Below are 72,089 nucleotides of genomic sequence, written 5' to 3' on the forward strand. Positions count from 1 at the left end.
GTACAAGTGTACTCCTAGTTGGTGAGTCAAAAGAGGAAGTCAGTGCACCACAGTTCATAGACTTTGCAGCTGCAGATCTATTGGATTATGCAATCTCTTCTTCACAATCTCACTTCAGGTTGGTATGAACTAGTGTACTACTCAAGCAATCGTCAAGAACATGGTATGGCACTCTAACTGAAGTTACAGTTTAATATGAACTAGTAGAGTCGTCATATTAATAACTCTCTTATCACTAGGCACAAACATATTATTTTATATGTGCAGTGAGTTTTAGGAGAAAATCAAACTTCTTTCTACATTAGTGATTTCTTATTTCATTAAAATCTTTTGAAATCACTAGTGTACATCATTTCTCTCAAAAGATTAAATGTATAATTTTCATTCATTATAGATCTTAAGTACATTTTATCTCTCTATTGCCATATGTTCTGTGATACAGGTTCAGTCTCCAATGGCTTTCTTTCATTGACAGTCATAAGGTTGAAAACCCACAACTTCTATCCCGGACTGTAAAGACAAACACAAAAACAGAACCAACCAACACTCTCTTACCACTAAAATGAAGTATGAATGAGCGTGAGGGAGATAGTGCCTTAGTGCACCACATAAGGAAGGTTCTGAAGTCAACCCAGCAGCTCTGTCTCCTACAAAGATGAGTAGTATTTAAACCGAGACAACTGCTAGCCCCCATACATCTTCTCAAAAAGATGTAATGGCTGAAAAGACACAAAAACAGTTACTAGATTCATTCTATCAACAGGGTGTGTCTATTGAAATTTGCATGTCGTCCAGGGTATCCGATGTAGTGTCACCACTTCAAACATAAACAATTGTTGATGCACAAGGAAAGGTTACACACACAAAGGATGAGTTGACGGAAACAATAGTTTCGACCGTTTTAAGGTCAGATTCGATTGTTCAAGGTTCGTTAATGGACCAATTGCCTTTACAGGTGTTAGGAGAGGATACTGATCCAAAAGCCATATGTCAGTGGTCAGTGTCTACCTCCCCAGGCTTAAATCCCCTGGATGCATCTGCGGATAGTGGATCTGACATAGGTGCAGATCGGCAACTTGTTGACAATGATTCAGATATTACCTGATGAGTCACAAGGAAATGTCTTTACAGACATTGGAAGGGAACTTTGATCTTTATGCTAAATTCGTTGGATCATTGTTTACCTTCCCAGAATTCAAATCTGGAACCCTAAAAGGGAAACTAGCAACTTGTAGATTATAACTCAGATTCATCTGACGAGTTTAACAGGGATGGGGATTTGCGAACTCCCATTGCACCACATGTGACCTCCTTAAAGATGGCTAAGGTGATTTTCCTTGCAGGTACAGCTGAATTTTGGAGCTATGAGAGGAGTGATATACTTGTGAGAATGAGTGTAAACACGAGTGGAGAGAAGAGTGAAACACATGTGAGGTACACTAAACAGAATCACACACTCACAGTGAGGAAGAAAAAGAAACTACTTGTTATTTCTTTTCCAACCAAGTGAAACATGAGAACTCCTTCAGACAACGACATACATTCCTTCTCAAAGGGGGAGATAAAAGTTTAAGTAATAGTTTGGAGGATTCCTCAACTAAGGGGGAGAAATAGCAGGGAGGAAGAAAAAGATCCTACATATGTACACTACACCACACCATTGTTGTTTGTAACTACGGATCCTGTTGTACGGGAGAGGTGGTAAACACAAGGTGATTTCCTAGTAAGGGAAGAAGCTGTTTTCTAAAAGGGGAGTACCATTGGTTTTTATCTGCGGATCCTATTGTACGGGAGAGGTGGTAAACGAAGGTGATCTTCTTTAATCAGTTGATTCTCATAGGGGGAGAAGCAAGAGAGATATGTGCTTCTCAACAGGAAATGTGGTTGTACAAAAGAAGATGAAACTACTTGAAGATATGTTCCGTCTAGAGGAACATCTATTTGGAATCTGGAAAATGTTAAATGTTATCCAGAACTTTTCTGCTATTTACTTTGCATTTCTGTTTATATCTTTTTCCTATTTGTTAGCTGAGTTATCCTCTAGGTATTTGTTGTTATTGTCTAACAAACAAATAGGGGGAGATTGTAAGGCATATGTCATAGCCTATTTGTATATTCGAGGATTTAACTCAACTCAAATAAGAATGTAATAAGTAAATAGTGGATCTACCGTCAAAGAGATCTCGCAAAGTAACATCAGTCAAAGGATTCAGAAACAAGGTTCATCTACAGACTTGAGGAATTAATTCACTGGAAGAAGTTCAAGAAATTGATCAAGCCTCAGTGATATAAATCAAGGTTGTGGATTTAATCAAGTGACAGAGATCTCGTCAAGGTATCAAAGAATTACAAGGATTTAATCTGAAGAAAATCAAGTATCAAAGTCAAGACATGAAGAAATATCACGGAAGTTAGTCACTCATGAACCAGACGGTACATCGAGTGTCAACATTGAAGTGGTGGAATTGATTCATAATTTTCAGTGATTTTCAGAAGATTTGCAGAAGAATGGTTGCAGTTCAAGAGTAGTATTAATTCTCTATTAATTAATTAAGTCATATAATTTAATTAAGAAAATAAATTATATCTGCAAAGATTAATTTATTTATTAATTGAATTAATTGATTAATTAATTCTGAATTAATATTAAGATTTTTCAGAATTGTTTTTGGATTAAAATCAGTTTAATTCAGCAAGACAATTGAAATTGAACTGGCATGACAATCTGGATTGTCATACCGATTGTCATGCCAAGTCATTTCAATTGTCATACCGAAAGTTACACTGGGTGGAGGATTGTCTTGCCAGTTCATTCTGATTGTCTTGCTAGTTCAAAAGGATTGTCTTGCTGAGCATAAAGGATTGTCATTCCAGTTCAATTCTATTCTGCTGGTTGATATAAAAGAACAGAAGCAGAAGACTTTCTAATCATCCAGAAAACAACTCAAGAACAAAAAGAAAAAGCAGCCGACCAATATATCATCTTTTCATCTGCATATTTCAATATCATAATTTCTAGTTTGTAAAGTTAAATCCAAACCACTATAAATCTTTATCTTGTTCTTGTGTAACTATCTAGCGGATCAAAATCCCTAGAACTTAATCTCAAATTGCGTTTAGCATTTGAATCTTTTTATTGCAAAAATAGAAAAAGTTCATGTCGAATTTATTCTAGATTTGTGATAATTAATTTGAGATTAATTCTTTGTAATCGATACAGTTGTTGTAACAACTTTCAAGTTTAATAATATTCTTATTTAACTTGAATTTTGTTTCACATTTTTATTCCGCATTTAATTCGATTATTCGGTACTGTTTGTATTCAACCCCCTTCTAGAAACACATTGGGACCTAACAAGAACTATCGTAAATCTTTTCTACAAAGTAATTAAATATTGAGCACGATTGAAGAGTTCAAGTGATTAAAAGTTTATCATTTATCGTATGAGATTCGATCTGAATTTGACACTTATGTATCTCGATAATTTTTAAATTAAAAGAAGTTCAATATACAAAGTTAAATTAGGTGGAAGATCAAACAAAATTGTAAATCATATTAGTCAAAAATATTAAATATAAAGAGAGCCTCCGAGTATTCCAACAGCAGAAAATTTGTCTGCGTACTTCATTATGTGGCAAAAAGATGTTTCCGCAGCCGGGATTCGAACCCAGAGAACCAAATGCCACTGTGACTGCCATTTTTCGGACAATCATTTAAATCTTGTATGACATTGCTACTGCGGATGCTGTTGTGTATATAACTGATTAAAACAAATTAATAATGGACCAACTTAAAATTAACGAAAAGGACTATTGCAACATCCAGGTAACTCTTTGGAAACCAGTACATAAACCATTAGCAATTCTATCAACGTCTACGATATCAGCACTTGCATTTTATTTTCGATAATATACTGTGTAACATTCCATTTTATAGTGTTTCATGATAATAAAACCAGATGTACTGCATCAAGATTGATCATGCTCAAATCACTTCTACCAAATTTTTATCCCAACTCGTTTTTTCGAGCAGTTCTAGCAAATTATCATTAACAGCCTTTACTATGGGTAATATGGGCATAAAGATCTAATTCGTGTATATATCCAACTTACAGTGATGATGTGTAAACTTGTTCCTCACCTAATCTGTAGTTTCATTTTACTTCTAGGCCTTTGTGTAAGCTGTTAGTATTTTCCTCGAGTGCTTGTATCCGCTGTTTCTTGGATTTTATGCTCGATTAAGTACAATTTTTCAGTTCTAATATTTACATCCCCTAAACACATAGTATCTACTATCTAAATACATTATCACAACAAAACTGCTCACTTCGTGGGCTCAAACTAGATTATGCAGAGCACAAATCTACTAGCTCTGATGATAACTTCTACTCTTAACTTCTAATGTTCAGTTTCCTACAGGTATTTAGGAGCTAATCACATACAACAATTTCTCCAAGGGCAAAACAGGCGCTTTCTTCATTGTGAAAACCATGTTACTGATTTCCCATGAATAGATATTTCAAGTCTTCCACGGTTAACCGACTTCCTGTGCCTCCACTTGGATCCTCGCCAAATGCAGATGCAACCATTTTCCTTTTCTCATCCTGCAAAAAACATAATGTGGTATATATTTCTGCAAAAACAATATAGTTTTCTACATATAAAATAAAATCAACAGAGAGAGAGGGGGGGGGGGGGAGAGGGGGGGGGGGGGGAGTTAATTACTCTAAAGTGTTAATAGGAGGGAGGGAGGGAACGAGTTAATTACTCAAAAGTGTTAATAATTGACTCAACTATTTCACTAAAAAAGCAGGACAGATATTTAGCACGGGAAACTTCATACAGAAACAAATTTAGGAAAATACCTGAAGAGCCAATATCCTATCTTCAACAGTATCCCGAATAGTGAGCCGTGATACAGTGACAGGATGATTCTGTCCTATTCGGTGAGCTCTGTCAATAGCCTGATCTTCAGTAGTTGGATTCCACCAAAGGTCCAGAAGAATCACATGAGTTGCAGCAACCATGTTGAGACCAAGGTTACCGGCTTTAAGCGACATGAGCATAACTGTCACCTGAAAAATGCCTATACATAAGATGAATGGTACCACACATTCTCATACTCATCATATATCGATACAAGAGTAAAAGTGATTTAGTTGAAAGGTACTACCTTATCATTTTGAGTACTCTAATGCATATTATTAGGACATCATTGTGGTCATCATCATGGTAATTTATTCATAAACAACGAGCATCTAGTTTTAACCTTCTTACTCAAGTAACAAGTCTACAGACATCTTATAATAACGGATTCAAAAACACTTGTACCTAACAATATATCTTTTGAGTAGACGCTAACTAGAAAAATTTACATATCTGATATAAAAGAGCTACCTCGGGGTCAGTGTTAAATTCCCTGACAGCCTTGTCCCTTGCAGACAATGACATCGTACCATCAAGTTTCCTATACACTAGACCAGACTGTTTCAATGCCATTTCAACTAAATCCAACATGCCAATCCACTGAGAAAAAACAATAGCTTTCCTTGGAGCTTCAATTTGTGCATCCGAACATGAAACACCTGAGTTTAATAGTTCTTCATCTAAATTTGAAGAATCCACACCATGCAACTGCGAACTTTGACTGTTTGACTTGCAATGAGATGCAAGAATCTCCAAAGCAGCTTTAATTTTTGAAGAAATATAGTCACTCTGCAAAATTGACGACTTTTCAGGCTGAGATGAACTAGAGGGTTTATCAACTTGGTCATCAGACAGACACCTTCTTAGAGTAGCTTTGGAGAACACAAGATCAGGACCAAGTTGCTGTTTGCATTCAGGTGAAGGACATGTATTTTCATCCCCCCTTACGAATTCTGATACACACTGGTAGCAGAAAACATGTCCGCACATTGTGACAATTGCATCTTCAGGTGGATCCTGTAAACATATCATATATAAGTCAAACAAATGCACACTAACTATAGCATCAGAAAAAAACAATCTTGAGAAAAAAACAAACTTAATCGTAACATATAAAGAAATGTGTGCCTTCTTAAAGCAAAGAATAAACACAAAATTCTACAAAATCACAAAAAAAAAAAATTGTTAATCCAAATTATTGAATTCCGTCTTTCTTATCGTTGTAGTAAAGCAAGCACATGCTTTCTAATTTAAGGACGACAATGAACAATCGAAGATAGTATGCTAATAGCCCAGTGTGATATAATATTACTTGAAACAACCAAGACATTAGTAGTGGAAAATGTGTGTGTGTGTGTGTGTATCTAATATATAGATTAGATGTTTGGCGAAAATAAGTGGACTGAATGTGGCAGAATGTATGTGCAAATTTTCAAATCATGACACTTGGTTTTGGTAAAGAATATAAGGCTTAAGAGCAAGTGAGTAATATGATACCATCCTCCATCCAGCTGCAAAATTCACAGATCTACTTTCAGCAATTTTCTCAAAATAAAATACAAGACCTCTGATTACACTCCGTTTCCAAAATTTAAGACTTAAGCTACAATTTTGTTGGGAAATATTAGTAAATAATTAGAGCATAAAACTGAAGTGGATATCTTAACAAAAAAAGGTGAAAGTTATTGTGTAACAAACAAATCCAATATATTCAAAGGAATAAATTCAAAGAACTTTATGTAAGCCAACAAATTAATAATACTCTACGATCATCAGTGTGATGGGCTGTGAAGAAGCAAAGCTGCCACAATAGTCAAAATTGCTAAAATATATATTTGCAGCTATACGAAGATAATGAATAAATAAAGGCAACTATAGGAAGGTGGAGGTGGCACTTATCAAGGAGAATACACGGAACTTTTATAGATGAAATCTGAAAGGGACATGTTAAGCAACAAGCCAAGGATGCAGTGGTGAAAAAGACCAAGATGCTAATTTCAGAATCTAGATCAAGCAAAAACCTAGCAATTAGAAAATAAGGTTTTTAAGGAAAATCAGTGTCATAAGGTATGTGAACAAAAATAAAGGAGGAAAACCGAAAAGAAATTACGTGCAGGGGTATAATTGATAATAAAAATAACTCATCTAGGCTCTGAAGCCTCACAAAGTAATTAAAGCTCAAGCTCGCCTCAATAATGTACTCAAATAGCTAGAGCTTGAACTAGGCTCAAATATTTTCCAGTCAAATTCGAGTACTTCATGAACCAAGCTCAAAATAGCTCAAGAATATTTTGACTCGTTTACACTCCTCCATGTGGTCATAAGCTGATTTGGAAACAAGACTAGCTAAAGCTGCATAGAGTTTAATAAAAACCCCATTAAATGGTACAAAATTTCCAAAAAGAAATATTACATGCCAGCAAAGTGGACTTCATTACCAAGCAGTTTGAGCTAATATAATTATGCATCTTTATCAATCATATATGGATAGAGTCATCATATAAAATTATGTTTCAGGTACAAGATTAAATGGTAACAACCTCAGTTCAATCTTCCTGTAAACACACTAATCTGTGGACTACACAACACACCAACAATACCAATTACCAAGATAAATAGTCCATGTCGAGATATATAATGAGGTTTGAAAAGGATACATGCCTCATACCATAAAATGAACACAATACAAATGAAATATGGATAGTGTTTGAGAAAGCTCACTTTGCACCAACCACAAATAGCTGAGGTTGTCTGAAGGTGCTTTAACAAGTTTATCAGCATATTCCTCGGAAGACTTGTTGCCATCTGCGAGGAATATCTTTCAACCGAATCTGAAGTAAAACCTTTCACAAGCAGTGGGTGGTCACAAGCTTGCCGAAGGCGCAATAGCATCAGTAGTATATTGGCATAATTTTGACCCAAAGTACCAGCAGCAGCATAGGCCTACAAGAACAGGACATATAAATAAGATAAATAAATATTTTAACATGGCATTCAAAATTTAAAAGTAGAAAATAGCCGCAGTTAACAAGCTTTCAAATAGCATTAAAAAGCAGATTTCATTTATGTAATTCTATAAGAAAAGGGGCTCTTAGATCTGCAGATGACGTGAAACCCTTGCCACAGAGGCATAGGAAGAATCAAAAGTACAATGTACTATTGCATCGCATGGCATTCCTCCAAATTCCAATTAGTACCTCACAAACAAGATACACAAACTAACCATGTACAAGTCAAAGTGCCAGAGGAAATTTAATGAACAAGTTGTAATATAAATGAGAAAAACTTATCACCAAAGATCAAATACACCAAATTAATGTATATAAAGCATCAAAAATCAAAATTAAAAGAACAAATTATACAATCGTGTTCACTTAGATACTAAATTTAAGTAATTATTATGATGTAAAAATAGTTCACTTCTACTTTTGTCGGTTAGAAAGGTTTTCTAGCAAGATATAAAGATTTATTAGCTATCAACAATTCGGCATAAAAGGCAGAGTCACAAAGTAAATATAGTACAGATTTTAGAATTGAACTAATTTTGGTACTCTCTAACATGGAAAGAGCCTTATAAATTTACAGGCTGCCTTTTTCTTACAAATGTTGGCAACATTTGACTCTTGCCATTCTCCATACATATTTATAAATATTAGAAATGTGCAATATAAGTATTTGCTCAGATGAAAGGTATATACATGATGCAAACATACAGTTCCTATCATTTAAGTACATTATGACATGTTCTTGTATTTTAAACTACCCCACAGACTTGGACTATATAATTAACTACCGTATTGCTTTAAAAAAATTAATTGACAAATACACACACATGTATATACTCGAGCATGGGTACAGCCTACAGGGTACATATGTATATCTTAAAGTTTATATAATAAACAGTAAACTACTTATTTTGTATTGTGCTTTGTGCCGCATCGACATATCATGCCTCCGTGTCAAATTTTTATATGCAAAAATATAAAAGGAGAATAAACACTTTGAAAGTACAATTCTTAATCAACAATACTTTGAACTGTGACCGTGAATCAGCTTCAAGTTTTTTATAGTAAGCCCGCTCCTCGACAGAGAATTCCACCTTATTTAGATTTATTGTTTTTGATGGTAATGTAATAATAGGCTCTCCATCAATGAATGTGCCTGAACCACAAAAAGAGGAATATCAATACAATATCATCAAACGGGTGTGGCTACAAATGTATAATAACAACTTTTTTATATAGCAAGTATTATAATTGTAATCATAACATCTCATCTATATTAAATTATGACCTTTCTTTATACAGTTATCAACTTAAGACAACCCAAACTGGTGGTAAGTAATTATATTAATATTCAACTGCGCCCTTTGTGGAAGTTGTAGGCTTTAGTGTCTCTTTATATTAGATAAATTTACGCAAGTTTTTATGAATTTACTTCTCAGGTAGTGGAAATTTATTAATTTACTTGATCAAAGTAAAGCTTATAACCAAATATGTAGACTGTACCACCATGGCAGATTTAACATTGTACTTGATCTACAAGAAGAACAAATGTTAGTGGTTAATACAAAGAATCCTAATCACAGATTTACACTCGGGAACATAAAAAAAATAAAAATGAAAGTGAACACAAATGTAACCATGTAATTCAGGGGGAATCATAGACAAAAATGCAATGTGCCAAAAATATGACATCACACTCCATTTTAAGGCTATCAATCTGAAAGGGAAAAAACAGAACTAAAAGAATAGAATATATTGAGTAACCTTTAGTTCGACGAAGCATTACAGTCCTGAGCACAGCATACAGCTTTTTATATCCTTGGACTGAGTTTCTGGAAATGGGGTTCTTTAGCATACTGCAAAATGATTTATAGGCACTATATGGTTCATATCGCAAAAATCTGAAGTAGCTGAACAACTCATCTATTGAATTCTGTATAGGTGTTCCAGATAAACACCACCTTACTTTTGCTTTAAGACTACAGCAGGCCCTGGCTACCTGTGTCCTGTGATTTTTTATTGTCTGTGCCTCATCTAATATGACCCTAGACCAACGAACTCTTGCAAGAGCACCAGAATCCAAATCAATATCAGAAATGTCAATTCCTCTTGTACTTTTCTTTTTTCTCTTGCTAGCACCGTTCATCTTCTTCTGTTTTTTGTTAGTAGAGAACCCAGCAGATAACCCATGCCTTTCCCCATTTTTCATATCATCTTCGTCCTCATCAACCACAGGTTGTTTTGGAACTTCATTCGCCACAAGAGCATATGTCGTGAGAACCACATCATATGCTGCCAGTTCGCTAGGTTCCTTTGTTCTAGTGGTTCCATGATAAATTAAAACTTTAAGTGGAGATTTTTCTGCAACTTTCTCATCCAGCTCCCTAGCCCATTGACGAAGCACACTTGCTGGACACACAACCAGAGTTCCAGCTTGAGGCCTTAAACTTTTAAATGCCCGTCTAGAAGTGCTTGCTTCTTTAAGCAATTTAAGGTCATTAGATTCTCCATCTTGGTTGTCATCATCAAGAACAGTAATTTTATTATCTTCATCATCATCCAAATTTAAGGCTTCAGTTGTCTGCTGGTTTGGATCTTCTGGTTTGGATTTTGACTGTTCATATCTCTGCTTCAGTATAATGGCAATCATTGAAATGGTTTTTCCAAGTCCCTGCCGGTCGCCAGAAACAGCACAGTATATATAATATTAGAGAAATGTCCCACAAATCAACAGATGCTAAATGCAAGTCAAATATATTTTTTCTTATTGAAAGAAACCTGATCATCGGCAAGAATTCCACCAGAACAAAATGTGCTTTTAGTTTCCTTTTGAAACATCCAAGCTAGTGCAATTTTCTGTAGAAGATAACACATAAGAATGTGTAAGGTACCATTTCTAGTGATGGATGTCAGTGATCCTAGGGCCAGTCATTTTATGTATAAAGAAATATACAATAAACCTGGTGTCTCAGAAGAGGGACTGTCATAAGGCCATCAGGTAGATTAGCTTCAAGATTAGGCTGGCTTAGATCCTGCAAAATAATAAAACAATTCAAATATGAACCTTCTGCTAAAATTCTAAATAAAATTTATGCATTAGTCAAGAAACTAAATTTCCGACTTTAAATAAAACTGACAAAAAATAACCCAAATTTTGCATGTCTTTTAAGCTTAATAAATTTCGAAGAGGAGTTTTATCAGTCATAATACTTTAATGCTTGCGCACATAACAGGATTCAAGGTGATTTAGTAAATCAAGGTGTAAAAAACCAGCCAACACAATTAAGATTAAGACAACAATTACTGGAAAGAGGGTCAGTATTCATCTTGAACTCCGAACTGACCCAAAATTATCGAATGGGCACTCTTCATGATCACATTAGCATCTATTTGATGTATTCTGCATCCGATATGTTCAAATGTGGATCGCATGTTACAAGTTATCAACTTAAATATCTTAAGTCCCCAGCCCCTTCCTGGGCCATAACGAAATTTTAAGAAAAATGATAATTTTGTTATAAACTCAGACCCGACTGCAGCAAATTATGAGAAGACAAAATAACCAGTTTCGACATTTAATAGAATTGTATTAACTGAAGATTTTGGTAGCTGGTAACGACTTCAGATTACTTCACTAGATACTGAAATAAAAGTATACTAGTTAAAGTTTAACAGGTGGTTAACCAGTGACGAAGCAATCTAGAATCAAGTCATCTGCAGCAGTGGGAAAGAAAAATGTAAAAATCATGATGACCGGAACCTGCAACGCAGCTTGAAAAATTAGCCTCTCGTCATGTTCAACTACTCTATCTTCACCAACCGCAGAGCGAAAAACTTTATCTGCCGAAATGGAATGCTGTGATGTTGAAGTAGACTTTGCATGCGATGGAGGCTGAATCCTATACCCGCTGCTATCGAACATTATTAATTCATCATCACTTCCCCTGCCAGTTTGGCTTTTCATATGGTTCATGCCGTATTCTGATTTCTGTTGTGCAGAAAATGTTTTTCTATAAGATTCACGCAACTGACTGCTACCCACATTGTTCACCAAAAGTACTTGAGGCTGAACGGATGTCGGAAGTGCCCTGTTAGAGCCTTGTAGAGAAGTATATCGATTATTATCTACACCAAAAGGATGCATAAATTTTTAGATAAATAAACAGATATTTTGTCATTGTCCGAATTTTCAATTGCTAAAGTAAGTGTAATTTTATGTGCTGAAGTTGGAGGATTATGATTTGTGGTTGTTTTAGGGTTTAAAACTTCTAAACTGCTAGTAGATGCTGGAGAGTGGAGACTTATGAACCTGACCTTGTATTTGCTGGCTACGCTGTAATGAGCTTCCGTTGTATGCATTCACACTTGCCGGGGAAGGTAATTTACGTGAGGGTCCATTAATAACTGCGCAATGAATAAGAGTTACGTAATGGTAACACCAAACATCTTCATATCTATTTTAGGGTAAGGCACTTTACCAGTTAAACTGCTACCGGAGGTGTTTCCCCGGGATGAAAGATCCCTATAATTGGCAGCCAATCCTGGGCTTGGCTTTGCCAAGATTCCATTTGAAGTGGATACTTGAGACGATCCGCCATGAACTGTACAATTCATAAATAACCGTGTATTAAAAAACACCATCGTCTTTCACTATGCAGAAATGTACCCAAAAAAAACTTTCTTCACCTGTTGAATGAGGAAAAGCAGAGTCTACATTAGACGGAGAAGCTCCGTAATTTACCATAGCAGTAGACTCTGCCGGTGCAGAATCAAGCATTGCCTTGACCAAATCCAGATCCCAATCACTATCACTATCACTATCTGATGAAATAATAGCTATATGTTCCATTGTAACCGTAAATATTATCTCTGTATCGGAGACACCCTATTTAGAAATACCACAAAACCCCTGCATAAATTTGTTAAACCTCTATAAATCCACCGCGGCACGGCATTACCAAAAAACCATCAAAACAGAACAAGAATAGTATTCCCTCTAACCATTAAGAAAAACCAACATAAAGTAACACTCCTAAACCTAAAAATCAAAACTTTTCCCTACAAAAACAAAATAATTACAAAATGGGGATTCAAGAACTATTTACACAGATGAAAAATAAAAACTTACAGTAAAACTATAGCAGATAATACTAAATATGAACAATATTATACAAAATCAAGACTAATTAATCTAAAGTTTGAATCATTATCAAAAATCACACTTGTTTATAACACAACAAGACTAATTAAAATAAAACCAAAGAGACAAAATGGGAAAGATGATATTTTGATAGGTAAGGTTTATATGTGTGTATATACATGTAAATTGTATGTAAATTGTGTAAAATGATGAACATTAAACCTAAAAATCAAAACTTTTTCCCTACAAAAAAAAATTAAATACAAAATGGGGATTCAAGAACTATTACACAGATGAATAATTATAACTCACAATAAAATTAGAGCAGATAATACTATATTTGAACAACATTATACAAAATCAAGACTAATTAATCTAAAGTTTGAATCTTTACCAAAAATCACACTTGTTTATAACACAACAAGACTAATTAAACTAAAATCAAGAAAAAATAATATGAAAGATGAATTTTTGATAGGTATAAAAAATGGCCATGAAGGAATATATAAGTGTGAATATATACATGTAAATTGTGTGAAAATGACAAAGAAAGAAGTGAGTTTGATTGAATACCTGAAATCTGTAAGGGGCAGTAAGTTTGGGAGTGTGTGTTTTTCAACTTTCTTGTTTATGCAGACAAAAAGCCCTAGAATTGAATTATATCCCCATCAGGTAACTATACATACAACTAGTGCGTGCATTTTAATTATACTTGCTACTTGTCCTTTGTAGTTAATGTTACTTTTAACTTTCGAAGTTAAAGATTTTGAAAATCGATACTTAAAATATCCATTTATCATTTATCAAACAATTTTTAAAAATTTATATAATTTATTGATAATTTACTATTTAAATTGGATAAAATATTTTTTACCAATTTTTGAGAAATTTATCATCGATTTTCAAAAAGCAACTGATTTCTATGATTAGATGTATATGTTGTTTGATTTTCTTAAGCTTTCTAGTATTTTAATTTAATTTTTAACTTAATAACTATAAAAATTGAAATATTTGATAACATGAATTAAGTATTTGTGTGGGAGAGGCCACACGAAAACAGTTCAGATAACCTTTTAGAGTTTAAAAATAATGGTAAAAATTATATAAACTTTTTAAATATTGAACTTTGAGTACAAGTTCCAGAATTGCCTCTACTGAAAAAACAAGTTTAAATATGGAAGTTTTTAAGAAATATTCAAATTTATGGAGTGAGCTGATTGGATGATGTTACGATTTTAACAGCATCCGTTACTGTTGTTGTCAACATCCAAGGTCATTTTTACTGGCCAGTTGTTATCCAAAAGTTTGTTTTCAGATAATACGTGTCATATATATTTACTATATTCTATATTTAGGAAAATATTATTTTCAGAGTAAATTTTTAATTTTCAGAGTAGATGAATTACGAAAATACAAAATTACCCTCGTACTCCTTTTTTCCTTCCTTTTGTTGTTATTATAAATATATGGGGGCGGTTTTGTCATTGCATGCTTTAAATGCTCTGAAAATAAAAAATGGTCTCCGGAAATATCATTTCTCTATATTTATTTGTCTATATTTTCTTACATTTACAATTTTATTTTTTAAATGACCTGTTCACATTTTATTTACTATTTGTCCATATTCAAAGATCTTATTTTTAATATACTTATGCGTTGAAGTTTTTTTTTATTGGTAAGTTATTGCAAGGACATGTCGGGTCGATCTATGTTATATTTATGTCAAAAATTTGAGAATTTTACCAAACAATTTTTTAACTGTTTTTCAGCGAAAAACTGATTTTGCTGTCTGCAACAGCAATACCAAACACACTCTAAAATATATGTATTCTTCACTCAAAAATAATAATTATAATAGTGTATTTTATTTTAACCCCAGTGACCGGAATTCTACGTCTTGGTGTTACCATTGGCATTTCTCAAAAATAAACTTCACTCCTAAATTTAAGAGAAAATTATATTTAAATACAAGTTTATGTTGTTAAATCGACAATATATCTGCTGTACTGATTAGAACATGATGAGAATTTATATTATTCTTGAGTTTAAGGGGGGTTCTGATAATAGAGTATATTGAAATAAATGTTTGTGCAACTGTTTTTCAGTGATCATGTATAATACCATTTCGAAATGAATGTATGTGTTTGTGTCTGAGTTATGAAATGCAGACCATTTTACAAAGTGTTTTGTGTTTGATGTACTCATGATGTATCATTTCAGAGTGAATGTTTATTAAACAGATCATTTACCTCCGTGAGCTGTAAGAAGCTGAACCTCACCAGATATAAATTACAAGTAAAATCATATACATTTGAATTATTTATTCATTTTCATTGATAAGTAATGAAAAAAATGAAGCATATGCCTGATAGACTCTCTCAATCTTAGAATGCTCAAACGAGGTGATGAATGAGCATTGGTTTTACTTTATTCGAATGAGCCAGCATTCTGTTGGCTCATCTCTCGTTGTCCATCCCCTTGCATGGTGGTAATGGCTTGCCGCATAAGCACAGATTGTGTCCATAAGCAGTTGAAGGGAATGCATTAAAAGGTCTTCCTTGTGGAATCATACCACATAGTTTGTTTGCCCTGAAGTTTGCATGCCTTAGCTTCTCGATGTCTAGTAGGCTTAAAGGGATTTTTCCTACAAGTTTATTGATGGACAGGTCTAGCCATTGCAGCTTGAACAACAACCCTAAGCTTGTAGGTATTGTGCCAGTTACTTGATTTCTTGAAATGTCTAGCCTTTCAAGTGTAGCTAGGTTTGAGATAGAGTCCGGAATCTGGCCAGTAATCTTGTTGCTTCCTACGTTGAGCAATGTCAAACTTGAGCCTTCGGAGAATTCTGGAATACTACCTGAAATGTAATTGTTTGACAAGTCCATAGCTTGCATGAAGTTGCTTGTCCTGTTCAAGATACCTGAAAGAGAACCAAATAGTTGATTGGAATGGAGATCAAGAGACGCAAGTCCTGTTGGCAGCGTGATTGTAGAAAGGTCAGACTTCAATTGGTTATTTGATAGCTTGGCCTTCTGCAAACTGGACATTTTTGAGAAGAAATCTGATATCCCATTAGTGAAATGGTTATCAGAGAGATCAACGGAGTTCAAGGAATTTGGTTTTGCGAAAACTGGTAGGGTTCCAATGAGGTTGCATCCAGCTAAATGGACATCGGAGAGTTCTCTGCTTCTAATCCATTCTGGAACTGTCCCCAAATTTAGGTGGTTGTAAGATAGATCTATGGACAACAAAGAAGGGATACCTTTTGAGAATGCATCAGGCAAAGGATTTGAAAGTGCATTTCTTGATAGGTTGAGGTGCCATAGGTTTTGTAACTGTGACAAGGTGTCTGGAATTTGACCACTGAGCTGGTTCATGCTCAGCGACAAACTGGTAAGAGACTTAAGATGTCCTATCTCAGATGGGATACTTCCAGCTAATTGATTTTGGCTTAAGGACATATCCGAAAGACTTGCTAGACTGCCCAAAGAAATGGGAATCCCCCCTGATATTTGATTATTGGACAAGTCCAGAAATGTCAGATTTTTGAACTGGCCTACAAAATCTGGGATGAACCCGGATAAGGAATTGTGGCTAAGATCAAGATACTGTAAACTAAAAAGATTTTTTAAGCTGATTGGGATAGGACCTTGAAGGTGATTTCTGGCTACTGTAAGCTGAACAAGGTTTCTAAAATTCCCAAATGTTGGAGGAATAGGACCAGTTAAATGGTTGCCACTTAATGAAAGCGCCTTGAGAAAAGGCAAGTTACCTAAACTTGAAGGAATGCTACCCTCAAGTACATTGTCTTCTAAATGTAGTTGTGTGAGACGGGTAAGACTCGAAAAGCTCTGAGGAATGTTTCCTGCAATTCTTTTCATCCCACTGATTATCATCACTTCCAAGAACCTTAAATTGCCAAGAGAAGGAGATAGAGTGCCCTTCATGAAAACACCAGTGTCCCCATCAGCTGGCCTTTGTAACACCACTTGTGTCACTCTCCCTGTTCTTGGATTGCATTGAATACCTTCCCAGCCTCCATCACAACAATCCATGCCTACCCAAGAAGCTAACATCCCAGTAGTGTCCTTATAGATTCTGGCCTTAAAAGCAAGAAGTGCACCTCTGTCAGCCCCTGAGCAAATAGGTGGTGCTTGTAGAGAAAGTTGAAAAAGTGAAAAAATGACCAACAACTTGAAAACCCATGTCACAATCTGCATTTTGGGAAATGGGTATGAGTTTTCTTGAAAAGATATCAGAAATAATTTGAGCAACAGAGATCTGAAATGCAATCTGACAAGAGGAATAATTAACAAAAAAAATGAAGTACAAGTACTGAGTATGGTGTCAGAGAGTGTATAAAGAAATGAAGTAAAAAAGACAGAAAAAGAGAAATGTGTTTTTGGTCCTTCACTTGGACAAGAAGGTATAATGATGACAAAAGGTGGTGGACAAGTGTGTGTGTGTGTTTCAGAGAAGAAAAATGACATGTATTCAAACTTTGAGAGAGTGTTATTTATAGGAAGAGAGTTTAATAGTAAAGAGACGAAAATGGGGTGAATTTTATTAGATTCACATGGTGAAAATTTGGCCGTTTGATAAATCACGAGGACTGTAAATTTCAACTGAACGTTGGAGCGCTCAATACATTTCAAATTTACACCAACTTGTTTTGAAATGTACTACAGTTGTAATACACATTAGTATTAGTTGCTGGCAATGCATAGACTATTGGTCCAGGCCTTTAATACTTGGCCATCATATATATTTGATCTTTACAGCAATCAGATGTTAATTTTATGGCTGTTTTAATTGATTCTGACATGGGTTTGGGGCTTCATATTTCATTGTCAAGTGTATAAACATTGGCCTTTTAAGCCTAAAAGAGTGCACTAGCAATGAAGCATCATCATTAGTGGTGTAGTCCTGTTGTTTTCAATAAGGAGAGTTGTTGATAATTATGGTGTTCTTTTCCTTCTTAAATTATTCTTACTAGTTACAAATAATCATTACATCCGAAAAAACTAGACTAAATAAAATTTATATTCTGTTGAATTGTTTTTATCATAATCTCTTGTGTAAAGAGTTACAATATTCTCAAAGTCATCATTGTTTAATCAACTTTAGATTAGATATACTTTTTGTATTAGCTTAGGAGCATTAAGGCCTTGGCTGAATAACAGTAAATTACAGCAGTGCAGTGAAGTGATTGATATGTTAGGTTACTTAACCTTGATTTAACGAATTTGTTTGTCGGCTTTACAAGTAGAAATGATTAAGCTAAACAGGTTGATTTATACTGTATAATAGTTGAATCAATTCAGAAATGATTAAAACAAACCAACTATATAACAATTGTATTATTATACTTTAGTTATTATCATCGTTGTAAAACTGCTAAAGAATCTTGCTTTTAGGTTGATGACTTGGAGTCTTCCAAGAATGAACCTATTGAATAATGTTTGTTTATGCCTTGATTTCAAACAGGTTTACTAATTCATCTGAATTAGTACGAAATCAAGCCAAGAATCAAGATGTAATAGTTTCAACTTAACACGTAAAGTACAAACATCTGGAATTTGTTTTCTTACTCTTAAAACAGTCTAAAATATGCAGTTGCAGTACTCAATATTGTAAAACTTTGATCGCCATCTAAAAGGAAATTTGTAACAGGGTCTGGATCATATATAATTCATAGCTGTTTTTGGTCTAGCTTTCTACAGATAAGATAATAACTGGTTACTAATATGTGTGTATATATATATAGAAGTTGTTCAAATAAAAACTAGAAACTAAGTGCACGTTTAAAAAATTTTAAAATAAGTAACTTGTAACTTAAAATAAATAAGTGACAAGTGATAAGTAGATGAATTGGTTAATTTTACTTGTAAGTCAATTTTTTTTTATTTAAATGAACTAAAATAAATAATTTTTAAATAAAATTATCTTAATTCATGAATTTTAAATTAGATTAATATTTAAGAACATATTTTTTTAAAGTAAAGTTAATAAAAAGAAGAAAAATCAAAATAAGTTGAGAAAAAATATGTCGTTACTAACATTCAACTTATCAACTTATAAACTGTAAAATCAACTTATAAGCTGAGTCGACAAACACTCGTCGATAAGTTCGTGACTTATAAGTTCGGAACAAACAGCCTAACCTTAGGCCCATTAAAATTTAGGTCATCACCCACCATCCTCGCTTTTGTTACTTTTGTTAACCCAGTACTCTCATTTCTCAATAGCGCGACATAATACAAACAATATATATATAATACACATAACACTAATTAGCTGCTCCTTCATTTTTCTATTACCGATTCACCATAATTAAAGGTAAAATTACTAAATCTTTCGATTTACACAATTTGTTCACCCACTCTTGTGAGATTAAACCGAAATCACTATTTTATATTACACAAATTACTGAAATACCGGGTAAACGCTAAAATCACTAATTTCTTACAGAAATCACTAATATGTGCTATAAAAATCACAAATTTATATTGTAAAAATCACTAAAAATTGATACAGAATTCCTAAATATTAAACACAACCATTATAACACTATCGCCTATTTCACCGTCATCACGATCATAATATCAAACATAAATCACTAATTTTAACAATTAATACAATGATTATTATGTGTAGAGGCGATAAAGAAAAAGAAAAAAATTAGAGAACATAAAGGGAGTAATAAATGGAGAGGAACGAATATAGGTGGTAATGGCGATGAGAGGATGATGGTGATGTTGGAGGCGAAGGTGAAGATGATGGCGGTGGTAGGAGTGGGGTAATGAGCTTAGTTGAAGTATGTAGTTTTGGGGAAGAGTCTGATTGAGTACAACGAATTGAAAGGAAGGTGGGTTCGATAGTACTAAACAAAGGTGTTTTTAGTTTTTATTTTAAAGTTAGTTTCTATTTAATCATTTACATACATATATATATATATATACACACAAACACTTGACTTCACTACAAATTTGGAAATCAAAATCATCTTAATATATACATCTGAAACATACTATGGTTTTAGGGTTCGTATAGGGAGAAATTCACATTACAGTTACAAATGTCTGCAGGAGTAGTGTCGTTTACTTTTTTTTCTTGTCATCAGGTTTAATCAGCTGAACCGGAGCTGCAGGTATACTGTACCACCACTCCCTCATGCGTCTCATCCATCGATCACTGCTTTCTTTCCTCAAGGGCATTTCCCTTGTAAATGCCTCTTGGAAAGCCATCAACATCAGATATTTTACAGGCACAAATGCAAATGCCACTGCCATGATGACTAGCACTAAGGCAGTTTTTTCTGTTGCCTAAAAGAAGCCAGATTAAGCAGCAAAATAAAAAAAGGGTGAGAATTGGAAACTAAACACCAAAATAAAGGTTAAAATTAAGCCGGACGATAAATGAAAAGTTAGCATCAAGTCAAATCAATTTCAGACAGTTGTGTCTAATTCTAAAATTCATCTATGATTAAGTCAGCATTTGCAAAGATTTTTGGGAAGTCTGAAAAATTATTCTCCTAGAAGATTTGACGTACAGGAAGTATTGATAAATCATCTACGGTGAAAGAACTCAGCACCTCCAGATTCATAAAAATGGTTTGTTTCTTCTTTAAGAAATTGGAAATAAGGCAGAGATAAACTTCTCAGATCACCACAATTTCGTGAAAGTTCAGATCTTATTACAAGTGTACTTCAGAAACACTAAATTGACGGATATATTATGATCAAGTCTGATTTGATGAATACCTGTGGAATTGCAGCGAAAAGAAGTGCTCTAACTTTAAGAAGAAATATGTTTCCACCTTGAATTAAAGCTTCAACTTGAGATATGGCTTCCTGCAAAGCCAGCAACTGCTCTACTGCATTTTGACTAGGGGGAGCTTTAATTTTAAAAGCTTCCAAAGGTTTCCCTCTGTTGGCATAGGTATGCCAACTCATCATAACTGCAAGAAATATAAAGATCGATGGCAGTATATACTTTATCCATCCCCTGTAAACCATAGAACATTGTTTAGGACTCCACTCTTATCAGCATTCTCAAAAATTGGAGAAATAAGCAATACAATGAACCACTGAAGTCGTTTTATAGTGTATCAACCACAAAAGGATTAAAAAAAAGACAAATTATAGTATTTCCAATAAAACTATCATGCATATGTTCTGTTACAACAGGTGGTTGACTGAGTTCCAAGAGATAAAAAACTTCACTGGTATGGTACCTCATTTTTTATAATTACTAGAACAGAACAAAAGTAACATTTATACTATCTATACTTATATTATAATAGACGAAACATTAAAAGTTTGGTAGTCGGTCGGTACTTGCTGAAATTACTTTATTACCCTTATGACTTTATTACCCTTCTTTATAAATTTTAATAAACGCTTATAAATTGTATGTATATCTCAATCCAATAAGACTTTTACTTGCATATGACATGCTATCAGCAAAGTTCTCCCTCTTCCTCAGCAGTCTGTTTTTGTTATTAAGAACAAAAACCTCCGTCACATTCGCGCAGTTACAAGAATAAGGGTTTAGGTTTACAAAAACAAAAATATTTATCTTCTATTTATTGCTTTAAAACAAAACTTTATACGCTAAAAATTTATAGTCACGTAAATCAATTTGACAGAATTCGTTTTCAAGAAAAAGTATGATAGTTTATTCTTTACCAATTTTTGGTAACCTATTTATTTACCAGTTTTTTGGTATTTCGTTATTTAGCTTAATTACTTTTATATTAGTTATTTAATTACCCTAATTTTATTATTTTATATGTATTTATATTATGTTAAAAATTAAATCAAAAATAATATATTGTTCAGTACAATGAGTCAAGCATGATTAGATATAATAATAAATATTATTATATAAATTAGTTCAAAGTTTGATATTTATTAACAACTAAAATAATTAAAGATTCAAAATATATGATCAATTTAATTGGGCCGGATATATATTTTTCAGAACCTATTATTGTGTTAGTTTATGAAATTATTTATCTTAGAACCTAATTATTATAAATAACTACTATAATATAATGAAAGATATATTGATATATTAGCTATACTTATTTTGACATGATTTCTCTCAAAATAAATATAAACAAAAATAATAAAATAACAATGGTATGAAACAACCGTGCATCGCACGAGTTTTAAGCTAGTATTTTCAATATATTACTACATGTATTCAACTACTTCAATATACTGCTTATAAGTGCAAAAAGTGTAAATAAATATGAAGAATGAGCCTTAGTTTAGACCAGGTATGGTTCAAATTATTGTACTAACAGTTAATACTTAATAAAGTATAAACAGTAGAAAAGAAAGAGATGTCCCCAAAAAGTTACCCAAGTATGATGTAGCTTATCAACACCAGAAATACAGTTGATTTTGAAGGGTCTTCCCATGAAGCAAGTCTCTGAAGACAATTGAACAATTCAAGAAGTGGGAAAATCAATTCCTGCAGAAACAAACAAATGGCATTTTACACTAAGAAAACACGGAAAATTTTCAACTCTATTCTGTATCGCATATCATTTGGACATAAGTAAGATTTCACTGAAATTTTCACTAAGTTAACTTGAACAAGAATAACTATCAACACTTCCCCATATAAGCATGGAATGAGAACTCTTGCAAGTGCCTATTTGCATCTTATATTCATATATGACAAGAAATTAGCAATCCAGTGCTACCATCCAAAATTAAGATAGAAAAATATATAGTAACAACACACAGAGGCACAGAGACAATTGGCATATCAGGATTAGCTAAATCTATCTACATATATTTGTTTACTATCGAGTGATTACTGTCAGGGGTTCAACTGTAGCAGAATAGAGGCTTCTTCCTTGGATTTGGCCGCAGATTTACTTCAACATACTCCAACTAAAAAAAGTACCAAACGATTACAGGGCTTGTGACAACCAGAATGAAGCACACATACTCGTATATTTTTGTGCACCATGGCTAGAAACATGCACAGTTACACTGAGCTATTAATATCAGCTATGCCTTTAATTCCTGGTTTCACTACTTAATAGTTAAATTAATCACAAACTAACAACAAACACTGTCTAATAAGGAAGCAGAAACAAAAGTAAAAATTTTGGGTGCTCAACAACGAAATCAAATAAAAGATTAATGACAAAGTGATTACCTTCATGACAGCTAGATTGGTATCGATCCCCTCCACTTTCACTTGGTCAACTGTTTCTCTTGCAGCTTCAGCCCTTCCTATGTCCTGTTTTGACTGCTTAACTGCCATTTCTAGAGGATTTATCTCACCAACGCAAACATCTCCAACATGCTGCAGTTCTTCTGTATCCATATCAAACTCGTTTCGTGTAATTTCATGTCTACAAAGTGTCAAATGTAAGATTGGGTATCTTATTTGCCTTGGAGATCTGACTGAATCAGGTTTAGAGGAACTTGCATTCAACAGAGACAGACGACTTGAAAGAGTTTGTAAGATTGTATATCCTCCAGGAAGGCTTTCAGCCAAATTAAAACAGAGCAAGGTCTTGTAGCTGGATGGAAAGTTCTGAAATGCTTCTTTCACTGCACGATAGCGAAGAATACCTAGTGCTGCTCTTGCAAGTGCTTCTGACAGCTGAATCTGTTTAAGATTATACTTTCTTATAAATTTATGGGCATTCAGGATTTCTAAACAGATATCCAACCAATAGTCCCGCCTTGAATTGCCTTTGAATTCAGTAAATTCAAAATAAACAGGCTCTGTACTGTATAAGATTGTCACAACTAGACATCAGAATGTGTACAAATTATAATAATTCAGGCATATATTGCAATTACAAAACATACATTGATGTAGACTTGTACATAACAGCTTTATCATACAGACGAGCACCCAATGGTCCAGTTAGATCAGGCTTTATAACCTGCTTCAAATCCAGGGCCAAATCAAATTTCACAGGTTTATCATATATTCCTACTCCTAGAGACTCGAAGTACAAAGCATGACTTGTCAATGTCAGACGTCCTGCCAAAAAGAAGAAATATTGTAGCCAAGTCAGTATCCAGTTATAACAAGAGGATGTATCAAGTCTAAAGAGTGACTTCAGATTATATAGAAGGGACAGTAAATACCAGGCCATCCAGAGATCCCAATATGCTGAAAAATTGGTTGGGTTGGAACAGTACCGTCAATATCTAATATAATTTCACCCTCAGTAAGCTGAAGGGTGGATACCAACGAAGATGTATTTGCACTGGCGGTAGATTTGAACACCCTGCAGTAAATATGTCAATGACATATAATTATAAAATCATATAGGATAACTTCAAGTCAAATGATTTGCTCTCGTTTACCCTCCATTTAGTTGTTTGACACAAGAAGAGCTAAATTATGACGACTAATTTTGGTTAGAAGTTTAAGGGATTAGATTATTTCTACGCATGAGTGTCATGTCATCTCTCTGCCAATCATAATTCACTTCAGATTGAACTCGTTGGATGATACTTATTGTCTCAAGTAGCAGCTCAAGCTACTTTTACGCATATTGTTATGTGTCCACAACAATCTGATGAGCCATATACTAAGAAAGCATCGACATAAATGAACAATGTAAACACATGTTTTTCATGAATTTGCCATTTTTCAGATATGAACAGCCAGTTAGCCAAAAAAAACTTATCAAATTCAACATTTCACAGTTAGCTCAACAGTTCAGAAGAAACATGAACATGTACCCTTTAACATGCCTTTAACAAAATAACAACCAATGCACAAATTCAGGAATCCCGTATATGAACGATTAAGTAGTGCTTCTAGTCAATCACATAAAATCAAGTGCATATTAAGATATTTCATTTATTATCAAGGGAAGCCATCAGCAACATGCCAAGTTATGACCTTATTTAATGGATGAAATTTTACCAGTACATGTGTTTAGTTTAGGTTACTAGTGACTGTGAGGATAGAAGTTGGAACAACATGTCCAACTCCAACAAGAATATCTTATACCCAAAATTTTAAAGAATTTGTATACATCCTTACTTTTCCAGGCTGCGAAGGTACTTGTCATAGATAAGAAAATGAAGTTTATGGCCTGAAGATGTAGTCAGCGCATCAAAGAGATTGTGAACAGTGATGACATCTGCAACAATTGTACAGGCAGGAGCAATCCGTGCAAAAGCCTCCTGCCCCACAGTTTTTTTGTCATCAACCTGAGAAGGCAGAAGGTCATTAGAACTACTTTAACTAAATAAGAGACTCATAAGTCAAAATAATGATGACTGGTCACTCAACTTAAAACAGATAATGAATACATTTCCCTACAGATATGAATTGAGAACCTGAACAGCCATATTTGTGGAATTAGAATAGAAGAGTGACCACCCCTCATCCTCTGCTTCGTGGTTACTGCTAGAAGCAGTTTCCTGTAGCTTCCAAACGGATAAATAAAAGAATAAATATAACAGTGTTTAGATCACATTCACTTATTGTTACTATTCTTAAAAATTGAACAAGCAAATTTATAACAATGATTCAGGTTGTAATGAATGATTGAGAAATGCTAACTTATATAATATGATCTGCTAGCGATGGCATAATGCCTGGCAAGCTGATTGTGCTGAGAAGTCATAGATTAATATAGCAGGTAGGTGTGGTCTTACAATGTCTATTTGTTCATCTGTAGCACTTGGGACATCCCATGCAAGCATCATGTCAAATGTTAAGCGGCGAAAATCCTTGTCAGCCAAATAATTTGGGCGCCTAGTCATCACGTGCAGTGCTTGGTACGAACAGAATTCTACTAAACTTCTAGCATATATCAATGATTCCTTGACAATATCAGGGTGCTCGGTGTCAAAACAGTGCTGCAAGTCTTCAGTTGGTTTTTGAAGGATCCTGCAATGCAGCAGATTCCAGAATTGTATATTTATAAAAATTAGGGATATAATAGTTCAAAAACCATAGCCATGATTTAGTTTTTAGTAGTTTTTAAAATCTTTTCGGCTCTTTAATATTTGCGAATAAATCATGTATATGATTTGTTTAACTATATGAGTTTAGTAAAGCTTCAATTAGGGTACAGTTATAGTTAGCTTAAGAATGTCTTAATCCCAAAATAGCAAGGTAGAAAATGAGTTCAAGTGAAAGAACAAGGATTTTGACCAATAATAGTAGGAAATACATGGATTTTAAAAAAAAAAAAATTAAAAGTTTAACAACTTTTCTCGGGCCTTCAATTTTACATTTAAAGCTATTGGACTATTGATGCAGGACAGATTTATTAAACTGGGAATAAGTAATGAATTGTAAGAATCCCAAGAATAAAATCGATATTATTCCCAAAAAATTGTATAATCAAAACTAATTAATATGTGGGGGTTAACAATGTTTATACAGTAAAACCTCTATACAGTAATATCCTAGGGAGCGAGAAAAAATATTATTATAGAGAGGTTATTCTTAAGAAGAGCTTAATATATAAATTTTTAATATTAATTAAAAAATTTCATTACACCAACTCGATGAATTTCAATAAGTATCTCGAACATCTTGATGAGCAGCAGTGGTTTAGGGTTTAACTGAAGAAAAAATTATTGCAGGAATCGGGCAAGAAGCCCAAGATGATAACTAGAGGACGATAGTTTAGAAAACGAAAAGGTTTTGAGTCAATAGGTTTCAAATATACTCGAAAAAAATGAAATTATTTTGGATACAACATAATGGTGATTGTGGTGATGAATTATTATGGACACACAAATTAAAGGATGCAATATTGACCCGAACGACTAAGCAATTATTACAAAATTATATATATATAGAAGATTATATTTATTGAATATTGTAAAAAAATTATATTTATTGAATATATATATATATTGTAAAAAAATTAGCATCTTTATTCTTATATAGAAGAAAATTAATAAAGGATGAACTTTAAAATAGTACAGAATATTACAATGTAGAGTTTGTTCTTAATTATAACCTGCCCAAGTTGCGACTGTAATTTTTTATTACAATACAGAGGTTATTACTATATAGAGTATTACTATGCGGAGGTATAGTGTATAAGGAATAGAAACCCTAATAATATAACCTAATGGACTAAGACCCGTAAACAATTGGGCTTTATTATAAATAAACTACTTAATTAATAAACTCCTAGTCCCACATATAAAACATATAATTAATGCATTATTTATCTCTAAACTACATACAAACAACTAATTATTAACATACTTAAAATTCTTTGGTTATTTTGTCAAAAAGGGTCAAGAGTACCACCCCAATCACGACATAAAAATATTAGGAGAACAAAGTGTCAAACTTCAAGGTTAAAACAATATGTAAAGAAAAGAGGGTCCAGAAAACTATTGTAATAGAGAAAGGCAAGTGAATCATATGAATTGTTTCAGCTTGCCATGTCCATTAGCATATATTATATACTTTTATCTCGAGATGCATTTCATATTAAAGGGAAAGCAATCTCAATTTTTACCTAATCCTGCCTTTCCTTCATAATAAATACATAACCCACGTGTGTAAGCATGGTTATCAAAAGTGCGTTTTAAACGCAGGAAAGCTCACATGTTGGCCTTCGCTTATATAAAGCCCAGAACAAAGGCAAAACCCCCGCTTAAAAACACTTTATGCACCTAAAGCGCAGAAAAGTTGTAAGAAAAAGCGGGCTTTTGTGTACATGTGTGTTTTAATCAAATTTGAACTTAAATTTACAGAAGGTGGCCTAGCATTTTACATTATTGGCTCTTTTCTAAATCCCATCACAAAACAGCAGGAATTCTGGTCCATTGCTAGGCAGCTAATTGACGAGATCAAGGATGAGGATGTTCAGTATGAGAATGAGGAACAAGAGAATGACTTTCTGGAGATAAGAGTCTTGATCCCAATTCTGATGAAGCATGGGACTATTTTGGGGATAAAGAAGATGTTGACGGACAACTTCAAATTTTATCCACTTCTTAATATCTTTTAATAACATGAAACATTGACCTAGTTCTTTCTTTTGAGGTTATAGTTATTAATTGGCATGTCTAACTTACCGAGACTCCTCAATTTTGCCCTCATACGCGTGTCAATCGGACATGACATGGGCGTGGGTATGGAATCTGAGTCGGATCCTTCATATGGAAACCGGACACTTTAAACTTATGAAATCTAGTTTAAAATGATTTACAAGGCCTCAAACCAACTTAATCCTCTTAATTCTAGGGAGGGATGTCTATAAATTACTATTTTCATATTATCCTTTTGATTTATCTTATAAACATGACAAACAATCATATATATGTTTACTTTATGTGGTAGATGACACGATTTTACAAATGTTATGTATAAAAGTAGGCTATAATTTCGCTAATGTGAAGGTTATATGCCAAATCCCCGCACCCCTGTCCAATTGTGGATCCATATCCAAGAATCCAATTTTTTTCAAAACTAAGAGTCTGACACTTGGATCTTGGATCTGCACCCGTATCCGACATCCGTACCCGAGTCCTGGTAACTTAGATGTCTAGTGTTGACACGTATCTTAACATATAAAACAATACACTTGTATAATACGCTTCTTTTACAAAAGCCTGCGCTTAGTTTTGCGTTAAGCTACAAAAGCTCGCACTTATCTTTGCACTCTGCGTTTAAGCTACAAAAGACCCCTCCTGCTTCGCTACATTTTTTATTTTAATAACACCGGGAGGAAGGATTTTAAAAATAGAGCATAAAAAGATGATAGAAGTTGCCAAAAAATTGAGTTGCAACTACAGAAGAAAATAACAGGTGAATGACCAAGAGAAGCATTTACCAAAATCATTGAAATGTTTTATAAAATGATAAGCATTAGATAATGTATATACAGTGCTTCAGTGCAAAAATGTTAGAAACATTGCAATAGTACTATCAGACAAAAAAATTCCATCTAATATACATTTTCTACCATATATAATAATAAGGACTTTTCAACATAAGCAAGCATTTATTTAGCAAAAAAAAAACATTAGCAAGCATTTATAACTACACACATTTATAAATAGGGAGAGAGGGGGAGGGAGAGATATAGGGAGAGAGGGAGGGAGGGAGGGAGGGATACTTGGAGCAGCGAGAGATGACAGAATTGGCAAGAGGGGACAAAAGGGGTAGGGGTATAGAGAAGGCAGCATCAGCAGCAGCGCCAGAAATGACATCTGGGTTCTTGAAAAACATTGATTTTATTAACGCAAACCCATCAATCTTGCTACTTGGGATCTTTCTTGGAGATGTAATGCTATCCATTATAGAGATCTTAACTCAATTGTGATGGGTATCTCAATTAGGTATTGCAGATGGGTCTGAGAAAGTCTATACTCATCTATCTTTTTGCATATTAAACAAGTGAGGGGGAAGTTTATACTCGAATATTTATATGTATGACTCGATACAGGAGAGAATGAGTAACGATGGGTTTAGTGGTTCTTGAAAATCCAAGTGGGTTATAATTCAGATTATTATGATATGATTTGTGTTGGAAACTTGTCGATTGCGATTTGGTGGAAAATTATGACGGGGAAATTTTTCTAAAAAAAATATTGAAGAATGAAAAATGTCTCATTTGAAAAGGAAGGTTGTTTTGTTAAATGAATGCTTAAATACCACAATTTTGGAATAAAATATTATTCGATACATTTTTCCCTTTTCTTCCCTGAACTATGGGTAGAAATTTACAGAAGTTTGGAATGATGAGATTGAACTATTGAAGCAGGGAATTTTATTGGTATTCATTTCAGATTAGATTTTAGCAGACTTTTTAAAATTTAAATTGGATACATTCAGATTTTAAAATACATTTTGTAATATTTATTGAATATCATCAGATTTTAAAAAATTTCTTAAAATCTAAATTGAATACCTCTTAATTTCAAAAATCCAAAAAAATCCCTTAAAATCTTGATTAAAATCTTGATTGAATACACCCCTCTGAGTTTTGAAAAATAAAATAATGATATTTGTCGAAAAGAGGTGAGATATGGGACGGGATTTCGAGTTGAATCATCAACGTGGATATCTAATAAATAAGTCGGAGTTCAACGAACCCAATATTTTATATAATTCTATTCATTTAATAGACAATTTGATTTAGTTTATTTGCGAGTTAAATGTGACAGTTTTAAATAAGTAAATCAAAGTTAATTTTCGAACTCAGCAAGTTAAAAATAAATTAAAATTTGACTAATATTTATATTAATAAAATATAAATATATTTGTATATATATAATTTGAAATCAAATTCTAGTTAAGACACATACTATGCTCAGCTTATTTGATTAAATAACAAGTTAGATTTGGCTCGTATACCGAGCTTAATCAGGTATTACATGTTCGAATAATTTGATTCGAATAATAGTTTTAGAGAAAATTTTATTTTCAGAACTTATTTTTTTATTGTCAAAACTAAAAAATATAAAAAAATTGAATTACCCTAGTATTGATTTTTAATTCAATTTTTTAAGGGTTGTTTATATGATTAGGGGGCAGTTTTATTTTTTTATCATATTCTTACTCTGAAAATTAAAAATAATTTCTGAAAATAGTATTTTTCTAGTTTTAATAAGAGTTATAGCTCACGTGATAATAGAACTATTAGCTAAAAAATCAACTATTTTTTTTATTTTTTACAATTTAATCAACCAACTTATTTTTTTCATAAATAAATCCACCCCTTTTTTACAAAATTATGAAAATATAAACTATATTTAATTATATTTCTTTAAGTATATGTTTTCATAGACAATATATGTACACACTTACCAATATTTTAATATAAAAAATTGCATCTAGAATTATTAATTAATAAGTTCATCATAAAATATATTTATTAATTTTATAAACTTTATTAAATTTATTAGTTTAGATTAATTAAATTAGATGTACAATCTTATTATTCATAAAATAATTTATTTATATGCTAAGATATTTGTCTATTTTTTATCTACATTAATATCGGACTATTAGTAACTTCCTTTACAAATTTAATTCAATTTTTTTATAATTTATAAGAGTTACCTGTATTTTCGTGGGAAAAAATAAGATGATTGAATAAAGTGCAAAAAAAATAAATTGATTAGTTTTTTTTTGCGAGTAGCTCCATGATAACATAACTATTTTAATATAAAATATAGTATTATTGACTTAATTATGGTTTTTTTAAATACCTAAGGGTTTATTAGTTTAGATTTTTAAGAAGAAAGATAAAATTTTAAAAAAAATTACAAAATTACAAAATTTTCAAAAAATCCTGAAAATTATGATCTGTTTTTTCAAAAAATAAATACTCGTAAAATCATGATTTATAACTATATTTGTAATTTGTAACTGAATGAAACAATCAAGAGGAAAATGCAATATTAGAATTTACTATTTAAAATCATTACATAATAATTTAAATTAAATGTAATAAAATATAACTTTAATTTTTTTTTTCTGAGAAACTAATTAAATTAATATTTAATTCATTATTGGTGCAAAGTGCAAACTATATTTTTACGAATATTTCAGAAAACAATCGACCATTCATAAACCCTAATTTTGTCAGAACTACAGGCCCCAGCTCTTTCTATATCCCCCATGGCTTCTCTAGCTAAAATCTCTCCATCCTCAACAACCTCCATCTCCAAGAAACCTCTGTTGGATCTCACCACTGTTCAAAAAGCTATTAAAGCCCTTCTCCAATGGAAAAAAACACAAAAGCCCAAATCTTTAACTGACCCACAAGACCAATTAGATGATGATTATATCTATCTTCTTGTAACTCTCAAGAAAATCCCAAGAAAAGATCATAGAGTCAGTTTTAAGATACCCCTTGTTCACCCTCTTCTAGATTCTTTGTTATTTAAAGAGGTTTGTCTTATAATTGATGATAGACCCAAGTCAAATCCTAAGTTTAAGACCAATGTTGAGGTTGCTAATAAGATTATCAAGAATGAGGACTTACCCGTGTCGAAAGTTTTGAAATTTTCGACTTTGAAGAGTGAGTATAAGTCTTTTGAGGCCAAAAAGAAGTTGTATGAGGAGTTTGATGTGTTTTTTGTTGATAAGAGGGTGGAGAAGTTGATTCCAGGGGTTCTTGGGAAGGTCTTTTATGGGAGTAAGAAGAAGGTTCCGGTGGCGGTGAATTTAGGGAAATGTAGTTGGAAGGAAGAAATTGAGAGGGGGAGTAGGAGTGTGATGTTGAAGTTGAGTGGAGGGACTTGTAGTTTGGTGAAAGTTGGAAAAGATTCGATGGAGAAGGATGAGATTTTTGAGAATGTTGTTAAGGTGATTGAGGAAGTTGTTGAGGTTGTTCCGAGGAAGTGGGCTGGTGTGAGATCATTTCATTTGAAGTTTACTGAGTCTTTGGCAATGCCAATATATCAGGCATTGGTTAATGGGAAGTTGGGAGTTGATGGGAAGAAGGCGAATGTGGAGGTTAAGGAAGGGAGGAAAGGTGAGGAGAAGATTGCAGAAAAGGTTCGATCTTTGAAGAGTGTTGGGATTGTGGATGATGATGAGGAAAGGGAGGGTAAAAAATTGGGTTCAGCAGAGATTGTGGGAAAGAAGAGAAAGGATAAAGACTCGATGATGAGTGGCAACAAGAGGGTAAAGATTGGTCTGCAAGGGTAGAGGAAGATCAACCATTCTAAAGGAAACAAAAACTAATCCAAAAGATGGTAACTTTTCTTGTAGTTGTACTTTTACTAGAAGCTCATATTTGGAACATAGAGGTTGATAATTTTATTGCTAGGGAATTGCTTTGTTGTTTGCTATAGGCGCATCTAGCATGGCATATCAGATTGACAAAGTAGGAGTCTTCAAAATCCTTGCACTGTGATCGGTATTATTTACATTTTACTTGAAGCTGGAACAGAAGTTGTTTTAAATTATTGTTTCTTAAATCCTTTGTTCCGATACCTTAAAGCTTTGTTCAGATTACTTGAAGCTTTAATACTATCCCCTTGGCCATGAATTTTGGTTTTTAATAGTTAATATCATGAATTATTAGATTACTGTATAATGTTATGAGTTTTCAGTGCAGTCCTGCAGTATGGATTTATAGCAATTTTGATTTTTGATGTAGTGTTATGCTTCAGCTTATGCATAATTCTGGGGGTTTGCATCGAGTGTCTATCAGATGGATTTAGATTTTGACGAGATAGAACCTGTCATGGGTCGTGGGAGAGACTCCATGTTTACTTATGTTCATTTCAAAATCCTGAACAAGCCTGCTGTGAGCCTTACCTTCTCATTTTGGTGTACATATAGTGTGTGTAAGGGTGCATTTATATGTTTAGGGGTTGAAGGTACTGTGATGCAACCACAGTATCGAAACAGTATCGAAAATGCTCATTGTCAAACCGTTGGCATTCTATCTTCTGGATATATGTCGAGAACCAAGATTAGTTAAACAAACCAAGGCTAATTACCTCCTAACCAGTCATATCGGTATCACTCACCCTATTACCTAGTTGGAGAACTGCCTCCTGAGCAGTCATGTCAGTTTAACTCCTCCTTTTTAGTTGGAGAACTACCTCCTAACCAGTCATCGGTTTCACTATGCTATTTCCAGATTGAACATACCGGTTAACGCCTAATTGGATACTGGTTTCCACTACTTCCAAGTTGAACTGGTTTCCACTACTTCCAAGTTGAACGCACCACGTATCTCCTTAGATTATGTTTGTGTTACCTCGTTTACAAGCTTCTCTATTTTTCTCTGCCACTTTTAGAATAGCCAGAGAAGATAATTACTAGGCAATTAGCATACACAGCTCCAAGACCGCCCTGCATGCACCAACTATTGCTCAGTTTGCAACTGGCACACTATATAATAACTAACATAATAACCCGTGCGAAATTTTCTAGAGTTTTTTTATGCATCATGCAATTATAATGTTTGTAGAGATGTTTGTAGAGTAACTCCAATAATATCCTTATATAGTCTCTTGAGTCAAATTTTGAAGAAATGGAGATAAAATTTCTCTCCAACAAGCTCCATGTCCCCCTCTATAACATTAGGAGCTTCGAATGCTTCATCACTTTTAGGAGTGAATATCCTCTCCACTATTATTATATTATATTTTTCTTAACCGTTATTTTATATTTAATGAATGAACATAAACATGATAGTAAGTGTACGTTTAAAACGAAAAGATTGAACTTAATCTATAGAATGTCGTTAGTATGTTTAGAAAAAAAAGCGACAAATTAACATATATGTTGAATACAGAGTTGACCAAAATCTTGAATTTTATTTAAATAAACTATATGTACTGCTATATATTGTTACTTTTATTACTGAGTTTACTACTAACTTACAATTAACTTACTCAATTTAAAAAGATAAAAAAATATATAAGTGAAGTCAGAATGACTTGCAATCATAATATACAATAATGTAAAATTTACATTATTGTTAATATTATTAATATTAAGGGTGCACATGGGTTGACAAAACCGATCAAACCGACCCAACCCAACCCTATTTTCGGCCGATTAAACCGAACCGTTATAACCTGATATTAGGTTGGGTTAAAATATATCAACCCGATTTTAATGGGTTGGGTATGGGTTTTAAGTTATTTTTAACCAACTCAACCCGATTTTTTAATTTATTCATATAAATATATATTATGTACATCTTTATTCTATACTTCTTGTATTAATATGTTATTCAGTTTCAAACTAAATTTGTTGCATATCAATTATAGTCAATTATATAGTTTTTTTTATACACCATTAGAGACCCTTTGTACTTTTTTGTGTATAAAACACATTTTACTACAAATAAACCTAAGAGTTTAAAGTAGAGTAATGCTATGTATCTCGAAATATATCTAAAAAATGTTCTCGAATGACACATAACATGATCTTGTTTGTGAATTCGTATGTCTCCGTAAGTAGTTGCATACCAAAAATATATTTGCTATCAATTATTTATTTTAAATAACTTTTAACAAACCGTTCAACCCAACCCAAACTGAACCAAACCGATTAATAAAGGGTAGGGTTTGGTTGCATTTTTATATTTTATGAGTCGGGTTGTGAATTTTTAAACCGATTTAGATAGGCCGGGTTGCTAAAATGGCTCTAACCCGGCCAACCCGACCCATGTGCACCCTTAGTTAATATTAAAGTTGATTTTAATGAAAAATATTAGTTTTTGAAATTCAACGTATTTATGTATGGGAAAATGTTAGTTTTCTATTAAATGTTAGTTTTTTATTTACACTACTGTTAACAAAGTAAGATTAAGTTATATGTATGTGTGTGTTAGCATGTAAATTATTGTATATTACATCTCTTAGTAAATTATGATGGTTTCAATTATTTATATGCTAAATATCTTATTTATGTACATGTATAATCATTATTAACATCTAGTGAGATAATTGATTACTTAAATAACATGTATTTATAATTATGTAATAAATAAATTGCTATAATTTATATAAGGTATTCACATTATCACTGACAAACAGTCCATATCTGATTTTACGCAACCGGGTATTAATCATGGTTGTAACATAAAAATGAATTATATGTTTTTAAGACTTATTATTGATATTCATGATTTTTTCAAGAATTCGAAAGAAAAATTGTATTTATATCGTTATTTAAACCGTTTTTAAGTTTCTTTCATTACGACTCTAATAATTCTTCATATAATAATTTGATAACATTTTATACTATTCTTCTAAAATTAAAAAATTTCAGTTCGATAAAGTTTTATAAATATCAGTTGAACTGGTTAATTCCTTCAAATTATTGAACAATATATGTTTTTTTCCTTAAATAATATAAAATGCATTGAATCAAATGCTATAATATAGTATATATACCTTTTATTTGAATAATTCAAAATATTAAAATAATTCAAATATTTGTACAATATTATCTTGAATAATGAATATTGTTGATCTAAAATTTTTTTTTTTAAAGTTAGTTTTTTTAATAGTGAAAAATAAAAAATAAATCGATTTAATATATTATCGTAGTTTTAACAAATCTAGTGAGATCTTATTTCAAATTTCAAATATTCTTAAAATTGGGACAAATCCCAAAACTAATCAATTGACTTGATCCTATAGAGACCTCAAACACATTAGTTTATATTAACAAAATATATTTAAAAAAAATTTATATTATTGGTAAAATATTCTCGCTGAGCTTGTAATTTAAATTTACTGAACGTGGAATGTGACGATGTTTTTCGGTCGGGTCATGTAGTCAAATTTCGAGTATTTTTTGAACAATGGACCAAGTTCTGAAATGCATTGACTCATTATAATTCGAACTTATCTAAATATGTAGTACCAATATAGATTATTTATATATAAACGATTCTATTTTCAATATTTTTTTAAAAATATTTATGTACATTTTAATTACTTTTTATAATAAAAAATATGTTAAAAATATATGAGATATATTTTCAAACTAAAAAAATGATTAATAAATGAGATAATAATCCATTTATGTATTATGCGTAATTTTATATCTGCAATTCAATTCTTTAAAATTAACTATACAAATCTTCAACTAACTATTTTTTTTTGCGAAATTCAAGTAAGTATTTTTAAAATTAAATAAAATATTCATTTAGCACACATACATATTATATGTATGATAAAAAACACATGTGATAATATGGTGTAGTGGTAAGAGGCTGTATAGTTGAATGAAATAATTTGAGTTCGATTCACACAAACCACATTTTTTATATAAATATTAAAAACATGGCTAATTTAGTCTTTTTAATGAGACTTTTTAATCTCATGAAATTATACCTTTGTTCTCCTATTATATATAGAAGATATACATAGAAGAGATGAAGCCTGTATGTTTTTATTTCTAGTGCCTTTCCAAGAGTTTCTAAAGATTATGTTAAGGAACCGGTTACTCTAAAATCTCAAGGTATTAGAGAATGACCATTTCCAGGATCTTATATTATTCTAACACTCCCCTCACTCGAAAGCTCATTTATGTGTCAAAGAGTGGATCACGGGCGCCCATCTTTGGGGCATAAATTTGCCTTTCGTGTCCTTCATAAATTGTGAGAAATGTTGGGGGTGGCAGGGATCGAACCTGAGTCCTCTGCCAGCCTGAGCTCTGATACCATGTCAAGTAACCAGCTCATCTAAAACCTTAATATTTTAGAGAATGGCCCTTTCCGGCCTTAACATGATCTTATATTATTCTAACATATTACAATAGAAAAGTTTTAACTATAAATCTATTCCTCCAATTAAAAGTTTTAGAAGCAAAGTGGACATAAACTCGTGGTTATTTGTATCAACATACATTGTCCTTGATGAATTGAATTAAACTTGTTTTTACACGATAATAAAAATTAAAATTATCTCTTACTATATATTATATGTCAACCAAGGATAAATAGAGCCATTTTAATGGCCGTGAAATAATGATTTTGCCCTTTTCATTTTGAAAAATTATAAAAATATCATTCTTATACAATATTTATTAAAATCAAGTAGAATTGATGATTTTGCCCTTTTATTTTGAAAAATTATAAAAATGACATTCTTATACAATATTTATTAAAATCAAGTAGAATTGATGTATCAAATAGGAATCGAATCCTTTACCTCATGCTCACAAATTTCATGTCACTAACATCACGTTACATAACTTTTTGAGTGTAAACTAAAATTCTTATTAGATAAGTCATATCCTCTCCTTTTATCAAATTCTATTTTTTATTACTTTAACTTTTGACTGAACAAAATGTTATTTTGTACAATTATATAGTTGTAATGTAAATTTTATAGTTAGACAAACGCGCACGCATACACACACATATATACATCAATTATGTTGTAATTGTTATGATATATAAATATATATATTATATAAAATTAAAACTTTTTATACTTTTTTGTATTTGTTTTCAAAAAATCATAATTTCATTTAATTCAGTTTGACTTGTGTGCTTATCGGGTCAAAATATTCAGTTTAATCCAAAAATACTTAGAATGAGTAATCAGATCAAAAAAATCAAATATATTAAAAGTTAATTTTAAAAAGTAATTCATCATGCCATCTCCAAGTGCCATTTTAATGGTCGTGAAATCACGATTTTGACTTTTTATGTTAAAAAATATAAAATTGTCATACTTACACAATTTTTGTGATAAATAATTAGAATTGGTGTATCCAATAGAAATCGAACCCCCATACCTCCTACATAAAAATTTAATGTCAGTATCATTATGCTACATAACTTTTTAGTGCAAATTAAAATTCTTATTAGATAAGCAACATTCTCTTCTTTTATCAAATTCTATTTTTATTACTTTAACTTTTGAGTGAGTAAAATATTGGTTTATATTATTTATGTGAGTAAGTTTTTTAACTTTTTGTAGTTTTATTCTAAAATTTCATAAATGTCATCACTTTGTTATTTAAGTAAAAAATATATTGAAATTGTGTTGGTATCGAGAATCGAACTTTTGATTGAATTTTATTTTGGAATCATGGTGCTATAATGAATTTTTATTTTATTTTAAAAGTGTTGTGTAAAAAAATATATTTTGTTCTTTTTTTAATTTTAACATTTGAGAAAATTAAATTGTAGTTTATACAATTATATAGATGCAATTTAAATTTTGTAGTTAGACACACACACAGATATATATATCAATTATGTTTTAAAATATATTTTATAAAATTAAACATTTTTATACTTTTTTGGATTTGTTTTCAAAAAATCATAATTCCGTTTTATTCAATTTGACTTGTGTGCTTATAGAGTTAAAACTATTCAGTTTAATCTGGGAGTAATTGGAATGAGTCCTCAAATCTAAAAAAATTAAATATATTAAAATTTTAACTTTAAAAACTAATTCATCAGGTCATCTTCAAGCATTCCTCGATTTTAAAATAACTTTATCTTCGAATTTCACCTTTTTTTTTTACTTATATTGCCATTTCATCTCCAATCATTACTTCAAATTTTACTCTAAATCTACTTAATCATTATGTAAAGTAATTAAATAATTTTAAAATGCATAGAGAGTGGGACCTACATGATATAGAAATATGTGAGAGGGTTTATTATAAAACCAATGTCTTCGTATCTACAATGTAACTCCAAATTTGGAGTTACACGGTACTTTCCTTTATTCATAAAGATATGACAATTTATCATTGGAGCCCCGTAACTTCATATATAGAGTGAGAAATGAAGTAATATGGTATATAAAGATGTGATTGGAGATACCCTTGGTATGGATATGTATCATATAAAAATTTATATTTTATTTTTAAAGATGAAACCAGTCGAAATAGTATGCATTACTCTTATTTTTATTATTATTATATACATACTCCTAGATAACAGGAAAATATTAATTATAATTAATTACGGATGTAAAAATGTCAATTTTGTACAAAATTGGACATATATAAATTACACAGCGAGATGAGTAAGTAAATTTTGTAAGACTCTTAAATAATTAGGTAATTGTTTTGGTTCAATATTTTTTCCCCTTTGATTTATTTTGGACTTCTTAATATTTAATCCGAGTAGATACAAGTTTGACACGAGCTAGACTCAAAATCGGGTTTTATTCGACTAAAGAAAAATCAGCTCGTGAATAAGTTCAATTATGTGTACTCGGTCGACATATTGGCTTAAACGTTTGAATTTTAGAACAATGAATTGGATTAGTCGAGCAGTGACATAGAAAAATAAAATACAAATATTTGATTTAATATAAATAATATATTAAATGTAGTGCATTTTATTACTTGTTATTAAGTATATTTCTAACATAAGAAAATTAGTGCTGAAAGTTTAATTAAGTTAGACAATGTTCATTTTTACACCCTCATTTTGGAAAATTTATTTTTTATCATGATATTTTTCTTAGGTTACTTCCTTTTTTATTATCTTCAAAGAGAGACTGTTAGTTTTTTATTAGTTCTAAAATATTTTACACTCTTATTAATTTACCCAGTCAACCCAAGTGTTAAGAATTGAGAACTAAGACAAATTAGTAACGATTCTGCTCTCTTTTTTCCGCTCTTCATTTTTTTAAACTTAACGAAATAAATAGGGATGTGAATTAACGTCATCCCTCCTGACCCCGATCGATCCCAGCCTGTTCGGGTCAGGGATTTGGAGAAGTTCTCGAGGGCGGGCCTAACAACGAGGAAGGTTTTATAAAATTTCGGGGATCGAGCGGAATCTGGGATTAGTGTCTCCCTGCCCCATTTCCCCGACCCCGATTATATGTATATATTTATACATAATAACATATTTATATATTACATTAAATTAATTATTGATAAAATATATTTTATTCTTAAAATAATCTAAAATTTTGTTGGTCATTTTTTAACATTATAATTTAAAATATATGACTGATTTTTAATTTATCATTTCTTTATATTGTAAATCAATTTTAATATGATTCGATTTTAAAAATATGAGATATTGATCTTAAAAATATAAGATATATTACTGATGATTTTGTATAATACGAATTAGTAGATTATTTTTTTTAAAACTAAAATAAAAATACATGATTATTATTTTTAGTTATATCCAGAATTCCTGCAGGATTCCCCATTCGGGTGAGGATTGGAAAGGAATAGAATCTCCGTTCGGGGTGCAGGGTAGGTTCGGGGTTCAAATAGCACTTCCTGATCTCGAAGTGACCCGATGCATATCCCTATAAACAAAGTACAATTAATTTTGTTATAATTTACCAAAAATACCACTTTTTAGCAAAATATTTGCAAAAATACGGACGCGGGCTGCATATGAGGTTGCAACGGTTGCATATGAGGTTGATCCGTATTTTTGCAAATATTTTCTGCAACTTGGGTATTTATGAAAAAATCCCTTTAATTTATTTAGTAATTGGAGGTTTATCTACCTTAAATTAAGTATCTAATATCAAAATTATCGGGGGTGAGCGAGAATCGAACTTTATGATAAAAACTAGGTGAAAAACCCGCGCTTCGCGTGGTCTGAAAAAATTAAAATAGTAACATAACAAATCTGCAAAGAATGTTATTTGAAAGCTGTTAATTTAAAAATTTTAAAAAATGTTGGTAAACAATTTGCTTATTAAAAAAATCACTTATTTTTCACAACAGCCAAAACATCTTCATGATCAACACTTCCATTTGCAATTATTTCATATACTAATCAACGTGCTTGGTTCTCCATACATAATTATTTCATCTCCATTTGCAATTATTTCATATACTAATCATCTTCATGATCATCCTGAACTCGTAACCACCTTCCCCAATTAGTCTTGAAGCGTCAAAGCTATAAGTGCTATCGGTTACTCTTTCAATGTCAATTGATTAAAGGTCTTTGCAGTTCAAGTGCAAAGGGAAATGCCAGTTTTATTTGGTGGTGAAATAGAACGTAGGCCAGTGCCAAGCTTAGAAGCTGCAAATCCAACAACATATATTCAATGGACAACTGGGAATGCATGTTTAAAGATGATGGGATGCACATGCTTTTGTAATATGAAAACTATATTTTACACACTAAAGAGTGTTATTTCATTATAAATTTGAAAACTGCAAGGATGGATAATAATGGTAGGTTTTTTCGGTATCCAAGATCACCACTAGATACAAGAAAATGTTATATTGTACAGACTGAAACTTTGAAAAATATAGAAATTAGTTTTTCAAGAGGATTTCAACCATGTATGGTAGAAGAACCTTATATATTTAAAATAGTTGAATACGTTAACATTCTATTAGTAGAGGGACGGCTGACCCGATACTTAGAGGTCTACTAACATTTCAATAATAGAAAGACATGTATTATCTCTTATACTTACAGGGCTACTAACATAAAGACGTGTACGATCTTTGTGGTGCCTAGATTTATTTTTGTTAAGTTTCGCTGCATTCTGCAATCAATATATTAAGCTATACATCATTATCACTTTCAATTCAATTGAAGGTTAGATAATTGAGCATACAGAATGAAACCACCTACTTACAAAGAAACTAATGAACAACTGGCAAAGAGGACAATGAAACTAAAACTTCTGTGTACTTAGTGTCAATATCTACAATATTTTGCAAGGCTATGCAAACCAGAGAGGCTCTTGCATTACAGAGTCTTGGCTCAATCAAATACCCAATAAAATACCAAATCAGAAGGTACATTATATTTCTGAAATGTGAATCCTAGTGGGCTATGCATATTTCTAATTATAAAATTTAGTATTGGTATTACTATGTTTGCTTCAATAATAAAACATAGCATCTATATCAGCATAATCAAGATCATACCAAAAATACATCCAGTATTTCCATAAATCGTTGCCACCCCTACCGTCAAACGAACTAAATGAATTTTTATGTCTGCACAGTTAACAATCATCCAAAAGATTATTATTTTCAGATGATTCATTTCCTTTATATAGATATATAGGTAAATAGAAAAACTTAAAAGTATACCGTGAAGATCCAAAAAATGTATTGAGGGTTTGTCAATAATCACAAAGCTTACTAACCTTCAAGACCTCCATAGACAACTCATATCCTGCCATTAACAGTTGTTCCTGTCATTTAAATAAACACGAATGCAACAACATATCATTCGGCTGGCTAATTACTTCACACGAAGACGTGAATTCAGTAAAAGTGCACCTGAAATTCATCAAACAAATTAACCTGGACATAATTGCATATGTATTACCATCCTAACTTTGGTATAAGATAAAATAATAATTTTGTAGAATATAGGGAGCCAAGACAACGATTCCTTTGCTTTGAATCCTAGTAATATTCACTATAGAGTTTGCATAAAATTCTAAGCAATCAAAATATATTCAGCAGTGAAAATGTAAATAAAAGCTAACAAGTACATAAAAATTGTGTGTCAATAGAAGTTCTTATTTATAGATGAATAAAAAATTTAACTCTGTGAGCTTGAAGAAAATTAAAAATAACATGTTTACATGGTTACACTAATATGCTATTAATGCTCGCAGATCTTGTAAAATTACAAATTACCAAATCATGATAAAAATAAGTTTGAGTCTTTCAGCCTCTAAAACTCGAGTTTTTGGTTGCAGTCTAGGTCAAACGATCAAATCCAAGGATTCTTTGAAGGCTTCCTTATGAGCACATTGATTTCCAAGCAGTACTGCTACATTTAAACCCCGATCCATATGCCAGCTGCCAAATACAGTCGCCTCTTTTGAAGTGCTCGTTTGCTTCTGAGTAAGCAAGTTCATACAAAATGATTCTGCTGGCGGTGTTCCAAAAATGTTTCAATGTCACATGCTCTTTTCTTTTTGTGTGTATGCAGAAGTGTTCAAAGGCTAGCTCGTAGTTCAGAATGTAACCCTAATCCACCTCTGAATAAGTACTTCTTTAGTAGTGTCGCAAAGAATAGTACATGTTCAGAAATGGGTTGTTCAGAAACGGGCAGCACCAAGGGACCAAGAGTTATGATGTTTGTCTTGATTGATTCTTCCCTTATTTCCGCTAATTTTTTTCCCATTCTTAGTCCCTTGCATCGTTGATCATCTTCTTCTTGATACACACTCCTGGTCATATAACATATCGAATATTTTTATACTCCGTGCTTATAACCATCACACAAGTCTGATCATCTATTGAATCGATTTCCAAGCAATGTGTACCTTCTCTATACCTTCTCTATTATTTAATGGTACTTATTTAAATTGGTGTTTTTCTAATATAAGACTTCTCTAATTTCCTATATTTCTAACTAAAGTAAAGACTCAAGACATTTCTTATAGCATAACCAACATCAATAGTACAAACATCCACAATTCTAAACAATAATATGAGAAAATAATGACTGTAAATTCTAGAACACACACTTGAAGCTGCGATCTCCAGCAACTTTGTGAGTGCGAACAATGTGCTTAAGAATAGCCCATTCAAAAAAGCATATAGGGGTGAGCATGGAATGGTCTTTCCCCAGCACTACAACCCATTCTTCCAAGATTATAACTCTAGACATTTTTTGTCATCTTGTAGTGATTTATAATCATAACAACTGTTCCCGACATTAATATAAAGACGAATGCAGCAGCCTGTCATTGGGCTAGCTAATTATTTCACACGAACATGTGAATTGAGTAAAAGCACAGCTGAAATTCATCAAATAAATTAACCTGAACATAGTTGCATCTTTATTACCATCCTAACTTTGGTATCATGTCTACACCATATGTATAAGATATGTGAATACCTACAACTACCATTTACTCATATGTAGGTAATCATTTTTTCTTAACTATAGAAACATGGCTACAATCTTAAGGGCCCATCCCTCTTAATTTGTAAAAATTTTAGTTTAAGTAAGGTTCTTTACCATGAGAAAGTTTCTGGTCCAATTTGAATAGACCAAGGACTTGACAATAATATGCATGTCACATATAGAGATCGAAATAGTCAACATTTTGTCCCTGCAATAACCAAATAGAACCGAAAACAAACAGTAAGTTAAAATTTAAAATAGTGAGCGCACAGAAAAAGCAAGAGAACAAACATTTCTAAACCAGGTCCGCTACCATAGGTTTCTATTCCGATATAGATTGGATAAAAATATACATAAAAGAAAAAAACAACACCATAACTCTTGGCGAATTTTCTCTACACAATTGCAGCAAAAAAGTTTATTAACCAAACAAAATTCCATGCTTTTCCAGAACCAACAAAAAGGTTGTTTCAGTTTAGACCTTCTGAAACCCTTGCCTTCTTTAACATTAAAATACTACGTGCACAGCTTTTCAAATGGAAGAAAAGGAATTAAACCAGACAATGAAAATGGGATAAAACTGTGTCATCAAGATCCCAATTTTACCAGCACAATGCAATGAAGAACTGATTCTAATTTCTTCGAATTATTCATCTCGCCAAAATTGTCAAAATATGAGTCCTAATTACAATTTAATTTGAAGAATAATAATTCAACCCACATTTGCCGATAATAATTCACTAACTTTAAATAACAACTTAATCAAAAAATCATATTTTAAAATGAAAAAACTCATCCAGAAGCATTAGATTTCACTTCTGAAACACAAACAATGACAACAAAATGAACGTTTTAAACAAAGTGCTTACCTAGCAATGACATTTTTGTATACAATTGTTGTGCCATTTTCTACAATGTGCTGTGAATGTGAATGAAGATGTGTCACCAAAACGAACTGATCTATTGCCTGCAAAAAAAATTGAAACTATGATGAGCCCTAACAGACATAAAACATAAGCAAAATATGTCCTCCTTATATACACCTGTTTCGCCCAATTAAGGGAGGCGGAGAGTCCAAAACTGACTTAAAATGGATCGACGCTTGATCTACTTAGTATAATTGTCGTGTAGTTACAAAGAGATGCTAATAGAAAATAAGAGGAATGGACGAAGTGTAGGAATCTCAGAAAAAATAAGTGAATTAGAAGTTTTTTGTGCTAGTTCTCCAAGGAGTAAACTGTGAAAAGAAGAAAGGTAACCTGAAACCACGATTTCCTGTTGAAGTGAGCTTGGTTAATAGGAAGCAAAAATTACCGCAACAATTACCAGGATATCTTTATGAAAGAGTTTTTGGGGTATGCTCCTCGCAAAGGCAAGAATTGGTTAGAGGATAAATCTAGATATCAAATAATGCTGGTTAAATAGCGTTTTGGTCACTCAAGTGACCACTAACTTTCACTTGGGTCATCAAACTCAAAAAGATGTCAGTCAACTGATCACACTCATAAAAAATTTCAATCAAGTCACTACCCGTTAGTGTCGTTAAGTTTTGGACGGAAAGCTGAATCATCAAGTGACATGGCTTCCACGTCATGTGATCGTTGTACCCGCCCAGACCATTTAAAACCCGTAAAGTAAAACCCATAACCCATAATCTCTACTTCTCTTCTTCTTCAGTTTATTTTCTTGCAATTAGAGTTCTTCCTTTTACCTTCTTTCTACCATGTCCACTTCCAAAAGCTCCACAACCTCAACCCCATCTGTGAACAATTCATTTAACTCGTATAGAATCCATAAAAACAACTTCGGTGTCGATTATGGATATGATAATATTAAATGTAAGTGTGATATTGTATCACCCCTTCAAGAAACTACTCAAGTTCCGGGCTGAAGATTTTTTGGCTGAAAGAACTATAGGGATCCCTGCAAGAAGTGAATTTTTTTTTGTGGGCTGATCCACCCTACACTGATAGAGCCCGAGAAGTACATGGATTGAAGGAAAAATTGAAGATGAAAGATGTCGAATTGGCTAAAATCAAGCAAGAGTTGAGTTTCATAGAAAGGAAAATGTTAGTAATTGATGAAGAGCGTATGGTAATGCAAAAAAAGATGGACGACGTTGTTGTGCAAGACATGCCTGTATCATAACAAGACTAAATCATTCTGACAACCCTAAGATTAGTTGTACTGTAACCTTAATTTGTAATCTATACTTGTAACACTTAATGTCTGTAAAATGTAAATGGAGCAGACTGGAGCATTTTTCCCTAAATAGTGTCAAGCCTAAGAATTCTATCTGAAAGAAGATCAAGAAGGTCATGCCTCAGAAGAATTATGAAGAAGCTTGGAGTTGAATAATTCTGTTTGGTGAAAAACACTCTAAGTCAAGATCTCTACAAGTCACATAATTAGTGTTATAGAGAAGTCATTCGAGAACTCAGAAAGACCTATCAAGAACTCAGGAATTGTCTATCGAGAACTTAGGAAATGCTATTGGAGATATCGATAAGTCAAATACCCATTCGAGAACTCAGAGATATCTATAAGTATACATTCATTAGAGAACTCTGAGTTATCAATAAGCCAAAGTCCATTAGAGAACTCTGAGTTATCGATAAACCAAAATTCACTAGAGAACTCAGAGTTGTCGATAAGTCAAGTCAACAATGAAGTTTCAGAGATATCGACAAGCCAACATGCCTATCAAGATGTCGAGTTCTCTACAGCTTAATTGGAGATCTCGAAGTGAAGAAATTTCTCTAAGTACAGAATTGCAGAACAATTCAATAGCCAAGGTTGCAAATCAACAAACAATTCACACTGCTGAATTGACAAGTCTACAAAAAGCAGTTTGAGAGATGTGTAAGATTAATGGTGAAGATTAACTGACAAAGGAGAATCAACCAATACACAGTGGATGAAGATATGCTAATCTAGTTATGGAAATCTCACTTTTCCTTTAAATAAAAGTGACTAGTGACAGGTTAGAAAAGTGATTAGCACTTCTTATTGTTCACTGTGTAAACCAAAGTTAACTATCATATAAAGTTAACTGAGGTCCTTTGTTTAAGATAGGACTGAATATATTAGAAATTGTAATCTCTCTCTCAAGAAAGAAGTTAAGTTCTAAACCAAGAACTTAGAGATTTTGTAGCAAAATACTGCTTGATTTTTAATATAAAATTAAGTGAGTTTTGAAGATCTTTGTTCTACATATTTGCATTGTTATTTATGTTTAACATCTATTCTATAAAATCATTGATAACAACCAACTGCTAAACCCAAAGTCGATCAAAAAGTAAATATTTAAGCCAAAACACATTCACCCCCTGTGTTGTATTCATATCTAACAAGTGGTATCAGAGCAAAATCTGAAAGTAAACAGATTAGATCCTTGAAAAGTGAATACACAGAAAATCAGTAGTATCAAGATTCCTCCCTTTGATAAGGCCAACTACACTTTATGGAAAAAAAATGTTGCTGTTTATAAGAATGGCCAATCACCTTTACATTCAGATCCTCAAGAATGGGCCCTTCACTCCTATGGTTAGAGTTGAGGAAACCACAGACGGAGACATGGTTATTCCAGCTCATTTTGCTCCCAAAGATGCCTCTGAGTATACTGATATAGAAAGAGAGAAAGTTTCCCTAGACAGTGCTTTGCAATTAATACTAATTGAGTCACTTGACAATGTAATGTATAATAACATTGTCAACTGTGACACTGCTTAACAGATCTGGGAAAAGATTGAGATACTCTGTGAAGGAACTGAGGAGGTTAGGTCAAATCAGAGAAGGATATTGATTTCTCAGTATGAGGGTTTTATGGCTAAACCAAAGGAAGGTATTACTGATGTGTTTGAAAGGTTTACTAAGCTAATAAATGAATTTCAACTTCATGATAAATTTTATGATGTTGAAGAAGTAAATTTGAAGTTCTTGCTTACTCTCCCTGATCATTTGGAACAAAAGATCTCTGCAATCAGAGAAGGAAGGGATTTGAGTAGAATCACACTGGAAGTGCTCTATGGGGTTCTGAAAACCTATGAACTTGAAATAATTCAAAAGAAATCATTAAGGGCTGGTCAAGGATATGTAATGGATGGCTCAAGTGCACTGATTGTGAATGATGACCAGACCTCTAATGATGAGCAAAGATCCCAAACTGCAGAAATTTCTACAAGTGAGAAAAGAGTCAATGACATTAAAGAGCAAGTCATACTGGAATTAGATGAAGAAGATGAGTTATACACTCTTGATGAGCTTGATGAGCTAGAAAAATCAATGGCTTACTTGGCCAGAAAATTCTATAACATTAGAGTGAAGAAACCAAGATTTTTCAAGAGCAAAGGACAGTCCATCAACAAAGACAGCAGCTGGAAAGGAAAAGGGAAGTACACTCCTGATAGCAAAACTGGCTACAAAACTGGATCTGTTGACAGATCAAACAAACATAAGGTGCTTTAACTGTGATGAGTTGGGCCATTTTGCTACAGAATGCAGGAAACCCAAGAAGGCAAAGAAAGACAAAGCCTATCTTGAATTGGAAGCAAAGTATGATGCTCTTCTAAAGAAGCAACAAGGGAAAGCTTATATTGCTGAGGGTAAAAGCTGGGATGATTCAGACAATGATGAAGATGAAGAAGTTAGAAACTATGCACTCATGGCCTTGGAGTAAGGAGATTCTTCATCATCTAAATCATAGGTACCAACTCTTACCACAATTGATTTAAATGTGAGTCAATATAAGGAAACTGTTGAAAAGATGTGCACAGAAATGTTCCACATTCATACAAGCAAGGTTGCTGCAAATGAGGAAGTTAGCAGATTGAAAAAGATCAATGAAAAACAAGAGACTGAATTGTTGCTGGTTGAGTTTGATGCTGCTAAGCAAGAAAATGCATACTTAAAGAACAAATTAAAGTGTGCAAGTGAAATTGAAGCAGTATTGAGAGAAAGGCTGGAGAAGAATGAAGTGAAGCTGAAATCCTTCAAAAATGCTTCTGAGCTGATTGGCTAATATCATGAAAAGAACAAGCCATGTGCAAACATTGTCATTGGTCTTGATTATGAGGGTTTGAACAACAAAAGAAGTCTGTCAGTGACAAAGGAAAATCAACTGAAACTGAGAATGTTCCAATTATTTTGAAGAAAGTTGAATCACCTTTGTTTAAGGCATGTGAGGTGAACTTCAGTGAAAAGGAGTTGATCATCAAACAGGAGATAGCTGATGAGGACAAGGAAAAGAAAAATGATGAGACAACTCAGTCTTCCATCTCTGTTGAAACACTAAAAGCCAATCAAGAAACTAAGGAGCCTGTGAAGGAGATTAAAGCTGAAGAGGTCAAAAAGAAAAAGAAGAATAAAAATGGAAAGATTGGGATAAACAAAAGCTATAATTTTGCTTATGTTTCAGATGCTCCTAGAAAGAGGTGTGAGAATTGTGGATCAATGAATCACCTAACTCACCTTTGTAAAAAGATTGTTAGTAATCCACCTGAAGGAGTCTGCAAGTACAATGAAGCTAAGGCTAATGATCCCTATTCATTCTGTGACAAGTTTGACTGCATTCCCTGCAACATGAAAGTGATGAAGAGTTGCCACAAATTGAGAATTGATCTCATAGAATCAAAATTTGGTTCTATATCTGAAAGGAAAAATGCTCAACAGTCTATGAATTCCATTTTATCTGAAAATTCTCATTCTACTTCTGCAAAATCAGTTAACAAGAAGAAAGTGCCCAACACAGCTTGGGTAGCTAAACACACTTAATCCTCATTGTGTGCAGGGCAAATGAAAGAAGGTCTTATAGATCATTGATAGTGGATGTTCCAGGCATATGACAGGTGATAAGGCCCTGCTATCATAATTTAAGGAGATGGTTGGCCCTTTGGTGATCTTTGGAGACAACATCAAAGGATTCACAATGGGATATGGCAAGATTGTTTCTGGAAATGTTATCATTGAAAATATAGCACTAGTTTCTAGAAATGTTGTCATTGAAAATGTGCCACACAAAATCATGGGAATGAAAGCTCTCTTCAGACACCTGAATTTGGTGGCACAAACTCAGGAGGAAAAGGAGAGAATGGAAATGACAGTCATGGTAATACTGAAGAAAATGATGAAGGCACTAGTCAATAGACACACACTAGAAAGTGGGATAGGAGTCATATATTAGAAGCTATTATTGGTGATCCCTCAGCTGGTGTGAGAACTAGAAGTGCAACTGCTAATGAATGCCTACATGCATGTTTTCTATCTCAAGTAGAGCCCAAGAAAACTGAAGAAGCCCTATTGGATCCTGATTGGATATGTGCTATGCAGGAGGAGCTGAATCAGTTTGAGAGAAACAAAGTTTGGAAATTAGTCCCTGCACCAAAGAACAGAAGCATAATTGGAACTAAGTAGGTGTACAGGAACAAAATGGATGAAAATGGAATTGTTACTAGAAACAAAGCAAGGCTGGTTGCTAAAGGCTACTCACAAGAAGAGGGAATTGACTATGATGAGACTTTTGCTCTTGTTGCAAGATTAGAAGCAATAAGAATTTTTCTGGCATTTGTTGCACACTCAAATTTCAAGGTGTATCAAATGGATGTCAAGAGTGCTTTTCTTAATGGTGAACTAGAAGAAGAAGTTTATGTGCAACAGCCACCTGGCTTTGAAGATCCAGAATTTCCTAACTTTGTTTACAAATTACTCAAGGCTCTATATGGATTGAAACAAGAACCTAGAGCCTGGTATAACACACTGTCAGAATTTCTACTCAAACATGGTTTTACCAGAGGTACTATTGATAAGACTCTCTTCTACAAGAAGTATGGTGAAGATATGATCCTAGTTCAAATCTATGTGGATGATATTATCTTTGGATCTACAAATGAAAAGCTTTGTCAAAGATTCTCTAGGCTAATGCAGAGTGAGTATGAAATGAGCATGATGGGAGAATTGAGTTACTTCCTTGGCCTTCAAGTTAGTCAAAGAAGTGATGGTATTTTCATCAGCCAAACCAAATATGTGAATGACTTATTGAAGAAATTTATGGTGGATAGCTCACCTGCATCTACACCAATGTCTACTGTAACCAAGTTGGATGAAGACAAATAAGGCAAAAGTGTGGATATTTCAAGCTACAGAGGGATGATTGGATCATTGCTTTATTTGACTGCTAGTAGACCAAATATCATGTTTGCTACTTGTCTATGTGCTAGATTTCAAGCCAATACAAAGGAATCACATTTGATGGCTGTGAAAAGGATTTTCAGATACTTAAAGGGAACTCCAAACTTGGGATTATGGTATCCTAAGGGAACTGGTTTTGAAGCTGTTGGATACACAGATGCAGATTGTGCTGGATGCAGGGTTGATAGGAAAAGTACTAGTGGAAGCTGTCAATTTCTTGGTCAAAGACTTGTATCCTGGTATAGTAAGAAATAACAATCTATGTCAACTTCCACAACTGAGGCTGAATATATAGCTGCTGGAAGTTGTTGTGCTCAGGTGCTTTGGATTAGAAATCAGCTAATGGTCTATGGTCTAATGTTACACAAAATTCCTATTATGTGTGACAATACTAGTGCCATATCTATAGTAGCTAATCCAGTTAATCTTTCTAGAACAAAGCACATTGATGTTAGGTACCATTTTTTCAGGGAACATGCTGCAAATGGTACCATTGAGCTCATTTTTGTTCCAACAGAGAAACAATTAGCTGACATTTTTACTAAACCTTTGGATGAAGCAACCTTCACTAGACTTGTGAGTGAAATTGGAATGCTCAACTCTTCATCCTAAGGCAAGAACTCAGCTAATGTGTTGTAACATATTAATTTCTAATAAATCAACCTAGTTTGATTTAATTGGAAATTAACTGAAATATAAATTATAAATATTTCAGAATCTCTGTATATTTATTTTTTTTAAACTCAAAAATTAACTTAGAATATTTCAAATTCTAAGTAAACTGCTTAGTTGTTAATTTACATCTTAAATGTGTAAAATTAACACAAGGCAGAATAACAGTACTCAAAGGTATAGAGAACCGAGTTCTCGATAAGTCAAAATGCCTTATCGACAAGTCATTTTAGAGTTCTCGAGTGAGTCCTCGATAAGTCTATTTACAGACTTCTTGAATGACTTCTCGATAAGCTCTATTATGACTTATCGATAAGGCCATGTAGAGTTCTCTAATAGTGTTAATTCACAGAGTTCTCGACAAGGATATTTTGAGACTTATCAATAACTCAGAACTAAAATAATTTAATTCAATGAATTATTTTAGACAAATACTTTTGGAAAATTTATTCTGATTTCAATTTGATTCAATTCAAATAAATTAGAATATTTTTTTAGTCCATTTTCGGACAAACTGGGCATTTATCAGAGTTCTCGATAAATCATTTCTTAGTTCTCGAAAAGAATTAATAAAATGACTTATCGAATGTACCTTTTTCAAATTCAAAATTACTTCTCGATAAGTTTAACATCAAATATTTATTTGACTTCTCGATAAGTATTTTACTTTTTTCTATAAATACCCAGACTTCTCGATACATACACTGTACTTACACTTCTTCGAGATCTCAAGTGACCTAGCTTTCAGACAAAAGGCGATCTCTCTCTCGTTTTAGCTCCTTTCTCAAAATTTTTCTTACCCACTACTTCTAAACACTAAAATGGCACAAAACATTGTTAGAGCTATCATTCCAGAGAAGAGAACCAACTTTATTGCTTTTCTTGATGCTAACCAAGCCCCTGATAGTTTCAAGGTGTTTGTGAAGTTTCTTTCTGAATCCTATATTGCAGGTGTTTTAACTGCAAGTCTTGTGCTGTATTTGGACGTTCTTCATGAATTTTGGACATCATCTATAACTAGGACAGTTGTTCTAGAGAATGTCACTTCTATGGTGGTCACCTGCACAATTGGAGGGCAAGAAATTGAGTTTTCAGCTGCTGATGTGAATACAGCCCTGAGATTGCCAACTGAGAACTATGGAGAGATGCCAACTGCAGATGAGCTGAGTGAATTCATGGACTTCATCAACTACAGTGGCTCAATCAACTTGGCAAGCCTGAACAGGACAAACCTTAAGAAGGAATGGTTGTAACGTCTGGAAAATATTATGTATTTATTTTTATCAATAAATAATTATTATGTGATTTTATGTGAATTTTGGTGAATTATTTGATAATTGATATAAATATTTGGATGTTTATTTCTGATAAAAATAAAATATTTTTATTTTTAATTATCCAGAATTAAATATAGATAATTTCGGTATTTTTATGGTAATTTTTGGATTACCATATGATTTTATAAGGATTTATAGAATTTATAATGATTATTTTACATAATTATAAAATTAATTTTTAGAAACAGAAATCGTTCCACTTCAATTGTTTTTGCGTTTTTACAACCCGAAACTCTTCCGAAAACTCCTTCCTAACCTAATCTGATAATTCTAAACACTTTCTGTATTTTGACTTTTTCGATCCGGGGTAAGGTTTGACCTGTACGAGTCCCGGTATGAAATTTTCGATCCGCAAATCATTTTATTTATCGATAAGAATCCATATTCTCAAAAGGCGAGACATTACTACCTTAATTTCATATAAAGTATTTTATAGGGAGCTTTGTTTTGATAAATATCCAATTCTGATATTAAAATCGTATCGTCTTTTTAGTTACTTAGCGGCTAAGTAATCTATTTTCGGATTCAATATGTAAATGTAATTATCGAATTATTAAGTAAATAAAATATGTGATGGTTCTGTCAGTTATGTGATGTTGTGATATTAAGTGTTGTGATTGTTGACGTGAAAATTAATTTTGTAATTAATTATCGAGCTGTATGCATTTAATTCATTTTAAAGTGATTTTATTGAGTATTTATTCTTAAAAATGCTAAAATTGTTTCTAAAATTATTTTTAGTGTTTTATAATTTTATTTATTATTTTTAGGAGTTTATAAAATTAAGAAATCAATATTTTATTAATTAATTATTTTTTTAAATGATTTTCTGAATTTCACTTAATTGTAAAATCCGTATTTAATTCTAGATTCTTCAAAAATTGTGAAACTCGTATTTATTTAAGTTTGGAATATTCCGAGAATTTTAAAATTATTTTGGTAATTTTGGGATAAATTTTACCTGCGCGTTGTTTCGCTTATTCGTTAAAAATAGGAATAAATTATGTTTCAAAAAATTATTTTAAAATTTCGAAAAATCCTATTTTTATTAACTTTTAATTATTTGTGATATGTTCTAAAATATTTTATTAAAGTTCGAGTTTTAAGTATACGTGAGTTGTTCGTTAAATAATTAAATTGCGGGTCGGATAATACTTCATTGCGGGGTTTATAAAAGAAAAAAAAAATCAGAGCGGGGGGGTAATCGGGTATAACCCATCTCCTTTCTCTCCATTTGTGATCTCGCTCTCTCGTCTCTTTCATCACAGTCTCTCGTGTCTCCTCTCTCGCTCATGTTCTTCTCTTTGTTATTCGCCTCCTTCCCGTTTTCTTTCTTTGGCTTTCCCCTCTGTTTTTCAGGTGAGTCGGCCGTCTTGTTTTTGGCCCGTTCCCTGTGTTCGATTGTGATTATGTTCGCTGTTGGGTTGTGTATGTATATGTATCTGTGTTGTATGTATGTGTGCGGCCTGATAGTGATGTTTAGTGTTATTGTTGTCGTTTCTTTCCATTTTCCGGCTGCCGCCGGTGTTTTCCGGCATGGCGGCCCGATCATATGTACCTGTTATTGGTCCCCTGTTCTGATGTGCCTAATTTGACTTTGGAATTTTGGGTATCTTGCAGGATTTATTTGACTGATTTTCGTGAAATTAAATTAATTCTGTTCGGAATATTATATAATAATCGGTGAAGATTCGCGATGGAAACCCGACTTATACTGGCACCCGCGAATTTTTACCGCCGTCCGCGATGAATTTCGACGAGCGGACGGTGGGCTATGATGAATATTTCTGAGTCCTACGAATAAAATAAAAATACGAATAAAAATATAAAAATATGAATAAAGGTACGAATAAAAATAATTAATAACTGAATTGTATTGGTGATTGGGATTGACGTATGGATTGTGAATTGGATGATTGGTTGTTGTTATGTTGTGATTGACGTTGATTTGATTTCGACGGCTAGGCCGATAAACAAAGGAAACGCTGCCCGATTTTCGGGAAATTAATTCCGAAAATACGGGAACGTAACCTATAATTATCGGAAACGTTGAACAAGGATATAATTGAACTTTATGAAACCTATTTACGTGACGTGACGAGATATTTTGTGAATAATCGATTACCCTATTTTTTAAAATGATAAATATACGTATTTTCCGAAATTAAATACCGAACCGATTTTCGAGGATGTGAACCATAATTGCTATGTGTATTTCGATAATACATATAAATATGAATTCGGTTATGAAATCGTATGGGTTGAATATGATAGTGATTTGATGTTAAGCTTAAGTGATTTTCTGAATTAGGGTATTTCAACCCTGTAGGTTTTAGACGGAAGACTCAAGAATTGACGAGGACTAGGAACAATCTAGGGATTAGACGTCGAGATCAACGAAGTTCCAACTGAAGGATCTGAATGTTGGGATCGTATCCAGAATAGGATAATAGTTTGACAATAAAGCCGAACGATCAAAGTCGAACCAAAGTCAATAACGGTTAAAGCTTATTGAGGCAAGTATTCTTGATTTTCTTTTAAAATACTGCAAGTATTCCTGATTTTATGCAATTATTTCTTCAATTCTATTCTAAGTTCAGAATAGTTAACTGTTTTACATTTCGCTGCAATTACTCTGATTATGCACGTTCCTTTCATTATTGTTCCTATCATTCGATTGCTCTCGTGAGCAAATACCCATTCTTTCTGGTTATTTGCGAACCCTGAATTGGGATGTTTTGACTTCAAAATGATTTGACATCAAAATACTCCATGGGATTAACAATGATGATGTTTTGGGGATTAAATGTGTCTTAATCCCGATGACCGGGATGACTGGTGCCTCGACATGGGCCGTAGCGCCTGGATATCTGACTGGATCTATGTATTGAGATATAGATCTGCATTATATTCTGACTGATCAGCAGAATATAGATGCGAACTACTGTTTAGTCTAATTTGTTGTTGATCGCCAATAACGACATTCTCTCTCGTATGGTTTTATGATTCTAAAAACCGGACAAAACCCTGGTTCAGGAGATGAATCAGGGAATCGCTTGTCATTTTTGGATTTTGGTTAAAGGCCGGTGACAACCTACGTTTATTCGCTCACTCACTCAATATAAATAGAATAGTTTAAAATTGTTTTAAGATTTTGTCTGGAAGTTTTCTTTAATATTAATGTTTGAAACTCAAATTATATACTTGCTGGACATTTTTGGCTCACTCTTGCTTTGTCAATTCTTATTTCTACCAGAAACAGATAAGGATAAGAATGAATAGCGTAGATAGACAGCAGAAGTTCAGGAAATCTCCGCTGCGAGAGGTTGAAGAAGTTAGAAGGATATGTTACGAGCATTAGTTCAAAGGTATTTACATTTATGTTTTAGTTGTTGAAAGTTGTAGAAGGTTAGATTCTTTTTTCACACCATAACCTGTAAACGATCCGGATTCAAGGGGTTATTTATTTATTTCTTTATTTTATGTAAAGATTGTTTAGTGACACCCAATCTTGACCCCAGATTTGGGATGTTACAGTTTGGTATCAGAGCTGCAGGTTATTGGTCACTGAAATAAGAATAGGTGAGAGCAGGATAGGAATGATAGGTCGTACAGGATAGGAAAGACCCTAGGCATACTCAGGTTAAGTTGAGTTGAGTGCGAATTAGGGTTAGCAGATCCAATCTGGAGTTGCTAGGATAGGATCGTGGAGAAAGTGTAAGGCGAATATCATAACATTACAGGTATATTGAGTTCTCAGATCATACAATAATAAGAAATTGACAGATCGACGGAGACTGGGTATGTTACCCTACTTTTCATGTGATTTTAAAGGAAATACGGTTGATTTTGTGAGAATTTGTGTAAGAGAAGCTACGATTTAACTTAGGTATTAGGACGAATTCCACGTCAAAGGCAACCAGTTGATGGAAGATGATGAAGAAATAATGTTGCGCATTTCGAAGGCACCACCATTGCGAGAAGATTCTTATCACTTATCGGGAGCTGCACAAGAAACGATATCTACCTCACTAAGTATAGGTAAGACTAGCAAGAATGTGCCTTTACCTATGGACAGAACATCGAATCACATACATGGTCGTAAGCATAACGTCAAGGACGACGACGAGAATATGAAAGACAATGGCAGGCGTTAGCATTGGGTTCGAGCTGTGAATAAAATGATATACAACGGTAAATGCAGTTTCGACGACTAAAAAGTGCGAGCGGAATCCAAGGAAAAGTGGAAGAGGTACCAAAATGGAGAGACCCTTATATGGGCATTCTTTTAATTAGACATTTCATTGGTAAATCAGGAAAATAACAAGTAACTTATATAGTAATGACGACCAAATATTTGATTTTTCAAAACTTTAAAAATGAGATTTTGGAAAAGATTTCCTTAATCAACTTTTAAAAGATTTTGCATGAAATAAGTTTTACAATTTGGTTGTCGAGGCACTACTTAAGTTCTTGTTATTATAAACAGAAAATGACCTAAAAAGAAGAATAGAATTAGATTTAGTATTGTTAATTCAAAGGGCCAAGTAGACCCACCAGCAGGGAGAAGGTTTAAGGTTTGCTGTGAAAATGAAAGTAAACGTTGTTTAATGAAATCAATAATTGAATCAACATATTAAAATATTATTTTCCCCAATTTATGAAAATATTAAAAATTTAACGAAATTCGTGATTAGAGCGGTTAGAGGATGATTGAAGGAAATGGCAGAATCTTCTAGATGATGGGCAAAATAATCATATTTTATCAACAAAACTGAGGCGTTGCGTGATCGATGGTTATTTTATGGGGAATAAATGGAATCTGAAGCAATGGTTATAAATTTCGCAAGAACGCAATTATGGTCAAATCATTATAATCTTGGACATGGAGGCATTTCCAGAAGACATTCTGAAGTTATAACGTGACTGTGAATCTCTCATCCGAATGGTCCCTGGAGGCATACGTAAATGGAGCGTGGACGGTGACCCATGGTGATCTACAATGTTATTCTTTTACAAATACGATAGCATGTGTTCTTTCCGAGTTTTGAATATGAATGTGCTTCTTCTATTGACAAATTATATGAGGCGGAAACGAAAGAAAATTCTTGTATTTCTTCTGAAATATTTTCTTCTTAAATTCTTGATTCCTGATTGAGACAACAGTGTTGTGATATGACGCTTGGTCGAAATGACGAAGAGTCGGATGGGACGCCACCTAATCATGTGTTGTATGCCATATAGTATCAAAGACTGGCCATCTTGAGTACGAATATGGTTATCTCATTCTTCACTCATTTTTCTTCCTTCAATTTTCTGGATTACAAATTCTTCCAATCGGTTGTTGTATTGTTATTCCTTATTCCATCTTTCAATCAAAATCATGTTCACAAACTCTCCTCTTGCGCAAAGTCTGATCTCTGACGGGTTCAAAAGAAATGAATTAGTGTGACACGTGGAATCATACAACGAACATAGATACGACTGCAAATCGATAAATGGAGAACATCAGTGAGCGAGGAAAAATGGATACACCGACAAATGTGGACATGGCGAAGATATCAAGTCAGACAGTTGTTCATGTTACGAGGATCTCATTAGTATGGTAGATTGTGTTAACGTAATGCACTTCAAACCAGAGGATTTCGACGCGAAAGGAATAGTTAGCGAATCATACATTAATTACGAAATAAGGAAGTGAAGTTGTGTGCTCAAATGGAGCAAACGAGTATCGGGACGACAATCAAAGATCAAGGAAATTCTGAACAATGACTCTGACATGCAATTACGACCTGAAACATCCCTTCGTCGCTGGAAGATACTTGTCGTGAAGATTCAAGATGAGAGAAATCTTAGATGTAATCAAACTTCGAACGTGTTCTTCAAGAAGTTATGAAGTTCTCTAACTTGCATAAATAAGTGATTGTGAATTCAATGCTCATACCCGGGTCAATGACGAAAGTTCGATACGAAGCCATAAGTGGAGATGAAGCAATGGTGATTCGATTGTGAAACTTTTCAAGAAATAATGATCTAACGATTGAGTTTCTACCAGATAGTGACGGTAATAATGAAGACCATGCGCAATTATTAAAAGATAAACCGATTAATAATGGTCAGAAATAAATTAACAGAATCATGAAATCAAACCTTAAATTCATTAAGGACAATTCATAATATTCTAAAAAGAATTGAGAAATGTATGTTTATATTAATCATTGTGGGTTTCAGACCCAATCCCAATTAAGAAGAGATATGCTATGCTAGTCAGATGTTGATCAAATGTGAATTGTGGGAATTGATGATTTTCGTTTATGAAAGTGGGTGGACATGATTGGGGAAGATTTGGTTGATTGATGGTGTCGGCGTAAGTCCGACTGGTAGTCAATGGTGTAGGGGAAGTGCTGCCCAAATTTTCAGAAATTTCTTACGTTCAAGAATAAAGGAGTATATTGTCATTTTCATCAATACTCCAAATGATTGCGATCTCGGTTCTTGAGAAAGTTGTTATGACCAAACCGACTTTGTGTAATTGGTCTTTGATTCCATTTAGCTAGTCAGCACTTGGTTTAAGTGATCATTTAAAGGAGTTGATTAATCCACTTTGCCAACTAATGGTTAGTTAAATGGAAATCGATTCCAATTAGATTGAGTCAAGCTCTAACATGATTTCCAGCTTCAAAAAAAAATAAAAAATCAAAGCGATAAGAAATTTGGAAAATGTAATGGCGTGAATGTAAATTGGAAGCTTAGTACAATTAACGTGATGTTACTGCTAACAGAAGCAAGGTTTGATCTAGATGAATACGCCTTTTCAATAGACAAAAGGAACAAAAGTTATTGGAAGAGACAAAACGAAGAGACGTTATCATTCATAATGACGTTCCAGGAAGGACTTGAAGGTATACTCATTTCGAATGACGGTTGAATGGAAGTTGCTGTAAAATAGTAGAAAGCTCACAAATTGAAACATCTAAGGTAAGACGGAGACGGATAAAGTCCGCATGTGAACTCAAGGAAAAGAGATGTTGACCAACAAAGTGAAGTCAAATACGCGATCCGTGGTGAGTTAAGCAAGGCTAAGAAAATAGCTACCGATACAATTCAATAATTTTGTTAGTAAGAATTTAAATATTATAAATAAAAGCCTTCATTCCAGTGTGAACTTTAGAAATGACTTATCCAATAATAAACAAATTAATATTGCTAAGAAAAAGAAATTCGTTATGTTTAAAAGAGATAATAAATAGTGAGACTGAAAAACTAATCAAGACAAGAAGTGGAATCAAAAGGATGATAAAAAAAATTTAAATTAATCCAGGAATTATGTAAGTTGGGAACGTCGATTGTGCACGAACTGTTAGGAGAATGAGGTAAAACGTCGATAGTCGGAGATAGGAATTCGTTCCAAAAATGCGTGTAAGCAGGGATGATTAAATAAAGGTATTGATGGCGAACTACTAGAGAAGAACGTTGCAATGAATCTCATGTCGGAATTCTTTAAAAATTAAAGTGAAGTCCTGGAGGTTCGAGCAAATGATTTGCCAAGGTTACCTCGGGGAATGAGGTAAGAATTTCTCGTCGGTTACCGCACAGATTCAATCTGGTGTAAAAAAAACCTTGTATCGTATAACTCAATAGGGATGAAATAATAAGTGAAGGAAAACTTCAGAAATGTGAAATGAAAGAATAATGAAATAAAGAATATTTTTGCGCTGTGCACGAGAGGTATGAAGTTACGCGTCGATTATCAGAAATTGTAAGTCTGAAGATTAAGTGAACACAATATACCAGGAGTATTGGGATAGTGTGATTGTATTTATTGATAACATCCTCGCTAATTCAAGGACTAAGGAAGACAAAGTTGAACGCCTGAAGATATGCTTGCGAAGAGTTGAAAAACAATATATAGCAGCTGCATTCTCAGCTTCAAAGACATGAATTCTGGTTATAATTGATTATGAGCGCCAGTGTGTGGGTAAAGATCAAACAGGAAAGGTCCATTTAGGAATAGATGTTTCAAATAGAAATAAAAGAACGAATACCATTAAGATTGTTGAGAAATGGTTAAAAGAATTGGAAAAATTAGGAACTGAATAATAGGATTTGATCCGTCTTCTGGGTTATGCTGATACTTACTTTATCGTTGAATATCAAAGGTGGTATTAATGCAGATGATTGATGTTGACTTCAGTAGGAAACGTTGTGAGCATCAAAGTTCGTATTGATATCTAATTTGATAGGACAACAAAATGGGTATTAGTACCAAGAGACCGGATTTTGAACACAGTTCTAATTCATTTCATTCCCAATTAATGTACTTTCTTTCAGATATTAAGGGATTCTCGCTCGATGAAGCTACTTGATAGTGATTGAAAAGAAATAGAAGTATGCTACCAAATGGTGAGTAGATGCAATTGCCGAGATTTTTCTTTTTAGCTTTTGAATAGATGTAGAACATTTCGAAGCATCAGACGTCATGAACTCAGGACATCGGGTGCAGACCAATAGGAAATGCAAGAGACCGATTAAAAATTCTTGAATACGATTGGAAACGATTATAGGTCAGTTCAACCGAACGGAAGGAGACGTGATAAGTAGAGAAGAACAGTCAATGAAAATAGAAATTTCATGAACAGGAAACTATTAGAATCGGAAAGAAAAGAAGGTTAATGTGAATTAAGTTAGTCCTTTGAAATAGTGAAATAGATGGAACGATTGTGAATGAGTTGGTCTTGTTGTCACAAGTGTAATGAGTCCATAAGGCATTCATATGTGTAGGACTATGAAGAATAATTTAGCTCTCACTGTGAGAAATAAAAGATTGAGTTAGGGGTTGCATGAGCAACTGATAAATTTGATGACGGCAGGAGACCGTTGAAACGTGATTAAAGTAGTGAGTCCTGAGAAATTTTAAGTAGATACTCGAAATGTATCAGTGTCTGTTCTTTAGCATGATTCTGAGGATATAATCCTTTTAAGGGGGGAATGATGTAACGTCTGGAAAATATTATGTATTTATTTTTATCAATAAATAATTATTATGTGATTTTATGTGAATTTTGGTGAATTATTTGATAATTGATATAAATATTTGGATGTTTATTTCTGATAAAAATAAGATATTTTTATTTTTAATTATCCAGAATTAAATATAGATAATTTCGGTATTTTTATGGTAATTTTTGGATTACCATATGATTTTATAAGGATTTATAGAATTTATAATGATTATTTTACATAATTATAAAATTAATTTTTAGAATAAAAAATCGTCCCACTTCAATTTTTTTGCGTTTTTACAACCCGAAACTCTTCCGAAAACTCCTTCCTAACCTAATCTGATAATTCTGAACACTTTCCGTGTTTTGACTTTTTCGATCCGGGGTACGGTTTGACCTGTACGAGTCCCGGTGTGAAATTTTCGATACGCAAATCATTTTATTTATCGATAAGAATCCATATTCTCAAAAGGCGAGACATTATTACCTTAATTTCGTATAAATTATTTTATAGGGAGCTTTGTTTTGATAAATATCCAATTCTGATATTAAAATCGTATCGTCTTTTTAGTTACTTAGCGGCTAAGTAATCTATTTTTGGATTCAATATGTAAATGTAATTATCGAATTATTAAGTAAATAAAATATGTGATGGTTCTGTCAGTTATGTGATGTTGTGATATTAAGTGTTTTGATTGTGGACGTGAAAATTAATTTTGTAATTAATTATCGAGCTATATGCATTTAATTCATTTTAAAGTGATTTTATTGAGTATTTATTCTTAAAAATGCTAAAATTGTTTCTAAAATTAATTTTATTGTTTTATAATTTTATTTATTATTTTTAGGAGTTTATAAAATTAAGAAATCAATATTTTATTAATTAATTATTTTTTTAAATGATTTTCTGAATTTCACTTAATTATAAAATCCGTATTTAATTCTAAAATTCTTCAAAAATTGTGAAACTCGTATTTATTTAAGTTTGGAATATTCCGAGAATTTTAAAATTATTTTGGTAATTTTGGGATAAATTTTACCTGCGCGTTGTTTTGCTTATTCGTTAAAAACATGAATAAATTATGTTTCAAAAAATTATTTTAAAATTTCAAAAAATCCTATTTTTATTAACTTTTAAATATTTGTGATATGTTCCAAAATATTTTATTAAAGTTCGAGTTTTAAGTATCCGTGAATTGTTCGTTAAATAATTAAATTACGGGTCTGATAATACTTCAATTGCGGGGTTTATAAAAGAAAAAAAAATCAAAAGGGGGGGTAATCGGGTATAACCCGTCTCCTTTCACTCCATTTGTGATCTCTCTCTCTCGTCTCTTTCATCACAATCTCTCGTGTCTCCTCTCTCGCTCCTATTCTTCTCTTTGTTATTCGCCTCCTTCCCGTTTTCTTTCTTTGGCTTTCCCCTCTGTTTTTCAGGTGAGTCGGCCGTCTTGTTTTTGGCCCGTTCCCTGTGTTCGATTGTGATTATGTTCGCTGTTGGGTTGTGTATGTATATGTATCTGTGTTGTATGTATGTACGCGGCCTCATGGTGATGTTTAATGTTATTGCTGCCATTTCTTTCCATTTTCCGGCTGCCGCCGGTGTTTTCCGGCATGGCGGCCCGATCATGTGTACCTGTCCGCCTGTTGTTGGTCCCCTGTTCTGATGTGCCTAATCTGACTTTGGAATTTTGGGTATCTTGCAGGATTTATTTTACTGATTTTCGTGAAATTAAATTAATTCTGTTCGGAATATTATATAATAATCGGTGAAGATTCGCGATGGAAACCCGACTTATACGGGCACCCGCGAATTTTTACCGCCGTCCGCGATGAATTTCGACGAGCGGACGGTGAGCTATGATGAATATTTCTGAGTCCTACGAATAAAATAAAAATACGAATAAAAACATAAAAATATGAATAAAGGTACGAATAAAAATAATTAATAACTGAATTGTATTGGTGATTGGGATTGACGTATGGATTTTGAATTGGAAGATTGGTTGTTGTTATGTTGTGATTGACGTCGATTTGATTTCGACGGGTAGGCCGATAAACAAAGGAAACGCTGCCCGATTTTCGGGAAATTAATTCCGAAAATAGGGGAACGTAACCTATAATTATCGGAAACGTCGAACAAGGATATAATTGAACTTTATGAAACCTATTTACGTGACGTGACGAGATATTTTGTGAATAATCGATTACCCTATTTTTCAAAACAATAAATATACGTATTTTCCGAAATTAAATACCGAACCGATTTTCGAGGATGTGAACCATAATTGCTATGTGTATTTCGATAATACATATAAATATGAATTCGGTTATGAAATCGTATGGGTAGAATACGATAGTGATTTGATGTTAAGCTTAAGTGATTATCTGAATTAGGGTATTTCAACCTTGTAGGTTTTAGACGGAAGACTCGAGATTTGACGTGGACTAGGAACGATCTAGGGATTAGACGTCGAGATCAACGAAGTTCCAACTGAAGGATCTGAATGTTGGGATCGTATCCAGAATAGGATAATAGTTTGATGATAAAGCCGAACGATCAAAGTCGAACCAAAGTCAATAACGGTTAAAGCTTATTGAGGCAAGTATTCTTGATTTTCTTTTAAAATACTGCAAGTATTCCTGATTTTATGCAATTATCTTCGATTCTACTCTATGTTCAAAATAGTTAACTGTTTTACAGTTCGCTGCAATTACTCTGATTATGCACGTTCCTTTCATTATTGTTCTTATCATTCGATTGCTCTCGTGAGCAAATACCCATTCTTTCGGGTTATTTGCGAACCCTGAATTAGGATGTTTTGACTTCAAAATGATTTGACATCAAAATACTCCATGGGCTGGACAATGATGATGTTTTGGGGATTAAATGTGTCTTAATCCTGAGGACCGGGATGAACATGGGCCGTAGCGCCTGGATATCCAACTGGATTTATATATTGAGATATATATCTGCATTATATTCTGACTGATCAGCAGAATATAGATGCGAACTAGTGTTCAGTCTAATTTGTTGTTGATCGCCATTAACGGCATTCTCTCTCGTATGGTTTTATGATTCCAAAAACCGGACAAAACCCTGGTTCAGGAGATGAATCAAGGAATCGCTTGTGATTTTTGGATTTTGGTTAAAGGCTGGTGACGACCAATGTTTATTCGCTCACTCACTCAAAATAAATAGAATAGTTTAAAATTGTTTTAAGATTTTTTCCGGAAGTTCTCTTTAATATTAATGTTTGAAACTCAAATTATATACTTGCTGGATATTTTTGGCTCACTTTTGCTTTGTCAATTCTTATTTCTGCCAGAAACAGATAAGGATAAGAATGAATAGTGTAGATAGACAGCGGAAGTTCGGGAAATCTCCGCTGCGAGAGGTTGAAAAAGTTAGAAGAATATGTTACGAGCATTAGTTCAAAGGTATTTACATTTGTGTTTTAGTTGTTGAAAGTTGTAGAAGGTTAGATTCTTGTTTCACACCATAACCTGTAAACGATCTGGATTCAAGGGGTTAATTAGTTATTTCTTTATTTTATGTAAAGATTGGTTAGTGACACCCAATCTTGACCCCGGATTTGGGATGTTACAATGGTCCTTTGTGTTTGATTCTGGAGTGAGGGCTTTTACCTGCAGAAAAACTGGCTTTGATAACATCTCAAGTGTGGTGCAGAAGCTGGTGTTTTCAATAGCTCACAACAGGCATCTGAATATTGGGGCTCTAATTCTGGAGGAGCTGGCTACCAGGCTTACTATGCCTTTGAAGAATAGAGGTAAATAAATCTTTTTGCCAAGGTTTATTATGTCTACTTTAGCTCATAAAGTAAATGACATACATTTGTTAGCTGGTATTGATAGTAGTAGAATTGGCAATTGTAAGCAAGTGTCCAAAATAATATTTGGCTCACTTATTACAAATAATAAGGTGAGTGTAAGTCTTAGAATCACTCCATTTATGTTGGAGAGATTCAGTACTTATCCTTACCCTATGCCAGACATGAGGGCTCCTAAATTTGCTAGTTCAGCTATGGTTCCTGAGCCTGTGGAAGTACAAACACAGGCACACCAACAGGGACCTTCCAAAGCTGCAGCCCCTTCTTCTAAACCACTAATTGTTAGCAAACTAACCACTTTAGTCTCTCAAAAGATTGAAGTGAGTAAAAAAGAAGAGAAAGAAACCAACCCTTGCTGTTGTAAATGAGAGTGAAATAGTTCAAACTGAACCAGAGTCACCCTTGGTCAAGAGACCAAAGAAGAGTAAGATACCTGAGTTGACCACTCAAAACACTTCTGTGTCTTCCCAAAAGGGCACAGTTGAACAAATGGGGAGTAAACAGTTACTAGATGCATCCTCTCAACAGGGTGTATCTATTGAAAAGAGCATTTACCCCAATGCATCATGTACTGAGTCAGCACAACCTGCACCTAGAGTGTATGGTAGAAGAAATAAGGATGACACACACATTGAGGGCACATCATTTGAAGCTCCCTCATCCATTCAGGGGGAGCTGCCAACACTCACAACTGAGCAAACTTCTCTAATTTCTCAAATTTCTTCATCATATAGAGCACTTGAATCTGATTCTCAAGTGCACCAACACTCAAGTGATATGGTTCATGAAACTGTGATCACCACCCAGAACCAACATCTAGATGGTGAGAGGCTACTAGCTGGGGTAGACCTTGATGAAACCATTAAAAACATGGGGGTTTCATCAGTTTTTACTGAATACCCCATGGTCACTCTTGCACCTTCATGTGCACAATCATCTTCACAGATGAATAGGTTTGAGGGTAGTACTCTTGAGGGAGGGATATCTAAATCATCTCCAATTCAATTGGAGGTTCCTCTAGAAGGAACAACTCCCCTCAAAACCCTATCTGAAATTGCCTTGGTAGTTGAAGCTAGGAGTACAATTGCCAATGACCCTGTTATGGGAGAGGCAAGTTCATCACATTTATGTGACAGTGCTCTGCAAGGTGCACAAAGGTTTGAGGCTGGTTTACATGACAGTAACCCAGTCAAATCCTCTCCAATTCCAAAGGAGGTTCCCACTACCTGTGGTGAACAACAAACTGTCAAAACCACAGATTTATCTGTGAGTCAAACTGTGACTTCAGTCACAGGTGGTAATCTGGACATTTCTCAACAGCCATCCACATCTCAATCCGGCCAACCACATGTCATGGCTCAATGGCTACAAGATATAGAAGCTCAGCCTTCTACAGTTGATGACATGTTGGTAGATCAAATCTCAGGCTTGGCCAATCTCTCTCAGCAATTGCTCACTTCGGACATGGGGAACCAGGACTATCAAGCTATACTGCTATGCTTCAATGAAGAGGTTGAACAACAGAAGGAGAAGATAGTAGATAAGGCTGAAGAGGATGGCAATGTAGATTCCTAGTTGTCTGATGACCATGTGGCTGAAATGGATGAAGTTTTGGCTAGATTCAGGAGGGAGTACATAACTATCATGGGAAGCAATGCTAAATCTCTCACTCCTCCTGAAGTCTATGATGCCATCATGGATGTGCACAAAGCTCAACTCAAGGCTTTCTATCTCTTTGGAAAGGCCCTTGAAGTAAAATTGACTGGACATGAAGATAAAATCAGGAAGCTGATCAAGGAAAAGATGGATGACATTGTGCCTTCTCAAAAGGACATCAAGAATCAATTCCGGTCTTTCACTGAGCAAATGTCAAGGATGAATCTGGCCTCCATAGAGAAGGAAGTGTCAAATCTGAAGAGTTCTTTCAAGGCCCTGTTTGATCAAGTTCAAGCTCATATCACAAATTCAAATGATACCAGGGTCAAGCTAAATCAAATGTGTACTGCTAGGTATGAGCCTTCATTTCTTCTCATGGAGGGTGTCAGAAAAGCCGTTGATGAACACTTTGGGTCCTTCTCAACCAAAACCTCTACTCCTCAAATAAAAGAACTTCAAGATCAAATTTCTTCACTTCAAGCTTCCAACTCAGATTTATCTTCACAAGTCAGAGCTCTAACCACATTGGTTGAGAGTCAACAACATGATATTCAGGCCCTAGTGGAGTCCCATAAGCATTTACAAATGCAGAATACAGTTGCTTTGGGAGCCATTATGGGAAAACTCAACATACCACTGCCAGCATTGCCTGAAGATGTAAGACCTGAGATTCCTACTCCCCTACTCATGCCTTTCACCAAGACTAAGGGGAGATAGATGCAAGGCTAGCACAATCAAAACTCAAAAGTCAAGTACAAGGTTTAGAACAAGAGAGGCTCCTTATGGCTGCCCAAGGTTCAGGAATGACACAAGAGTTTGACAATTTGCTCACTGGACTAAGGAACTCTCTGAACAACAACTTCTTCACTGACAAAAAGACCTTGGAAAAGACTATCAATTACATCAGGGTACTGCAGATCCCAGTCAAGGACCAGTTTTTGGAGAAAAGGATAGTGATCAATCTTAATGATTCTGGTGTAGACAGATGTATGCAAGTCAATTTCAATTATCTAATTTCCAGAAGAGCATCTGAGGTGGATATTTTGATTAACAAGGTCAGGATAATCATCAATGAAGAGAAAATGCTACTAGCAGAGTTGAAGAAGGCTCAAGAAGCTGCATTCCCAGAAGCCTATCTACATCCAAGCAAAGGGGTGCACTATATCTGCTCTACAACCAAGCAACTGAAACATTTCCAAGTACCTAAAAACTGTGTCATGGCCAACAGAAGACTGATAATGGTGCTTGAGTATGAGCTGAAAAGTAAGAAATTGAAGACTAGTGAAGATGAAGCTATGATCAAGATTCCGAGGAGATACATTGATAACCCTGGAGCAAATTTGCCTAAAACTCAAATCAACACAGATGACTTGGGTGATGATGAGCAGAAGAAAGATGGTCACAACCCTTCTGGCTCAAACTCAAGTCAATCTAGCAAGGCAATTGGTGGAAAAAGTGATAGTGAGAAAGAGAAGGAGAAGAAAAGTGGATCTGAGACTCAAAGGAGGGGTGGAAGGAGACAAAGACAAAAGAATGATACCTCACAACCCCTCCAAACCCTAAATATCCAAATACCAATTGCTAAACCTTCACATTCAACCTCATCAAAAACTGCTCAACCTCAAACCTCTAAGTCTAAATATTTCTACAAGCTCACTGCAAACTCTCTCATCAAAACTCAAACACTCACAGCCATACTTCTCTGAAAAGACTCAAAACTGTACCTTCATTCAAGCCACCCCATAAAATATACTTCAAAATAGTTGGAATAGGTCCAAAAGAAGCCAAGGTCAAGAGAAGATTCAGAAGATAAAGAAGGGAAAGAAGAAGACAACTGATAGCTGAATTTCTCAATGATCATGGATTTGGTAAAAAGGCTATCTGGAACAGATATGATCAAGATGATTTCCAACCTCTAAATGTTGTTGATTCAGATGAAGACTACTTCCAACAACTAGCTGAAAGAATGGTCAGAGTTTGGGTTGTTAACATCAAAGAAGTTAGAATCTACTATAGTGATGGGTCCTTTGAACAGCTTGGAAATAGACTAATGGATTCTCTCTCAATTGTTGAACTGAAAAGGGTGATAAGCTTGATGAATGGTAAAGATTCAACCACTAAGGCATGGAGAACAATATTGGCAGTGTTTGTGGTTAACAGAGAGGAGATGAGAGATGAGCATAGAGCTTTGCTAGCTGAAAAGAGGAGAAAGTATGAGCTTGACATTGATGAGTATATTAGAAGATCAGAAGAGTTGAAGGCAACATGCAAGAGCAGAATATCAAAGGATGGAAGATTTCTGAATGTAAAAGCTGGCTCTTTATCAATATACAGGATATGGATGTTAGCTAGTTATCCTAAGCCAGATTTGATGAAACTAATAGAGGCTCTAACTGACACCCCCATCCTAGAAGAATTGGAAATACTTGTACAGATTAAGAACATAATTGAGAAAGGATCAGAAAACTCAGTCTTTACTTAATTATTGTAAATTGTCAAATGTTCAATGTGCAAGTGTTGTATCAGCTTTTGTATTGTTTTATTTTTATTCTTTAACTTGGGGTTAGTCATGTTAACAGGCATGAATTTGTGATAAGCAATCTTCTCACAAATTGAGGGAGATTGTTGTGCAAGACATGCCTGTATCATAACAAGATTAAGTCATATTGACAACCCTAAGATTAGTTGTATTGTAACCTTAATCTGTAATTTATACTTGTAACACTTAATGTCTGTAAAATGTAAATGGAGCAGACTGGAGCATTTTTCCCTAAATAGTGTCAAGCCTAAGAATTCTATCTGGAAGAAGATCAAGAAGGTCATGCCTCAGAAGAATTATGAAGAAGCTTGGAGTTGAATAATTCTGTTTGGTGAAAAACATTCTAAGTCAAGATCTCTACAAGTCACATAATTAGTGTTATAGAGAAGTCATTTGAGAACTCAGAAAGACCTATCGAGAACTCAGGAATTGTATATCGAGAACTCAGCAAATGCTATTGGAGATATCGATAAGTCAGATACCCATTCGAGAACTCAGAGATATCGACAAGTATACATTCATTAGAGAACTCTGAGTTATCAATAAGCCAAAGTCCATTAGAGAACTCTGAGTTATCGATAAACCAAAATTCACTAGAGAACTCAGAGTTGTTGATAAGTCAAGTCAACAATGAAGTTTCAGAGATATCGACAAGCCGACATGCCTATCGAGATGTCGAGTTCTCTACAGCTTAATTGGAGATCTCGAAGTGAAGAAATTTCTCTAAGTACAGAATTGCAGAACAGTTCAATATCCAAGGTTGCAAATCAACAAACAATTCACACAGCTGAATTGACAAGTCTACAAAAAGCAGCTTGAGAGATGTGCAAGATTAATGGTGAAGATTAACTGATAAAGGAGAATCAACCAATACACAGTGGATGAAGATATGCTAATCTAGATATGGAAATCTCACTTTTCCTTTAAATAGAAGTGATTAGTGACAGGTTAGAAAAGTGATTAGCACTTCTTATTGTTCACTGTGTAAACCAAAGTTAACTATCATATAAAGTTAATTGAGGTCCTTTGTTTAAAATAAGACTGAATAGATTAGAAATTGTATTCTCTCTCTCAAGAAAGAAGCTAAGTTCTAAACCAAGAACTTAGAGATTTTGTAGCAAAACACTGCTTGATTTTTAATATAAAATTAAGTAAGTTTTGAAGATCTTTGTTCTACATATTTGCATTGTTATTTATGTTTAACATCTATTCTACAAAATCATTGATAACAACCAACTGCTAAACCCAAAGTCGATTAAAAAGTAAACATTTAAGCCAAAACACATTCACCCCCCCATCTGTGTTGTATTCATATCTAACAACGAAAATGGTGAAGGAAAAAACTCATTTTGGAACGAAGAAGATGTTATGCTTTGTTATCTTAGTTTGCTTTGTGGTTATGTTCTTTAAGTAATGTTACTGATGTAATGTTTATGTAACAATTACTTTAATGTAATGTTATGGATGTTATGAGTTATGTTTTTATGAATGAAATGTTTATGTTTATGTGAT

General features: G+C 33.4%; 4 protein-coding genes across 9 annotated transcripts; 1 reads left to right on the forward strand and 3 right to left on the reverse strand.

Moving 5' to 3' along the window:
• Positions 1-4,217: 4,217 nt before the first annotated feature.
• Positions 4,218-13,769, reverse strand: LOC141684103 (helicase-like transcription factor CHR28). Of its 3 annotated transcripts, none has more exons than XM_074488941.1 (13): positions 13,645-13,769; positions 12,618-12,840; positions 12,410-12,532; positions 12,246-12,335; positions 11,692-12,029; positions 10,892-10,963; positions 10,710-10,787; positions 9,696-10,602; positions 8,957-9,087; positions 7,648-7,869; positions 5,398-5,943; positions 4,866-5,075; positions 4,218-4,604 (listed from the first exon to the last, which is right to left on the reverse strand). In XM_074488941.1, the coding sequence occupies exons 2-13, from the start codon at positions 12,778-12,780 to the stop codon at positions 4,494-4,496; spliced, it is 2,991 nt and encodes a 996-aa protein (XP_074345042.1). In that variant the 5' UTR covers positions 12,781-12,840; positions 13,645-13,769; the 3' UTR covers positions 4,218-4,493. The 3 variants fall into 3 exon arrangements, with proteins under 3 accessions (XP_074345042.1, XP_074345041.1, XP_074345043.1); XM_074488940.1 differs by having other exon boundaries at positions 11,692-12,056; XM_074488942.1 differs by lacking the exons at positions 12,410-12,532; positions 12,618-12,840; positions 13,645-13,769 and having other exon boundaries at positions 11,692-12,019; positions 12,246-12,322.
• A 1,491-nt stretch (positions 13,770-15,260) lies between these two features.
• Positions 15,261-17,560, reverse strand: LOC141682633 (uncharacterized). The gene has a single exon (XM_074487338.1). It carries the CDS (start codon positions 17,289-17,291, stop codon positions 15,528-15,530), a length of 1,764 nt encoding a protein of 587 aa, XP_074343439.1. The 5' UTR covers positions 17,292-17,560; the 3' UTR covers positions 15,261-15,527.
• Positions 17,561-20,059: 2,499 nt separating this feature from the next.
• LOC141683948 (uncharacterized) lies at positions 20,060-29,665 on the reverse strand. 2 transcript variants are annotated; one of them, XM_074488762.1, is made up of 10 exons: positions 29,174-29,665; positions 25,734-25,968; positions 25,413-25,496; positions 25,114-25,283; positions 24,204-24,346; positions 23,919-24,096; positions 23,254-23,836; positions 22,442-22,554; positions 20,835-21,078; positions 20,060-20,396 (listed from the first exon to the last, which is right to left on the reverse strand). In XM_074488762.1, the coding sequence occupies exons 1-10, from the start codon at positions 29,353-29,355 to the stop codon at positions 20,172-20,174; spliced, it is 2,157 nt and encodes a 718-aa protein (XP_074344863.1). In that variant the 5' UTR covers positions 29,356-29,665; the 3' UTR covers positions 20,060-20,171. The 2 variants fall into 2 exon arrangements, with proteins under 2 accessions (XP_074344863.1, XP_074344862.1); XM_074488761.1 differs by having other exon boundaries at positions 25,413-25,502; positions 29,174-29,664.
• A 1,956-nt stretch (positions 29,666-31,621) lies between these two features.
• On the forward strand, positions 31,622-33,464 carry LOC141687174 (uncharacterized). Of its 3 annotated transcripts, none has more exons than XM_074492362.1 (2): positions 31,622-32,765; positions 33,173-33,464. In XM_074492362.1, exon 1 carries the CDS (start codon positions 31,684-31,686, stop codon positions 32,716-32,718), a length of 1,035 nt encoding a protein of 344 aa, XP_074348463.1. In that variant the 5' UTR covers positions 31,622-31,683; the 3' UTR covers positions 32,719-32,765; positions 33,173-33,464. The 3 variants fall into 3 exon arrangements, with proteins under 3 accessions (XP_074348463.1, XP_074348461.1, XP_074348462.1); XM_074492360.1 differs by lacking the exon at positions 33,173-33,464 and adding an exon at positions 32,840-33,081; XM_074492361.1 differs by lacking the exon at positions 33,173-33,464 and adding an exon at positions 32,865-33,081.
• The last annotated feature ends 38,625 nt before the right edge of the window (positions 33,465-72,089 follow it).

The sequence above is a fragment of the Apium graveolens genome, chromosome 9 (assembly GCF_009905375.1).
Source record: "Apium graveolens cultivar Ventura chromosome 9, ASM990537v1, whole genome shotgun sequence".
NCBI classification, from domain to species: Eukaryota; Viridiplantae; Streptophyta; class Magnoliopsida; order Apiales; family Apiaceae; genus Apium; species Apium graveolens.

Excerpts from the sequence above, each read along its gene's own strand:
- LOC141683948 (XM_074488761.1), bottom strand. The coding sequence starts at position 29,355 with ATGGATAGCATTACATCTCCAAGAAAGATCCCAAGTAGCAAGATTGAT. Across the intron at positions 22,555-23,253 it reads CCAATCTAGCTGTCATGAAG|GAATTGATTTTCCCACTTCT; the intron begins GTAATCACTTTG and ends TTGTTTCTGCAG. Across the intron at positions 21,079-22,441 it reads ATAAGCTACATCATACTTGG|GGGATGGATAAAGTATATAC; the intron begins GTAACTTTTTGG and ends TATGGTTTACAG.
- LOC141684103 (XM_074488940.1), bottom strand. The coding sequence starts at position 12,780 with ATGGAACATATAGCTATTATTTCATCAGATAGTGATAGTGATAGTGAT. Across the intron at positions 12,336-12,409 it reads CTCCGGTAGCAGTTTAACTG|TTATTAATGGACCCTCACGT; the intron begins GTAAAGTGCCTT and ends TTCATTGCGCAG. Across the intron at positions 7,870-8,956 it reads ATTCACGGTCACAGTTCAAA|GCCTATGCTGCTGCTGGTAC; the intron begins GTATTGTTGATT and ends CTGTTCTTGTAG.
- LOC141687174 (XM_074492362.1), top strand. The coding sequence starts at position 31,684 with ATGGCTTCTCTAGCTAAAATCTCTCCATCCTCAACAACCTCCATCTCC.
- LOC141682633 (XM_074487338.1), bottom strand. The coding sequence starts at position 17,291 with ATGCAGATTGTGACATGGGTTTTCAAGTTGTTGGTCATTTTTTCACTT.